Below are 72089 nucleotides of genomic sequence, written 5' to 3' on the forward strand. Positions count from 1 at the left end.
CATCGTCATGGAAAATTTTGTTTGTTCTGGTAGGAACATCTTGAAATAGGTACTCATATTCAAATAATAAATGTTCATTCTTTTATTTTTGTTGCACATGTGAATGTTTCTGGTGCAGATCGTTCATGATTTCTGAATTCCGAAGATTTGTCGCTCCAGAATCAGTAGAGTCCGGTGATATTCCTTTACTTAAATCTACACTCAGTGGGACAGGTACAAATAAATTAATTGCATGTTTAACCAGGCTATCTCTCTCAATATACTCCTCTAACATGTTATGTGGCAAAGTTGTTTTTGTTTTCGCCTCCCAGGAGTATTTATGATGTAATTTATATCATTTACTTTCTTTTCAACTGTGTAGGGACCATAGTACATGGCATGAAGAGGACATTTTGGTATGAGTAAGAGAGCAAGAACTCTATCACCAGGCTGAAAATTCATTTCGTTTGAGTTTTATCATACCATAATTTCATTTTTGACTGAGTAGAGTGCAGATTCGCTCTTGCAACCTCACAGGCCTTTGACGACTTATGCTTAAAATTGGAAACATAATCGAGAAGATTTATTTCAGTATCTTCATTAGAAAGAAGTGTTTCTTTCAAGAACTTCATTGGTCCATACACAGTGTGTCCAAAACCAGTGCAAATGGACTGAATCCTAAAGACTCTTGAACTGATTCCCTAACTGCAAACAATATTAAATGAATGCCTTCATCCTAATCTTTACCCGTATCAAAACAATATGGTCGAATCACATTTTTCAAAGTCTGATGAAATTTTTCTAATACCACTTGGCTCTCGGGGTTATAGGCAGAAGATTTGAACTGTTGGATGCCTAATTCGTACATAACTTGCTGAAACATTCCAGACATGAAATTTGACCCTTGATCAGATTGGACAAATTTGGAAAAGCCAAACTGCGCAAAAGAAACATCATTGATAAAGCTTTTACTATTGTTTTAGATTTAATATTGCTCAAAGGAATTACATCTGGAAACCTAGTTGACCCACACATTATGGTCAACAAGTACTGGCTACATGACTTGGGTACGAGACCTACACAATCTACCATTATTCTGCCAAATGATTTGCGAAATGCAGGAATATGTTGCAGATGAGCCTTATGTATCTTCTGATTGGTTTTGTGATAAGTCTTATCAATCCCTAAATGAGCAGTCAAAATAGTTTTTTGGGTAAGACTAAGTATTTCCTGTCTGTAAGATTTTGGAACTACAATTTGATAGTAAATCCCTTACATAAAATACAAATATCCATTACACCATCTAAACCATCCATTATCACACAGACTATCCAAACAACGTCCTGTGTTCACTTTGAGTGTATGAAGAGGAGCTCAAAGCAAACAAAACATACTCTCACGCACTTTATATACACCCCATGAAATATTAACCATTACATTATCTATACCTTCTTTTTACCGACACACTATCCACAAACGTCTTGTGTTCAGAGTGTAAGAGAATAAGATGAAAGCAAACAAAACATACTCTCCTTCATCGTGCCTACCATCCAAAACTCCATAACATACTATCCATTACATCAGCTATATAATCCATCATCTTCACACACTTGAAAAGAATGTGTTGTGTTTGCTTAGAGTGTAAGAGAAGGAGTTGAAATCAAACAAAACATATTCTCACACATCCTACCTACCATAAAAAACCCAATAAAATACTATCCATTACATCATCTATACCATCCATTATCCCACACACTAGAAACAAAAGACTATGTTCGCTTAGATTCAAAGAGAAGGAGATGAACGGAAACATAACATGCTCTCACAAACATTATATACCATCCAACACCCCATAAATATACTAACCATTACACCATCTATACCATCCATCACTCCTCACACTATCGCAAATTTTCTTGTGATAGCTTCCATCATCCATATCGCAATATCCCACCTATATCATCCAACATCCCAAACAAGTGGCTGTCTTGAATACAAGCTACTGTAGGTAGGTGAAATGAACTTGATAGGGACAAAGGGAATTTTATTGGGACAAACAAAGTTACACACACAACATACACGTACGCACACTCCAAACGGTATGTGTTAGCTTTGAATGTAAACGAAGAAGATGAAATTTCACAAAATAGACCAACCCTTAGACCACGAAAATGCTATCCATCACATTAGCAATACCACTGAACACCCCTAAACACACTATCCCGAAATGCCTTGCGTTCGCTCAGAATGTAAACAAAAAAGATGAAATTTCACCAAAACAACTTTCCCTTACACGACAAAAATGTTATCCATCACACCACTATGCTATCCAGCATATTCTACTCACTATCCAAAAATGTCACGTGTTCGCTCAGAATATAAACTAAGAAGGAGCAATCTCACAAAATAGACTATCACTTACACTACAAAAACGCTATCCACCACACCACTAAATCATCCAATATCCCAATTCTATTCAACATCCCATACACACACTATCAGAAGAGGCCATAATCAGCTTAGAGTTTAAGAGAAGATGATGAAATCCCACAAAAATGCTCTCATATACCATATCTACCATCCAATATCCGAGTATGCACTTTATACAAAACGCCTTCTTTTAGCCTAGAATGTAAGAAAAGGAGAAGACATATCACAAAGATAATATTCAAAACATCACCTATACTAACCCTCACGCCCTACACACACACAACACCTTGAGTTAGCTTAGAATAAAAGAGAAGGAGATGAAAGGAAACAAACTATGTACACTTTATATACCATCCAAAATCCCATAAACATCTATCCATTGCACTATCTACACCGTCTCTCACCAAACGTATCATTCAAGACAGCCCTGTGTTACCGTTGAATGTCAGAGAAGGCGATGAAATCTCACAAAATATACTGGCGATGCGATAGTAAAAGAGTTCGTGAAAGACACTCGTCTAAAACTCTTCGACCTACTCAAAAAATAAACCACAAAATATAAGATAAAAGGACGCGTGCCAAGTCATTGATGTCAGTGTATTTTTGTGTGTGCTCCGAAACAAACAAAGATGTCACCCACCAGAATATATCCCTCTTCTGTCCCCAAATGAAATACAAAGAAAGGAAAGGACTGTCTCTCCTTAAAACAAACATTGGGACGTTTCTAGGTCCTGTCCAAAGCCTCTCCACCCATGAGAAAACAACTTATTCAAGCAGCCTCAAAAGACGTCGTCGATACCGTGCGCGAATGTTGCCTGAATGTCTTGAATGGAACTGTACCTTTGTCCAAGTGTCAGAAAGAACGCTTAGCCAAACATCGACACGTTTTTCTCCAAATGATCCAAAAGAAAATATATATCCGTCAAAGGAAAAAGATGTTGGTGCAACGCGGAGGATTTGTGCACCCTTGGGAACGGGAGTTTTGGGAACAATGATTACAGGACTCAAGACGGGATCTGCTTCACAAATGGGTCCAAGATGAAAAAAGGGAATCGATAAGCTAAAAGAGACTTCTTGGGTGAAAATATCTCAGACGTGTACTTTGAAATATAATGGAAGGACGAAAACTTACTTTAGTCCCTTACAAACGATGGATGAAATTCCATCGTTGGCAGGAACAACGCACCCGGCATTTACCTCCCAATCCTCATTTGACCGAGATGTCCAAGATACAACACGAATTGTAAGCGTTGATGGGTCTCAAAGATTTGTTAGAAACGAAAAATTCGCAACATTACTGTCAAGTATTACAACGTCTTCAATTCTTTCACCAGAAAGCTTTAGACAAAACAGCTCCACCGACTCTGAAAGATTTTAAGACCCTAATGAAAAGTTCATCACCGCCACCACCCTCAGTACCCAAGACAGACGCAACCCCACGGAGACCAGAGCAAGAAGAGGCACGATAAGTCTTTCAAAAACCGTCAGCGCCTCTCATCTCTAGTAAAATGTCAGCGTTCTTCTTAACCCCTTCCCCAATCCACTACGAGAAGAACTCAAAATTTGGTTTAAAAGATGATGTCCACTCCTCCTTCGACAGAAGTGAAACCGAAAGAAGGGAAACCAGAGGTGAAAAAAGAAAGCAAAACAAAACCATCCCATTATCACCACCACCACCACCACCACAACTAACCTCGACTTCTGTTCCTGTGGTACGTCGGACACGTATAGCCGTTTCCAACCCACCACTTCACCCAAGCCAGAGTATCAGCAGCGAAGAGTGGGTGACTTATTAGAGAGAGAGAGAGAGAGAGAGAGAGAGAGAGAGTCATGATGAAGAATTTGTTAGCCAGCATTTACTACGATTCTGCCCATCCTGTGGGATACGGAGGAGTTTAGATATAGTATCGTGCTGCCAAAATGCGACTCAAAAGTGTACGTTTACCTCAAGTGCAACGATGTCTACAAGAACAAGCCGCATACACCATACACAAACCCATTTGACGAAAAGTTTCCAGATATCGCACCCGAGTGTATGGTATCAATCACCAAGGGCAAGCCGATTTAGCCGATGTTTCTCATTTGGCCACCTACAATCGTGGCAGCAAATATTTGTTTTGTAAAGTGGGAAAACGACGTGTCAAAGACGTCAATGTGCATTGAGAAGGATATTCACCGAGTTTTAATTCTTGGGTGGTCGCTTCGCTAGGCAGCGACTATAAAATGAAGTAATCATCATGTCGTTCAACAAAGCCTCAACAATAACAGTGATGACTACTTCTCCGAAATCATCTCTTCAAGATCTACAAAAGCATCCATTGATGGTGTGGTGTGGGGAACGTGTCCCTAAAACGGAAAATGTCTTTTCTACCAAATGTTTAGGATGTATTTTGTCATCGTTTCTGCCATTGCCAATTTGGTTTTGCAACAAGGAGACAAACAATTGTGGACCATTTTACTGAGTAGTTGCATCAGTTACCTTTTCCCCAATCTTTCCCTGAATGCTCTAACGGTAACAACGGGAACATTGCGGCCAACGTCAGTTTCCCTTCCAGCAGTCACCACCACCAAAAAACAACAACCCTCTTTTGGACACCCCTCAAACCTTGAGTGACCCCTCGGACAGCAGATCTGAAATTACGAATAACCAATTTTACTTAACTTTACCCAGTGACAGTTCTATGGATGTGTTTTCCCACAATAGTTTGTGCTGTTTCTAGGCCAAATTACCTCAGGCCATACAATTGGATCACGAAGTCTATTGGGAAGTGGCTTTGATCGAAATGATTCATCCCACACAAATCCTAAACCTCACCGAAAATCAACGAAGTTTTGGGTCAAAATCCGAAATATACTTGTAGAAGAAAGCTTGTATACCAACGATCCTGGATGTTACCAATCAAACAAAACCATCACAAACCAGTTCTCCCGATCGCATCAAAAAGATGAAAATTCCCGCAGCCTATTATTTCAACGGTCAGCATTTAGTGGAAAAAATTGCCACTATTTTAAACACTCAGTTTGACAAAGCCATGACTAAACAGAACAAAACTGTCACGATCGACTACCATAAAGTAACTTATCGCTTACTGATGAAATTTACGGATTCCTAAACGTTATCTATCACTTTTAATTCCAGTTTGCTTGGCATGTTGGGTGCAGAGAAGATCGCATTGTCCAATGGTCATGTTTCCCATGGCATCTGCATCTTCAGCAACAGTCGATTTTTAAAGTGACTTGTTATCCAGTAGAATTGAACCAAGAATTGAATTTAATCTTTGTGTACTCCGATGTGGTGGTGGTGAACAACGTGGTAGGACACACAGCTGCACCGTTAGTACGAGTCATTCCTTTCAAAGTAGTTTCTGCCGTGACTGCAAACGAGGAAAGTGAAAACAACTATCACGGTCAACGCGAATTCGTATATCCTCATAATTCGCTCGTCAGTGAGTCGTATTTCGACACTGTCAACATTGTTGGAAAAGGAGTCCTGGGACAAAATATTCCATTCTCTAAATTGGAAGTCATAGTGAAACTCCATTTTCGATAACGATTTTTTAACGTCTTGTAAGTCATGTATTATGTGTACCGAGGAGTCGCTCGACGGTAAGGACATGGTTTAGGAGATATGCTGAAATCTGCGTTTCGTTCGGTGGCCCCTGTTTTGAAACTGGCGGTGACACGATGATTTAACTCCTTGAAAGACTATACTTTGACGCAAGGAAAAGAATTTCTCCTTACTGTCATCATCGACAAACAAAACCCCAAAGAAGCCTTCTTGAGACCAGGCAAAAATGTCTTCAAACTGGAAAAAACATTTTGGGCCGACGAGAAACTCTTATAAATGCACTGGACGCCGTCAAGTCAGGCATTCCTGCTTCCCAGACACCCCTTCAGAGGACTTCACAGACGCAGTGCTAGAAAGACAAAGAAAAGAAGAACCTTCAGAGAATCAGTCATTTTTTACTATAAAACAGAAGAAAGATAAACCGAGAATCTTGCGATTGTTCCAAGTCGGAACTGGATATGTTTGCCATGTCACCCACCATGATGACGATGCAAGAATCCCAATAGGTAGAGTTTACATCGATCTGAATAGCAGTTAAATGTACCTGAAAGTCAAAGTAATAAAAACGGACGACACCTCTCCGGAAGCCTATGCCAGAATAGCTCCTATCAACAATTTCATGTATTCCTTGTTCAGCGAAGTGGATTTGTACTTGGATAACAAACTAGTCAGCAGCATCGAAAATCACTTGACGTAAAGGAAAGACGCCAAGAACACTCATCTGGATGATTGCGTAATATGGAAACCTGACGCAGCGGGAGAGGACAAGTTCAAAGACACAGTCATGACAGCAGCTGACGATCCTCACAATGTGGGCTTTAACGACCATCAAAAGAAAATCATGCAAAGACATAGTTCAGAATTGATGGATCGTTTGCATTCGGACATGTGGTTGCTAGTAAACGTATTTGCTAAACGGAGTGGATGCTCGCCTGAGACTGAATCAAGCAGTGCCGTTTTCCATTCGATGGCCAATGCCAAGGAGTACAAAACCACCATCCAAGAAGCCAGACTCTACGTGCGATGCGTGGAAGTGTTACCTAAAGTGCGAAACGACATCAGCCAGACTTTGAGCAGAACGACCGCCATGTATGCAATGCGACGAGTCGAAGTGAAAACCTTCACAGTTACCGCTGAAATCCGATCCAAGACCGAATATTATCTGTTCTAAGGACAGCTACCCAAACGTTTAATCGTTGGTATCGTCAGCAACTAAGCTCCAAACGGAGTCATCACTGCCACTCCTTTCGGGTTTAAGCATAGTGTCTAAGATCGAAGTAAGTCGCGATGGCAATTGTGTACCAGACCCTTCGAACCTAAGTTTGCCGAGAAGAATTGCTAGTGATCTTACTTGTCCTTGTACGAAGTCACCGGACAGTTAGGGACCAACACCAGTCACGGAGTTTAGTACGACGATTATGCAGGAGGTTACACTTTGTGGTTTTTTATTTCACTCCTGACCAAGGCAGCGACGAGCGACTTTGAAAAATCGTTTGTAGGGAATTAATGGTAAAAGCTAATAAAAAGGTATTGTTTTTGTTCATGCAAATTAATAATGAATTGTCACGAAAAGGATACGTTTTTTTATATATTAGTATACCACCACATACAATCTGGCCAGTTTCATGATTGACGAATATTCATGTGTTGGATATTTAACAAATGAATATTTAATCTGTTGTACTATGAGTGAAGAAGAAAGATTTGCAAAGTATCAGGAGTATGATTGGGTTCTTCTAAGAGAAGAGATATGGTTGATGGAGTGGCATAAATACTGGCGTGACCATTCCTTCTCTCCGTTCACTTCGTTGGAGATTCAGTGCATAGAAGCTCTCTTAGAAAGGAGTAAGAAGTATGTGCCTAGGGTAAATGACTTTTCAGACATTTTCAAAGAAACAAATCAGGTGTGAATTGTAAGCTAAAAATTACCTAAGCGAATATCTTGAATTATGGAAATGAATCGTTATTGTTACTTGGCTAAATTGATGTAAAGACCAGTGTAACCATTTCTTCCTTCGCTGACTTATTATAAGATTAAAAACATCGATGGGAATGTAGACGTCAAAGTCCCCGGTGAATTATTTTGACTCGTGTGGATTACTGCCTTTGGAAGACGACACAATCCATTGTATGAGAAGAAACGCCAAGACCACTCTCTTTACTACTGTGAAATTACAAGCCACAGCTTCCATGGTGCGTAAAGACAATATTCTGTGCATTGTCTTCAGCAACACACTCTTAGATATCCCTTAGAACACTTAGTGACTTGTTTTGATCATAACTCTTCTAGAAATGACGACAGAGTAGAAAGATGGTTTTGTGAACATTATTTGTGAACACTATGATTATCTTTTGTATTTAGCTACGAAACGTAGTGTGCATATCTCACCCACAGAATTTAATGAATGAAATTGGAGAAACATTTCACAATGTTGTCACCCTTATACATAACTTATTGTTTGGTAACGAAACAAAATGGTTGTTTATTGAATTTTAGTTATGAATAAACTTCTATTTTTAAAATAAATGGGTGTATGCTGTTTTCTAAAAACGAACTCTGTATGAATATATGCTCTTTCACCTCTCTCTAGCCCTCCGCATTATGTTAGCTAAAGCGTCCCTACAAAAAAATCGCAGGCATGTTTTCCATCGCGTCCGCGCTTTAGGTTTGCAAGTTAGAACAATTTGTCAGCTTGTTCATCCATCATTGTTTTATCATGATATTTAAACTTTAGACAAATACTCATACAAGCAGACACTCACACTATAGTGGATAGTGAATATGATATGCTGGATGATATAGCTGGAGTGATGGAAAGTATTTTTGTGGTTAAAGAGATTTTTTGTGAGATTTCATCGCATTCTCTGACACTCAAAGAGAAGACGAGACATTTTTAATGATGTGTAAAATGATTGATGATGTAGATGGTGTAATGGATAATTTTATAGGATGTTGGATGGTATATATGGTGTGTATATTTTGTTTGCTTTCATCTCCTTCTCTTTAATTCTAAGCTAGCATAATGTGTTGTGTGTGTGTGTGTGTGTGTAAGGGGTGAGGGATGGTATAGGTAATGTTATGGATATTATGTTTGTTACATTTCTTTTCCTTCACTTACATTCTAAGCTAACAAATGACGTTTTGGATAGAGTGCATAATGGAATATTGGATGGTATATAAGGTATGTGAGAGTATGTTTGTGTGAGTACATCATCTTCTCTTAAACTCTGAGCTAAAAATGGCCTCTTCTGATAGTGTGTGTACGTAATGTTGAATAGAATTGGGATATTGGATGATTTAGTGGCGTGATGGATAGCGTTTTTGTGGTGTAAGGGATCGACTATTTTGTGAGGTATAATCTTCTTCGTTTATATTCTGAGAGAACACAAGACATTTTTGGATAGTGAGTAGAATATGCGGGATAGCATAGTGGTGTGAATGATAAGATTTTTGTGGTGTAATTTTACATTCTGAGCGAACACATGGACTTTTGGGATAGTGTCTTTAGGGTGTTCAATGGTATAGTTAATGTGATGGATAGTATTTTTGTGGTGTAAGGTTTAGTCTATTTTGTGAAATTTCATCTTTTTCGTTTACATTCTAAGCTAACACATGCTGTTTTGGAGTGTGTTTGTAACTTTGTCCCAATCAGACTCCCTTTGTCCCTATCAAATCCGTTTCACCTACCTACATACAGTAGGGCGTATTCAGGACAGCCACTTGGTTGGGATGTCGGATGATATAGGTGGGAATGTTGGATGATATAAGCTAACACATCACGTTTTGGGATAGTGTGATGGGTGATATAAGGTGTAGATGGTGTAATGGATTGTAGTTTTATGGGGTGTTGCATGGTATATAAAGTGTGTGAGAGCATGATATGTTTCCTTTCATCTCTTTTCTTCTTACTCTTTAAACGAACACATGACGTTTTTAGACAGTGTGTCGAAGTGATAGATGGTATAGATGATGTAATGGATAGTATTTTATGGGGTGTTGGTTGATATGTAAGATGTGTGAGAGGAATGTTTTGGTTACTTTCATCTCCTTCTCTTACACTATAAGCGAACATATGACGTTTATTTGTGGATAGTGTGTGGAATAATCGATTTATAAATTGTGTAATGGAAATTATTTTATGGGGTGTTGGATCGTAGGTAAGATGTGTGAGAATATGCTTTGTTTGCTTTGAGCTCGTTCTCTTACACTCTAAGCGAACACATGGCATTTGTTTTGAAAGTGTGTGAAGGTGATAGATGGTAGAGATACTGTAATGGATAGTATGGATAGTATGTTATGTGGTTTTGGATGGTAGGTAAGATGAAAGAGAGTATGTTTTGTTTGCTTGCAGCTCCTCCTCGTACACTCTAAGCAAACACAGAACGTTTTTTGGATAGTGTGTATGATAAGGTTAGTATAGATGAAATGGATTTTATTTTATGGGATGTAAGGGATAGTATACTTTTCATTGCGGGGGATAGTAGGTTTTGTTTGCTTTCAGCTCCATCTCTTAGACTCTAAGCGAACACAGGACGTTTGTGATAGTGTTTGGAATGTTGGATGGTATAGATGTGTTCGATTGTTGTTAATAGCAGGTGCCGGATTATATTAAAGCAGCTGGTTTTAGATTGTATATCTGGTGTGCTTAGTATTAAACAAAACGGATGCGGGATTGTATGTGTTGAACCGGACTAGAAATGTGGTTTTACTTTTTTGTGCACCTTATTATAATTTTTGGTGAACATTGATTCAGTTTCCGGTCGGCATGTGTCTAAGTAATTTCAGTACTACTTTAAGTCTTGGAAAGTTTTTAAAAATTTATTTCTGGATTATTTTCATTCTCCGCTAAAGACCGATGCAATTTCAGAATTTAGTGCTACGCTTTGTTATTGCCATTTCTGACAACCAAAACATCTGGCTAGTTATCAATTTGCATTCAATTTGCATTCAAGTCCGCATTGTTTTCGGACATTTACTGCAATATTTTAAGTCACGGCAATCTGAATATAATCTTCTTGAGTTTTTCTCAGTCTCCACTAGAGTTTGGGACATTTTGGTAATTTTAGTACTACCTTTAGACTAAACCAATATAATCTAATGTTCTGGGATATGTTTAGCTTTCGCTAAATTCTGGGAAAATTTCATAATTTTAGCGTTACATTTAGTCACAACGATTTAAATATTAATGTTCCAGATTTCCTCAGTCTCCGCTAAAGTCCGGGACAATGTCGTAATTTTAGTACTGTTTTACGTCTGAACCGTATGGAATCTAATTTTCCGGAACATGTTTAATCTCCGTTAAATTTTGGGACAATTTCGTAATTTTAACGTTACTCACGCCATTTTGGCGTTGATATTTTCCTTGATTACAGCTATTTATAGCATCATTACAATTATGCAAATATATGAATACCGTCAACATAATTTCACGTCTAGGTCATGTTTTATATATAAATATCGGGCTTGTATTTTCGTATGTCTGTCTCTGTTGTGTTTGTCTCTGTAGAATAGCGCGTATTCAGGTCAGGAGGAACAATGGTTTACACAGATTCTTATACTCCTTCTTGAGAAGTACAGTGTGTGTTGTTTTATCGTCTGAAAATGGCAAGGACAAAGCAGACTGAAAATATTTGAGGAGAGGTAGAAAGGGATATTTGTTTTTTTTCATACTAACATCTATTTATAATTTAGATTTTTGCATTTACCATAACATTTCAATTATTCTGCACCGCTGCATATCATTAATCCCGGCTGGGATTATATGCGACAGCGCAGAGTGAGTTTGAATTCACTTAGTCTTTGCTGCAAACAGTTTTGTTTGCACTTTATGTTTCATGTATTTTGCATTACTGTAGTATCACTGTAAGATTTAGAGAAAAAGTAAAAGGGGTTGACCGGCTCTAAATTACACAATCACATAGAGAAGTTTTTCAATTCGCATTTATAATATCGTGTAACCCACGCACATAATTCAGAACAAAAAAGGAAAACAAAATGGATCCAGATGACGGTCAAACCGAACCAGTCAGATCCAAGATCCGACAATATTTTCATACTGTGTATGAAGATAATAGGATGATAGTTAACCACCCGGCTGGGTGTCAGACCATCGACTTCGAAGGCGCCACCAACTCGCCAAGACAAAGTGAAGTTTTGATGGCACTTCACCATATGGGGATAGATATAGGGAAGATTGAAGCCCTACAAAACGGAGGTCTAAATAAATTTGTGATCTACCCAAAAGGAGGAATACCCTTATTAAAAGAGGAAGAAATAAGCGTAAAGGGGATGACAGCCCAAGTTTACAAAGCAGCCCCCTTTATAAGAACCATGGAACCACGATTGACGGAAATCAACGTGATGGGACTCCCCATGGAAGTAGACAGCCAAGAATTGGTGGATAAAATCAAAAAGAAGACAGGAGTGAGCGTTGTCACACACAAAATGGCGACTGTATGGGGTTTCGCCCCCATCAAGTCAGGAAATAGACTCCTATACGTAAGCAGAGAAGATGCCAAGAAGATCCCGATCTTCTTCTATGTTTTGGGCTTCCGTCTGAAAACATGGTACAGGGGGAGCGAACAAGATCGAGTTTGCCCCCTGTGCCACCAAAAAGGACACGGACCTAGAGACTGCCAAGGGGGAATGGAGAGACCCAAACAACAAGAGGAAACATATGCCAGTAAAGCGTCAGGACAAGGGCAGAAAACCACACCCCTGCAGCCAAAAGAACAACAACAACAACTACAAAAGCAACAGGAAGAGATCCTCAATCTGATAAGACAAGTTAGAGAGGAAAAAGAAAAGGAAAGAGAAGAAGAAATACAAGCCCTACCCGAGGTAGAAATCACAAAAATAGACGGGCACAAGACATTAGAGTGAGAGAATTACCTGAGCCCAAACAAAACGTCAAAAGCAGGTGTGCTAAACGAAGAAGAGATAACTACACAAAATAGATTTGCCATCCTAGGAGAGGAGAACATACACATAGAAGATAGCCCACAGACAGATACCCCCCTGACATCGACGCCCATGCCCAAGAGAAAGAGGGCGAAAAGAAACTCGGAAGCCATATACCACAGGAAAAGTCAATACAACGTAAAAAAAATAAACAGGGAAAGAAGACTGTAGAAGCCGAAATAGAGAAAATTCAAGAAGAAGACTCAGCAATTGAAAGTGAGGGAGAAGAAATGGGGCGAAACGAATCGGAACTGGAAACGGAAAATGACACGGAAATGGAGGAAGATAACGGACAGATAATATCAACAACAGAATCGATACAAACTTTGAACACAGAGTCAGAGAGTACAATACAAACAACAGTGACAAGTGCAGGGGAAACACAAAGTAGTACAATTACATCAGAGGGGGGTGGGGAAACCAGTGCCCCTCCTACAGACTGTTCACAAACAAGTTTATAACACAAAAATCAATAATAATTTGTAAAAGAATAGAATAATTTAGAACAATAAAAAAAAGGAAAAAGAAAAAGCGACACCCTGGGAAGAGACAAGAATGGAAGGAAAAAACTTACAGTTCTTGTCTATAAATATAAATGGTATAAATAGGGAAAAAATCTTTAAATTCCCTAAAGATCTAAACTATGATGTATTGTTAATACAAGAGACGCATAACGGTTTTAAAGACAATGTAAAAATAATAATGGAAAGTTACCTAAATGGAATCTTATTAATTAGTGATTACGAACACACAGATGTTAAAGGAGGGGTGGCAGTTTTAATCAAAAATAAAAAAGGTTTGACATGGGAAAGAATAGTAGTAGATAAGGTTTTTAACGGTAGGATGATACATATTACAATAGAGGATGTGCACATAATTAATATATACATGCCAGCTAATAGGGAACATAAAAAATTATTCTTAGAGAATTTAAATAAATATATAGAGAAATATGCAACAGGAAATATAATTATGGGGGCGATTTTAACTGGGTGGGAGAAAATATAGATAGGGAGGGAGATCTAGCACCAAACGACATTAGGATCAAACCGGATATGGACTTTTTTATCAAAAAATATAAATTAACGGATGTTTACAGAGTACAGAACTTATTAAGGAAAGAATATACTTATAACTATAAAATAAATAAAGGAAGCCGCTTAGACAAATTTTACTGTAACAACTATGATGAAAATGTACACAAAGAAACGAATATCACAGATTTTAAAATATCCGATCATAAACTTATTAATATGACTGTAACTTTTAAAAATAGAATAAAATGGGGGCATGGAAGATGGATGATAAATAATTCAATTTTAAAAGATACAGATTTTATACAAAGGGTAAAGAAAGAGATAGAAGATTTTAAGAATAGGGAATATGTTGATATAATATTAGAATGGGAAAAACTTAAAGTCAAACTAAAAAAACTAGCGATTGAACACTGTAATTTAAAAAATAGGAAACTGAAAAACAGAAAGAGAAGCGATCAGATACCAACTACAAAAAACAAATGCTAAGGATATAGAGACCAATTTAAAAAACAGATTGGAAGAAATAAATAAAATAGAAAGTAGGGGTAGAGAAATTAGGGCAGGGAAATTTACGGGGATATATAAAAAAGTAGAGGGATTATATAAAAGAGAAGAGAAAAGAATGGGGGGAGATAAATTTATGGAGAAGGTCAAAATCAACACAACAACAACAACAACAATAATGGAAAAACAGGAAGTTATGGATCATATTAAAAACTATTATGCAACACTGTATACGTCTCAAAAAATATCTGAGAATGAAATTGATGATTACTTACAAGAAATACCATGTGAAAAAATTAATGATAATTTTAAACAAATATGTGATGATTTTATATCACAAGAAGAAATTTTAGACAGTATAAATACAATGAATAAGGGAAAATCTCCAGGGGGAGATGGACTCTCTGCAGAATTCTATATGACATTTTGCGGAGAGCTGTTGCCCATTCTTGAATGGTTATATAACAATATATTTTTAAGAAATAATGAAATGTCGGAAACGATGAAAGAAGGGGTCATCATTTTAATATATAAAGGCAAAGGGGATAGGGAATAACTAAATAATTGGAGGCCCATCTCCCTCCTTAATACGGATTACAAAATATTAAGTAGAATCCTAAGCAATAGGCTAAAAAAGGGGATAGGTGGAATAATAAATGTAAACCAAACGTGTGGGCCCAAAAATAGGGACATACAAAATAACATATTAAGTATAACTGCAATGTTAGAACATGTACAAAATAAGGGACAGAAAGTTGCTATGGTACTTTTTGATCAAGAAAAAGCCTTTGATAAAATAGAGCATATCTATATACAGAAAGTCCTGGAAAAATTTGGCTTCGGAGAACCTTTCCGGAAATGGACAAAAATTTTATATAATAACATAACTTCAAGAGTTCAAAATAACGGAGCCATGACAGAACAATTTGACATTAAAAGATCAGTGCGGCAAGGATGCCCACTATCAATGCTATTATACGTGATAGCAATTGAAATGCTCAGTATCAGTGTAAAACTAAATAAAGGAATTAAAGGTATAAATGTCCCAAATATCAAAGAGGAAGTGAAAATGTTACAACATGCAGATGATTGCACTAACTTTTTAGAGGACCCGAAATCCTTTGAGAACCTTATAAAGGAATATGAAAAATTTGGAAGAGCATCGGGGTCAAAAATAAATCATGATAAAACAGAAATTTTAGAGATAGGCAACTGGCGCGGTAGACTTTCCAGCATACCAGCCCATATGTTTAAAGATACTGTTAAAGCACTTGGTGTGTACTTTGGCAAAAATGAAGAAAAGGAAAACTGTAAAAAAATGGAATGTGAGATAAAAAGAAATATCGATATCTGGGCACTTATGCCGTTATGTTTAATGGAACGGGCACAGGTGGCCAAAACATATATGTATACAAACTTGAATTATATTATGAAGTCTACTAACATAAGTAACATAATTTTAAATAATATAGATAAACTTATAATTAAATATATATGGGATTTTAAATTACATTATGTTATAAAAGAAACATTATACAAGGCGAAAGAATCAGGGGGAATAGGGTTACCAAGCCCCATAATATTAAAAGTTACCAATATTTTAAATAGATTTAAACGACTGAGTGACGAACCTAAATTACCATGGGAGGGGATATATATATATTGGTTTGGTTTCGTTTTGCGGAACAGGGAGGGAATATATAAAAATAACAAATTAATGAAACTTTTAGAAACACCTAGAAAATATAAGAGTATAAGAGATCTATTAATGAAATATAGGGACACAAAAGAATTTTGGGACCAGGACGAAAAACTCTCATATAAATCGATTCGGAATGACATAACCAAAAATATATAAAGTAAAGTTGAACGTGAAAATTTATATGTGAACTGGAAAAAGGCATGGGGGCACTGGTCACAATTAGGATCTTTAAAAATACAAAGCCTCGCCTTCAAATACATGCATGATGCGTGGTTGACGGGAGAGGTTGCAGCGAGACGGCACATGGTCGGAGTACCGCCTAAATGTCCGCTGTGTAAAATAGGAATGTACAATAAAAAACACGTAATGTTATATTGTAAGGAAACAGAAGTTGATAGGGAAAAAATAATTGATGAAATAAACTTAAAGAGTAAATTTAAACCACAATGTATATTATATCTTGATGGTGATTTTAGCAAAGCAACTTTATATAAAATTTCAAATTTTATTGTTAATAATATTAAGAAATGTGGCCCAATTAAATTTTAACCTAGGGAATACCTCAAGAGGGAAAGTACAGATAATGATGCCATGGGGCTATGTCACATGGCGCTACGCGAAGTGAACAGGCCCATGGCAGAATCTGGAAAGGAAGCCCTCTTGAAAAAAAAAAAAAAATTTTAACAGAATTTCTATCTTTTCTATCACTAACATCAACAAAAATCTATGTGAAGTGAAATCGGATTTTAAACTTAAATTTAAATTTAAAACTTATCTAAAATTTAAAAAAGAAAATGTATAAAATCAGAATTTTGGTTTGCAACTTAAATCAATATTAGGGGGAAAAAAAATTATTATTTTTTTTTTTTTCTCTCTCTCTCTCTACGATTGAACCAATTTTGAGATATTTCTAATTAAAAGATAGACCTGCTCCATGGGGGAGAAGCATAATAATTAAAAAAAAATGTGAACCCTTCATGGAGCTCAGCCTAATCTTATTAAGAAAGGTGATTTAACACATACATAAGAATCAATAAGATTCAAAAAATAAGGGGATATCACCGTTCTTCAAAATTCAAAAGGTATAAAAAGAATTTCCGTTGTATATGAATACGGAATATAATAGGAAAACTTATGCACTACAAGAATTTGATCCAACAAGCTATCCCAACAAAAACACATTATAGCATACATAACCCATAGCACAAACATATAACAAACATGGGATGTAGGAGACCCTAGCAAGGTCACAGAGGAAACGAAAAAGAGGAAGTTTAACCGAGAAGGATAATCTAAATCACTCTCGGAGATACTCCTCTATAGAAACACTAGGGATTGAATAAATACCCGAACTCCTAAATTCACGTTACAAAAACGATGAAATAATACACAACAACATATCTGGGGGAATACAAAAACACATAAATAATTTATGTAATTAGGAAAGCGGGGGCATCTGTCTGGTGCCCCCCCCCCCCAAAAAAAAAAGGAACAAACAGAATCAATATGAGACAGGGAAAAAAAGTAACACGCTCAAAAAGAAGAGAGAAAATCAAGAAACAGAAACGGACACAAGTGAGATAGAAAGTGAACAAGAAAATAACGGAATTGACGAAGGGAAATCAGAAACAAGCTCAGAATATGAGAAAACATATGAGACAATGAGCACGATAAGGACTGAAAGTAATGAAAACACTGAAGATGGAACGGAAAACGTGGAACAAACAACGAACCAGACAGAAAGTGACACTATGGGGGAGTTAACCTCGCCTAACAATACTAACAGCACTATGGGGGAGGGGGGTCCAACACCCCCACCTGAAACCTAAAATCTAATCAAATAATTACAAATCTTAAAACAAATCAAATAGGATAAGAATATGACCATTAATGCGACAACCTGGAAGAGTGGAAATGGAAGGATTGAGCTTTCAACTTTTATCCATTAGCCATTTTAATTAATAAACTGGGCTATAACTGGGAAAGGCTAGAAGAAGGAAAAGAATTTAGAGGTAGGATGATACATATAAAATTTGGGAAAATACACTTCATAAATATATATATACCTGCAACCAATTACCGTAAACATGAATTTATGAGGGGATTATCGAAATATTTAGAGAAGTATAATATGGAAGATGTAATATTAGGAGGGGATTACAATTGGGTAGGAGATAATATAGACAGGGAAGGGGATTTAACCACAAATGATCTAAAGTGCAAACTGATAATGAAAGATTTTATAAATAAACATAAACTTACTGATATTTACCGCCTTCTAAATATGCCAAGGGAAGAATATACATTTGAATATAAGCATAACAAAGGGAGTAGGATTTATAATTTTTTATGTACTAATTACGATGAGAAAATGTACAAAGAAGCAGGGATTTTAGATTTCAAGATTTCAGACCATAAACTTATACACATTAATCTAACTGTACAAAATAAAAACAAGTGGGGAAAAGGGACTTGGAAATTTAACAATAAACTTTTAGAAGATCTAATTTTATCTTTGAAATTAAAAACGAAATAAAAAAAATGGTGGAATATGGGAATCAGGACATAATCAAGGAGTTGGATATTTTGAAAAATAAAATAAAAAGTATAGCTACATTTTGTTACTATACATTTCCTATGTAACATTTCCCTTGTCCGTATAGTAGCCCACCGACGTATATTGCCCTATTGTGTCGGACCACTTTTATCCTTAAAAAAAAAAAAATCATTTTGCCCTATAGTGCCCCACATTACTACTATCGTAGATACCGCTTCTGAAAAGGAAATGAAATTTTGCACTTTTCCACTACAAAACAGTACCAAAAAATATTATGTCTATGTCAGTGAATTTATCAATTTGTACCAAGACGCTAGTGATTATCCATATTCCTGACAGTCTCCATAAGACATAGAAAACATTCGAAGAAAGATACCGATTTTTAAAAGGCATCACTTTGGAAACGTGGTAAAGAACGAAGGAACACGATCTTTTGCCAAAGTAATGGTAAATTGTTTTTGGGAAACGTTAGCGAAACGTTTGACATTACTAAAGACGAACCTCTCCGGTAGCCTAGTGGTTAGAGCGTCCGCCTTGGATGCGGGAGGTCGTTGGTTCGATCCCCGACCAAGTCATACCAAAGACTTATATAAATGTTACTAACAGCTGCCTTGCTTGGTGCTCAGCATTAAGAGGTTAATGTTAGGACTGATCGGCCTGGTGTCAGGATAATGTGACTGGGTGGGACATCATGCTACATGTCTGCGGCATGATGCCCCAGTGCTAGACATCACTATAAAAACTGCCACACTGCAGGCATCGTAGCGATATGACTGAAAAATTGTTAAAGCTACGTTAAAAATCCAAATCACACACACACACACACACTCTAAAGACGGAATACTTTGCAGATCCAAGCCACTACTGTCAGCTGGTGAACGACAAGGACATTTCATTAAACATATGGAGATAGTCCATTAGAATTTTATCTTGCTATTTCGAAGAAGCTACAGAGTTTGCTGCACCTGACGCGTTTCGAAACGTTATCATTGTAACGTACGTAATAGCCAATGCCCATTTAAAATTAATTTGTATAATGTCTTAAAACTTTTAGGAGATCAGATCAAACAACAGGTAACACAATAATGTACGAGACAGTAGTAGGAACAAGAGCAACAAGTAACACAGTAATGTACGAGACAGTAGTATCAACAAATGCAACAAGTAATGTACAAACAATATTCTCAACAAGAGCAACAAATAACACAGTAGTATACGAGACAGTAGTAGCATCAAGAGCAACAACAAGCAATACCATAGTGTACGAGACAGTAGTAGCATCAAGAGCAACATGTAACAGTAGTGTACGAGACAGTAGTAGCATCAAGAGCAACAAGTAACAGTAGTGTACGAGACAGTAGTAGCAACAAGAGCAACAAGTAACAGTAGTGTACGAGACAGTAGTAGCAACAAGAGCAACAAGTAAAATAGTAGTGTACGAGACAGTAGTAGCAACAAGAGCAACAAGTAAAATAGTAGTGTACAAGACAGTAGTAGCATCAAGACCAACAAGTAACAGTAGTGTATGAGACAGTAGTAGCAACAAGAACAACAAGTAAAAAAGTAGTGTACAAGACAGTTGTAGCAACAAGAGCAACACGTAACAGTAGTGTATGAGACAGTAGTAGCAACAAGAGCAACAAGTAAAAAAGTAGTGTACAAGACAGTCGTAGCAACAAGAGCAACAAGTACCAGTAGTGTATGAGACAGTCGTAGCAACAAGAGCAACAAGTAACAGTAGTGTACAAGACAGTAGTAGCAACAAGAGCAACAAGTAACAGTAGTGTACGAGACAGTAGTAGCAACAAGAGCAACAAGTAAAAAAGTAGTATACAAGACAGTCGTAGCAACAAGAGCAACAAGTAACAGTAGTGTGCGAGACAGTCGTAGCAACAAGAGCAACAAGTAACAAAGTAGTGTACAATACAGTTGTATGAAGAAGAACAACAAATAACACAACAGTGTACGAGGTAATAGCAGCATCAGGAGCAACAAATGACACAGTAGTGTACGAAACAGTAGTATCAAGAAGAACAACGAGTAACACCGTTATGTGCGAGACAGTAGTACAACAAGGAAAGAAAACAGTAATGTACTAAGTTGTAGTATCAACAAGAACAAAAAGTAACGCAGTAGTGTTGGAGGCAAAATAGAACTCTGATCTACAGTTTTTTAAAATAAATTTCATTAGTAGCTATTCAGAGCTTCAAACTGTTGGCAATGTCATTATCTCAATTCTTTAAGGAAATTTCGTTTTAACACATCAAAAATGTACGTTTTAGAAAACATCTCCAATAGACCATAACTGAAAAGAATAATTAATTATCCAGTAACTGTATCACCATTTACAAATGGAACAAGACGAAAGGTAAATTAAGCAAGGTTGAGTTAGGCACAAAGAAAAATCTTCGAACCTTCTAAATTACCTGAAATTCAAACTCAGACTCCCAATGTAATCATGATGCCAACAACTACGTATCCGTACTGTTTTCGGACTCGGTTTCCGTCTGGTGAAGTTGTAGTAAATCCTTCATGTCATGAACCGCCTTACGCCTGACCATCTTACCTCTAAAAATCCACCATATTTGCACATTTAGTCTTTCATTCAAGTTTAAAGTCATTATACAACTATGCACTTATCAATATGCCTTCAGTCAATCTCACCCTATTTGCTTCTCTGGTTTCCTAAAAGCCATCAATGCAGATGTCAGTTTCTAGCCACTAAGTTGTTGATAGCTCAGTTGGAATATCCTTGTTACATACTCATTTAAGTTATATGGTTCGTGGAGATGGCTGGTACGGTAAAGTTTGCTGCTCTGTGATTTTTTGGTTTGGGGTGGGGTGTTTTTCTGAACTAATGATTCCATTCATCAGCAAGGCTCTTCATTACATGGTTACGTTTGTAATCAAAATTCTCGTGGACTGAAAAATGTTGTACGATAGCAAGTATTACACCATTAATCATTAGCTTACAAAAATAAACTCTTCTCATACATTACAAACCAGACTTTAGCTCGCACTATAAGGTCTTTTCCTATACAGTGACAAATATAGTACCGTATATACTCGCGTATAGATGGATTATTACCGTATATACTCGCGTATAAGTCTGATCCAACGAAAACAATGCAGACCCCAATATTCCAATATGGATCTAATCAGTTTAGATCCTGATCTGCAATATAATTATGCGTCGGTAGTTAAGGGAATAATTTATTTGCAGTTGGTTTCGACTTATATGCGAATATATACAATACTTTATAGCTCACCGAGGGCATGATCCACACTGCGAAATAAATTGAAACACATTAGGCTATTAAACTAGTGCAAGTAAAAGCGTTATTGACCCAGCTTAAAAGCAAGCAAAAGCGTTATTGACCCAGCTTAAAAGCAAGTAAAAGCGTTATTGACCCAGCTTAAAAGCAAGCAAAAGCGTTATTGACCCAGCTTAAAAGCAAGCAAAAGCGTTATTGACCCAGCTTAAAAGCAAGCAAAAGCGTTATTGACCCAGCTTAAAAGCAAGCAAAAGCGTTATTGACCCAGCTTAAAAGCAAGCAAAAGCGGTATTGACCCAGCTTAAAAGCAAGCAAAAGCGGTATTGACCAAGCTTAAAAGCAAGCAAAAGCGTTATTGACCCAGCTTAAAAGCAAGCAAAAGCGGTTCGTGTAGTTGCTTTTAACATTTTATTAGTTTTATCCGTCTCAAGCTTTCACCTTATTGGACTTTTATATATTCATGCATGCAAATAAACGATTCATGCAACATTTTTACTGAACTGTCACAGAGTGCAGCAATTCTCTCAAGAGCCCAATAACCTGCAGACCGCTCCGGTGGCCTAGTGGTTAGAGCGTCTGCCTCAGATGCAGGAGGTCGTTGGATCGATCCCCGGCCGAATCGTACCAAAGACTTATAAAATTGTACTAACAGCTGCCTCGCTTGGCGCTCAGCATTAAGAGGTTAGTGTTAGGACTGGTCGGCCCGGTGTCAGGATAATGTGACTGGGTGGGACATCATGCTACATGTCTGCTGCATGATGCCCCAGTGCTAGATATCACACTGCAGACATCGTAGCGATATGACTGCAAAATTGTTAAAGCTACCTTAAAAATCCAAATCACACACACACACACACACACTAATAACCTGCACGTGATGTTCATTGTTCTACCCGTTGACATTTAGATATCTAAATATGACAGTATATGTATATTGTTTCCATACCTTATTTCCTCGCATTAAAACTGAACCAACTGCGAACAACTAGGACAATGATCAATCCTGGAATACTTCGTAGTCCCCGAATTTGTCCACCTGTTCTCAGCTGAGTGTCTGGTACTTAAGAGTTTAACGTTGTTTTTTCTGAGTTTATCGTGGTATAAACTGTCAGTTGCCGACTCACACAGCAAATAACGCCCGATTGTCCTGCTGGATCGTAATATATTTTTTCACAAAATTTCGACAAAGAAAGAATGAGTTTATTCATAAAAGATGAGAAATATCGGTTGCTGTAGTCTTTCAGAATAAATTTATTCAATTTTTTTTAATATTTATTAATTGTTAGAATGCTCTTTTCCTTTAATGCCTTCACTGGCAGCGTTTATCTTATGCTGAACACGTGACTCTATTTATAGAAGCGGGTATGATTAGAAAAGTTGTTCTCCTTACAGTTCATACGGAAAGAAACGCAATTCATTTTGATCACGTGGTAACATTTTGACCAATGGAAATGTTACTTTCCTTTACCAGATACTGGCAATGCAATTATTCACCTGTTAATACGGTAGTTTGATATCTTATTCATATTGCGAAGATGTTTTCTATTCACGTCTCGCATACAGATTCCACATTAAGAAAATTGGATATATTTTGATCCATGTTCGAAATGAAAACGAATGAAAAGCAAATGCCATCATTCCACGCATGATCTCTTTTGGCAATTATTATTGAAACTTAAATTTATAATGACGTATTGTACATGCACAACGTTCTACGTATTGCCATGACGCAATAAAAGATGTTAGGTCCAAGATATCCGAATGTTACTCAAACGACATTAGTGAAGTAAGCAAATTCTCGGTCTATTGGTAATTGCAGATAATCTTACATTTGTATTAATTTTGTATTGGTGTTTTAGACTCTGGAGAATGTTTTATCATTTATGATTTGCTCCCCAGTTCTAACAAGCGGTAAAAATTACAATTGTTTTCAAACATTTTGCGCAAAACGAACCTTCACATCATTATTTCCTACCGAGCATGACAACTTCCATAATAATAATAATAATAATAATAATAATGTGTGTGAGTGTGTGATTTGGATTCCGTACCTATCATAATTTTCCAGTCATATCGCTACGATGTCGGACGTGTGGCAATTTATAGTAATGTCTAGCACTGGGTCATCATGCCGCAGACATGTAGCATCAGGTCCCACCAAGTCACATTATCCTGAACCCAGCCCGACCAGTCCTAACACTAACCTCTTAATGCTGAGCGCCATGCGAGGCGGCTGCGAGTACCATTTTTTATAAGTCTTTGGTATGACTTGACCGAGGTTCGAACCAGCGACCCCACCCCCACCCCCACCCACCCCCCCCTCCCGCATCCAAGGAGGACGCTGGACGCTCTATCCACTTAGGCCACCGAAGCAGGTCCAATAATAATAATAAGAAGGATAATAAGAATAAAGCACATATGGGAATAGGACAAAAAACACACAGACGAAGGTAAAACGACAAATACAGTACAATAATATAGGTATGACAAAACAGATATTATTAGGCAGGTGTAAGTACACACTCCCTGCATGTCAAATCTCCCGAACAGAAACTTATGATAGGCACATGTAAATTTCTGCCTAGGAAAGAAATCGATTTATTTTTATTTTTGTCTGATCTTAATTTACTTTATTTCTGAACTTTTTTATTTTCCTTTCTTTACATAATCTATTCAATGTGCTTAAGTGTGCCATTAGGGGGAAAAATATGAAATGTCTTTGCTACTCTGAGGGATGGATAAACATAGTAACTATGATTATGTAACGATCGATTACACTTTTAAGAAAAATTGATATAATGAGGCAGTAATCGGAACCGAAACTAGTAGGTACGTGAATGAGACCTAATAAAAGGAAGTTCGGGATTGCCATTACACTGGTTGGGTTTACCCGTACTTTGTACTGAATTACTCGCATGTTTGCCTGATTTATCCGGTCGTGGTCTGAATTAGCGGTTTTTCGGACTGAATATTCATTCTGTGGTCCGAATTACCAATTGATATGCTTGGATAAAATCATTATATCTTTTGTTCAGCTGTTTCTTTTATGTGACCGATAAATATGGCCTAATCTAAACGCTGGTGTTAAACAAAATTTACCTTCGACCCGTCGACGTGAGACTTACACTCGGATATACACAAAGGTGGTGTGTGTGTGTGTGTGTCCAAAAGCGGTAGGAATACCCTTTACCCTACTCAAGCTGAAATACATTATAAATATCTCCCAAAAGGACAAAGTACGCATAACGAGTACATAAGAATTAATCAGGTAAATAATATCTTTGTCTTTATAATATGTCAATCCTTAAACATGTTAAACAATTTTGTAGCCTAGAATGCCAGCCTTTCGCAGAAATGTTGCTTCTACTCTCACTTTTGTTTTTGCAGCTTAAACGGAGAGGAGAATAGTATAATGAGATACGACAAGCGCGCCTATAACCCATGCACTTTGTAAAGAATCTAGGCTGGTGGTAGTGGGATGCGGGTGCCCAGATTTTCATCCACGTGGTAGTGCAAGACCACATGTAGCTCCTACTGCTCTATTTATGAAACCGATTTAATAACCATGGAATTCGAATAAACGGGTTTTTGATAACGAGGTCGATGTAAAATTTAAAGTTAAAAGTGTTATGTTCTGTTAAATAAGATAACGAACCATACAACATCTGGAGGAGTTTTATATGGGTGGTTTCAATTGAACTAGTTGCCTAATTTGAAGGAAAAGTCCCGTGATTGATTTATATTAGTGAACTAAGTTCAAACAAATTATTACCTTGGCAACGGCTGTATGCAGCGTCAGCATTGTTCTTGAGAATAATCCTAAATTGAATGTTTCCATTTCTGCTGTTAATACAACTTATATTTGCCCCATCTGAAGTTGTTATACTTGAATTCCCTCTCAAATTTCGTCTATCGGATTTTCTTCAGTTCTAGAGAAAGCTTTTTATATCATAGCCCTGTTGAAATTGATGTAACCAATCTCACAAAGGATTGAGTTGGATCTGTCAAAGCACCAACAAAGCACCGACATGTAACATTGTTTAAGCTGTTCAAAATTACTCATATTATTCACTTGTTTATTGTCTAAGTTCTATAGATTTGATATGAATGATGGGGTGGGGATGAGGTTGGGAGTAAAAAGTTATAATCAACTTAACTTAGTCATCAGCATTCATGGGGGAAAAAAATATTTTCTCTCCATTGGCTTGCATTTACTGAAGAAGTAAATGCTTTCTGAGACGTTGTCACGTACGGGAAGAATTAACATTTGAACAGCTTCCTGCTGTTACTTGATCTATCCTCCTCACTCTAATGGTCGGAGTAATTACTTCGGAAAAGTATTTTTCCATTGATATAAAGCATAAATAACATAACGCTAAGTGATATTTTTTAACTGTTTTAGAGATTTATTTCAGTTTAACTTTTCCCAATTTTAATAATGATAGACCGGGTTTCTAAGATGGAAGAGTAATTTTTAAAGGACTGGAATCCATCTTATTAAATAGGGTAAAATGCAAAATACGATCTAATAATCATCATGGTATTTCGTCATGATATAAATTTTAATCATAGTGTGATGTAAAATATTCCACATTCTTAAGGACTTAAAATTGAAGCCTTTAAGCAAAAGAAACATTAACAATGAAACAGCAAAGAATTGGATGTAAAATTAAACAGAACAAATTTGAATTTCATTTTCAGTCATCATGAATCAGATGCCATGATATGTGATATAGTGGGAAGATTCAAGCTGGACGTTTTGCTGCTTCCCTCAACCTTGTCGAAACTAAGAATTTGCCTCAGAAGATGGTTTATTATCATACGATAGAGATATTTAATTACAACCATTCTTTAAGGGAACCGTTATGGGATAAAAAAGTATGTCAACAAACCCCTCAGTAAAAAATAACTTTTCCTTTTCAGAAATCCTCATCCACCCAAGGAGTTTCCCACAATGGTCATAGAAACGCATGGCACCATCAGAAACCTTCCTAGCTGCTGCAATATTAGTCCCCAGTTTTACATACATTCCACCAGAAGGTCTTCGGCAAATAATAAAATGTATTACAATTAATATTACCAGAATCACACTTGGAGTCTTCCCTTCCACGAAATCATTTCATGATAGCTTTTATAATTTGCATGGTAACTTTTTGCTGAATATCAGAAGAGTCTTAACAAGATTATTATTATTCACAATATTCACAATATTGACAATATCGCAACATCTTTATCTACAAACAAATGTTTTATGTGTGATATGTTTGCAAACAGCAACGTCTGGAAGCCGCAGAACAAGATCCTCGTAACAGTGAATGGAACTTTCCTTTAGACGTTCGCAAGAATTCTTTCAGATTTCATAGAAGCTTCTCAAGGAAAGTATGGAGAGTCTTAATGGGATTGGAAATCTTTACACTGTTTGCAAATTTTTTACCATATTTCATTTTATGGAACCCTGTTTGAGAAGTTAACAAGTACTATTAAAGATTGATAACATCATCCAATTTTGAGGTCAATCGACAACTATGCAAATTTTGAAAGCAAGCTGTGCAAAGATCGCTCAGGAAACAATAGGCTAATACACTTTCATAGAATTATTTGTTAGTTGTTTTCAGGTTTACCACAAATTAGAACAGTCTTTATAGAAGATGCTTTCCGGATCTTCCCAAAATAATTTTAGGGGAAACTGGATTTTCTACAGAGTGGATAATTATTCACCTTTAGGTTATTTTGTTTAATTTTCTCCAATTCATGAAGCTGCAGGGCCCACCATAAAGTATGCGGCCACTATGGCGGGAAGTCTCGCTTTTCCTGACAGTAAGGTCTTTCTTAAAAGGAATGTCGTCTCATATGATTACTATAACGTTGAAAACTTCTCTTTTAAAAAGGACACTTAGAGCAGAGATGACTGATCGGCTCAGTAGGCAAGAGAAATTTCAGCTAGAATAATGGATAGGAGTCAGGGTCAAAACCTTATAGTTAATGTACAGTATCAACAAAGATAGATGCAATCCTGCAATATTTAATCAACTCTGCAATAAAAAAGGACCAACTGTTGCTGTATAGTACAAGAGAGGCATCCCATGGGATAGTTCAGATACTTATCAAATCGATTACAACGCATTCTTATTCTGACTACAGTACAACGGACGACCAACGTATACAAAATTACCCAATGAAGGTGGCACCAGTGCCATATGCGACCAGAAGGGATATGGCCCCTGCTTTTACGAGGCTTTGATTTGCTTACTTTCAATGTTGATGTGAATAAATCTGGTAATTATTTTCCTTTAAATGGAAGAATGAATTTCAACAATACCTATGACTCACTAGGTGTCCAAGTACAAGAAATAAACAACGATGCTATGTAGATCACGGAGCCTGAAGTTTACAAGGTTTCAGGTACATTCATTTGTTTTATACACCGTCCTTGCCATTATTTACCCTTACAATGGGGGACTAAATTGGTGATTAAGCTCATATCGTTTAAGTAGGACATTTTTGTAGGTTAAAAAGGACATTTTTGACCATGCGCGAGTTATGTAGATGGTTACAAGAGAGGCGATTGTTGTTATTGGTGATCTTTATAGACAGGAAAGATGGATATTTGTGACTATGCGGGGTTTTTATAGAGGGCAAAGAGGCAAAATGATTCACAGAGGGGAAATGTTATAGATGTGAAAAGAGAGAAACATGTGTTATGAAGCACAAAGCTACTTTAATCACGACATAATAATTAAATATAATCAGTGAATTGTTGCTATAAATAAAAGAGCCATAAAGAAACTTTTTCGAAAACGGAGACCAACATTTTGTTGCTAAGATCATTCTAGTCTGAATTTATTTTACATGCCCATTAACGTTTACAACGGTTCTGCTTGTCATTACTTAATTAGTATTAGAAGCGAGCCGAGTAATCGTTGACAACATTCTGTTTCACATATAGCCTAAATGTAGTATTGAAGGATCCATGGAGATAAACACCAAAGTGGAATAACGAGGTAAATATGTTGCCTTGTCATAGTGTCATTATTGCGTTCACGCAACCTGTAGAAAATATTCTGTCTACATCTATAAAAGGAATGTATAATCATGTGATTATTTTCTTTAACTTTGTAGTGACGCCATTCATCAGTCTGTATTATAATATGATTTGATGTCCTGGAATAGTAGTCATACTGAAGCAATATATCTGGTCTAGGATGAGCGTAAATCACATATTAATTGAATTAAAATTAATGTATCACTCTGTAGGACATATATCATCTACTGATGGATCAATTTTATAATAGTAATAATAATAAGAAGAAGAAGAAGCAGAAGAAGAGGAAGAAATAACACATTGGCTACTTAATACACTAACTTTGGACCAAAATAGATGTGATACTTATTTGTTTATTATTTATTTATTATAATAGTAGTAGTAGTGGCCGGATATATATATATATATATATATATATATATATATATATATATATATATATATATATATATATGTCTTTACTTTTCTTTTGTCCAACGTTAATGGTACATATTATTTCTATACTGATGTCTGTTCATCAAAGCTGTGATATTTCTAAGTAAGTGATACACTGCTGTATATGAATTTAGGATGCTTGGTGTGATACGTATGAATCCAGTAAATCCCTTGATATCCATTCACTTTCTAGAGACAGTGAAGGATGAGATTCAGAATTTCGTCCCATTGGAGGAGCTTGAAATATCACAGGCAAAAGTTCTACTGGTAGGACCAGTAGGGGTGGGGAAATCCAGTTTCTTCAATTTCATCCACTCTATTTTTCGTGGACATTTGACTAGCCATGCCTATAGTGGAAGCACAGCTTTACTATCAAGGTATGCTGTTTATAACATTTTAAGTCGATCGCCTATATTTAGCAGGGAGTTGTCTTCGGATATTTTTAAAACTAAGCTAGCGAAAATACTTTTTAATGGGAATGGGAAACGAGCACCTCATAGTGCTCATGTTTAAAGACTGACATCATATAAAGACAAAGATATCACGTACCTGTGGTATTTAATGATATTACCAAGATTAGTGCCGATCATGAGCGTAATTGAAAATGCTAATAATTCAAAAATGGTATCACATCGTAAATAATGGCATACAGTTACAGTGCTATGAATTAAACAGTGCCCAGAGAATTTGTAAAAACAAATTTAACGTGAGAGCAGCGACATCGACATATAAAGATAATGGCTATGGTTTGGACGCTAAAAGTGTGGTCAAGGGTTGTCATGTTAATGAGTAACATAATGTACACAATACAAGCGTTAAGTTTTTGATTGGAAACATTTAAAAGATTTACTCCAGTGTTCCAACACATATGCTTCTTTACAAGGTTCATTCCATTATGATAAAGGTTTAAATAAGCAACAATAACCCCGATAAAAAGACGACTTAAATATAACAGTACAAAGAAGGAATAAATTGCATATTTGATGTGGACAAATACACAAGTTCTATAAAATTAATTATACAACTTGAAGATCTTGTAAACTTTATGTGGTTACTTTACAATGGTTTAAGAAACATATCGAATTTATAGTACCAACATTAGATTTAAACATTGTGATTCATTCTTTGATGAAGCAATAGCAGTGTTGGTCTTAGAAATGCCGAAATTGGACCTAAATCTCAAATCAGTCTAAGGTTTGACAAGAACGAAGAAATACTACAAGTTGCTGAAAATAAACGTACATGTTTTAGATGTTTGTCCTGTTGACTTGCTGATAATGCATCAGCCTTAAAGTATTCTCTGGATATTTTTACGTGGTTTTAAATAACCAACCAAGAAAGAACAGTATTTAACAGATTATTTCCATGATTCGGAACGTCATTCAATTACTTATACAAATATCAACCAAATATGACAGCAGATCAAGGAATAAATTAATAACATAAAATAGTCATTTTGAAGAATGGCTAACTCAGGAATTACACATTAGACAAGAAAGCGAGATCGAGCTCTCCAGATATGCAGTTGGATCAAAAAAAGGATTAACAACATTAGGCAACAACTTTAATAACCCTAAAGACTACAGATATTTAACTTTCTCAGACAAAACAAAGGCAGCTGTATTGGAAAGGGTTATCAGAACTCTAAAGACTAGAATTTTGGAGTATTCACGTAGAAATTAAACCAGAAAATGGTTTGCCATATCGCTACAGCTAATAGATAGTTACAAATCATTTGACGTGATTCCGATTGGAGGAAGAAACATATTATTAAAAGTATGGATCAACTTATTCAGCTACTTAACAGAGGATACATTTTTAGCACCTAAATTCAAAACTGGAGACAGAGTTAAAGTTTTAAAATGCAAGCCAACTTTAAACAGGGATACGTTTCTAATTTGTTGACGAAATAATCAAAATCAGGCACGTAGTTCTAATGGATCAGTTGTTTACAACCTGGAAGGAAGTAATGTAGGAAGAGAGAGAATGTTTAAAACTTAATTAATAGCTATACAGAAAACATCAAAAGACCAAACATTTAAAAAAATGAACTCGTTTACAACTACCTTTCAAAAAAGCTACGAATAAAAAGATTAAAAAAAAACTACCTGCTCTCATATGAGACCTTCGACACAAAGTTATTGAAAATGGCAGACATGTTGATGTAATCACTGACACATTCACTCTTTTGCTGAATTTCGTACAAATAAGGTATCACATATATCCTACATAATATAAATGCATCCATGCCACTTCTGTTACGAAGAATTACTACAAAATTAATCAAAGACAGTTAATATGGCAAGAGCATTCAATATGGATTAAGCAAAATCTAGTACACCATCTACATTATGTGGATATAATAATAATAATGAGGACTTTGTATAGCGCCTAATCTTTAGAAGCTCTAAGCGCTTTATTACATTAGACAACACCTATAAGATAAAAAAACATATAATAATATTATTACAAAAACAAACACCATGACATTAGAAAAACATTAAAAAATAAAAAACATGCTGAGAATATTTCAGGTACTTAATTCAGATATACAGATTTCGAAGATACAAGTTTCACTAAACTTTCATCTGATATCGCAATTTGCAATTATACCAAGCAAATTAACAGCGCAACCAGCTGCAACATATGACAGGTGCAACAGTAAACATGCTGATTAAAAAAAAATATAATAATATTATTACAAAAACAAACACCATCAAATTAGAAAAAGCATTAAAAAGAATATATAAAATAACATGCTGAGAATATTTCAGGTAGGAAACATTATTAGGTCTTTAAGTTTGTTCTTGCAGTAGAAATAAGTGAATTTTGAGAGCCATCTTGAATGTGATCACTGTGTCTTTGTGTCTAAGTTCAGTGGGCAATTCATTCCACGTTGCTGGGCCTTGGTATGCAAAAGAACGCTGTCCATATGACTTTGTTTTCATAGTGGGAATAATGAGTATACGATTGTCAGAAGAGGAGCATGAGTATCTTGCTGGTGTGTACACATGGGTGAGATCGGATAGGTATGTTGGACTAGAGTCCGACAGTGAAACGTAGCACAGAGAACAAATTTTGTGTTTGATTCTGGATCGAATGGATAGCCAGTGTAGGGCACAGAGCAGCGGGGAGGTGTGCTCTGATTGTGGTACTCTAAGAATGATCCGAGCAGCTGTGTTTTGAACTTTTTGAAGTTTCTGGAGTAGATATTGAGATGAACCAGACAGAATTGAGTTACAATAGTCCAGTCTTGAAAGTACTAATGAACACACAAGTGTTTTAGTGGCATCAACTGAAAGATATTTGCGAATAGAGCTGATGCGTCTCAGCTCAAGATATGCAGCCTTGTATATGTTCATGACATGTTGGTGCAGTGTGAGAGTACTGTCCAGAGTAACACATAGGTTTCGTACTGATTGTGTGAATTTAATGTTGGTGTTGTTGATCTAATAGGACTTGAACCACAGTAAGGCTGTATTATGAATGCCATATACATGCTGGAGACGGTGAAGTAATATATCATGGTCCATTGTGTCAAATGCTGCAGACAAATCAAGGAGGGTGAGGACTGTAATATTTCCGCTATCCAACGCAGAGAGAATGTCATTAACTACTTTTAGAAGAGTAGTTTCAGTACTGTGGCAACGGCGATATGCAGATTGTACATTGCTATAAAGACTGTTTGAATTTAGATGAGATACAAGCTGGGATAGAACAACCTTTTCTAAGATTTTTTATATGAATGGGAGATTAGAAACTGGGCGGTAGTTCTTTAAATCGTTATGGTCTAGTGTTGGTTTCTTCAGCAGAGGCTTTACAGTGGCAAGTTTGGAAAATGATGGGAATTCCCCGGATGAGAGAGAGGTATTAATAACATCAGTTAGTGATGTAAGATGTGAGAATGTTTTATATACTGAAATATATTGAACCTTATTCATATGTGGTTGATATCGCAAGATTTGCGCTAGACTGAGGTTTACCAGTTTGCCACATCTGATTCATTGGCGGATTCGGTCTGCCTATTCCAGCTGGTTCAGTACTGTCACGTGGTTAAAAACAGAAGGTTATTTATTGGAGTGGAAGACAGTACTTGTCAGATAACTGCAGAGAGCGGTCAAATTCAAAACCAGAAGTAACACCTGTAAAGTCCAACAACCCTGTTAGGTAATGACATATATAGGTTGCTAAATAATAATAAGAAAAAATAATAAGAGTATAGGACTGACAAAGAAACACTAGTGCTCTGAAATATTTGGACATTATTTAGGTGAAAAACTAGTAAAATAAGCAATATTTTGAACATTTTCACGTCCGTGTTTTAACAGTATGCAGAGGCAAGCATTTTAAAATATTACGTAGGAAAAGTTTGCGCAAGTAAATTAATCTTCCAAAATGTCGTGCAATTATGTCCCAACACATTAGTAACCTGGGTTAAACGAATATAAAGAAAATCTTCAACTCTCGTCTGTTAGGGTCACTCTTTGATTTCCAATTATTATTTATTTTATTGAACATTTTAACAGAATATTATATGCTGAGACATTTTATTGAAATGATCAAGGAACAAGGCTTTTAAATTAGCGTCAGTATCTAATTGTTAAAATACAAGAGTTCAAGCAATGACTGTTTCCTTGCAGGTGTATATTATTCTTATTCCAATGAAAATTATATACTGGTGACAGATTAACTTCTTCAATTAACCATCGCTAGCAGACAGGAGGTACAGGTCGCTTACAACTGCTGTCAAGAAGTGGGATGCTCTTTTTAACAGCAGCCATTGATTCGAACCCAACCTAGCTTCGATTTGTAATGTAAACATTTAAGTGAATATATTTGAACCAGTTTCTATTGGTTGTGTTGTGGCACTTTGAATTTGTTTTATCTGAAATTTTCTAGCAGAGTTGTATTATGATCTGTAGTTGATAAAGGACAATGTCTTCTTCCCCTGACCCTGAGATCAACTTTAATGGTGGACAAGAGCAAGAGCTGAATGATGCTCTCCATGACAGCCAAATAGATGATGAATTCATTAATGTGCTTGAGAAAAATGAATTGACTCCAGATGAGATAGATGGTTTTCATGACGCTGAAGAATATGATGATATATTGAGAGGGCGCAAAGGACGGGGTGGGCCATATTCAGAAAGGCCAAGGGTTATGATTGGTGGATATACTGGTCCGGTGCAAGTACGATTTTATATGACACCTGATCATTTCAGTGGAGATGAAGATTGGGATGAATATATATATATATATATATATATATATATATATATATATATATATATATATATATATATATATATATATATATATATATATATATCACATTTTAAAAGTTGTGCAAAACTCGGTCGATGGAGTCGTGAAGAAAAAGTCCTTACATTGGCTGCCTGTCTCTGTGGTTTTGCAAGAACATTTTACGTCAATCTTTCAACAACGGAGAAGAGTTCTTATTCAATGCTCATAAAGAAGCTTCAGCAACGCTTTGGAAATTCCCAACCTCAGAGTAAATGTTTGACATTTCTGGAATCAAGAGCACGCAAGAACAACGAGACTACTGAAGCACTGAGTGGTGATCTACGACAGTTAGCCCAGATGGCATATTCAAACTTAGATGCTAAGTCTCAAGCAATGCTTGCACTGAATCAGATTTTCAGAATACTTCTATACGAGATGATATCCGTTGCATCAACAAGGAGTGCAAAACTGTGGCTGAAGCAGTCGAAGTTGTGCAGAGGTATGAATCTCTGCTAGGTGATGAAATTACTAAGAAGAAATCCTGTGTTCGGTTGATCAATGGAAGTTCTTGCTCTGATGCTAAAAATATAGACAGTATCCAGGAAACTCTTCAACACGTTGTTGAACGCCTTGACCATCTAGAAAAGAAAGGGTTGAATCCATCTGTCCCTGAAAGATCTTCCTCAAACAATCAGCAAGGAAACAAAGCTTGCCTTTTGTGCAAATCTCCTGACAATTTCTTCCGGAAGTGTCTTCTCTACAACAAAAACAAGGCTGAAAATGGTGGTTAGAGGCGTGATCAAAGAAACAGAAATGTCTTACCAAGTGATAAAAAATTCAACCAACAAAAGCAGGGAAACAATTCCCCGTTAGATGTACTGGCCTAAATTTGACGGGTCTTGATGGGCCTAGCCAAAACGAAGCCAAGTATTTGAGTTTAGTTGATATCCGAATTGGTTATGAAGGTGATACATTAAATAAATGGGACAATGGTCTCTATACAATTGGACATATCTATGGAATTCAAACGCAGGTACTGACTGAAAGTGGTTCTACATCTACACTGTTGTCATACATAGTCTTTAAGAAAATAGAAGTAGATAACAGACTTCAGTTGAAGGAACAAGCAATAACTGTACAAGACATCACTGGTAATCGCTTACACGTGTATGGTCTAATAGACGTAGGCATTAAAATGGATAAAAAGACATTCAACCATCAGTTTCTTATCTGCGATATTACTGAAGAAGGTATCATAGACCAAGACTTTCTCCTAAAATTGACTATAAAGGTCTTAGTTTCATAACTGGGAATGGTGACATAAGTTGTTGGATTGGTGGAGAAGCTGAAATGATAAGTCGAGTCACAGTAAGAAGGACGACACATTTGCAAGCAAAGAGAGTTACATGGGTTCCAATTCATGTCCTAAAGCCAGAATTCCTAGCAGAAGATGGTATTATAGAAGTGTCACACGAGGTTAGTGACACAGAGAGAGTATGTCTGCTCAGTGGAAGCATTAATACAAGAGCTGGTGACAAATACATTCAAGTAATAAACTTTGGTGACTCTGAAATGTGAACACTGATATAGGCAGCTGGGATTCCTATTATGAACAGAATCAACCTATGTATAGACGTGTCAGCGTAACAATTAAACCTGAGATTCCTGCATTAGATCAGCTGCCAGACCACCTAAAAGATATGCTTGAGAGACGTTCTACTGAACCTGAACCGGATGAAAAAGAGGCCTTTGCAAAACTGCTGCTGAAATATCAAAATATATTTTCAAAGACTCCTGAAGATCTTTGCAAGACGGACAGAGTACAGCATCGGATACATACAGGATAGGCTCTGCCGGTACGACAACCTCCTAGAAGACAAACAATTGGGAAACGTGAAACAGAGAAATCTGAATTGTAAAATATGTTGCAGCTAGGTATCATTTAACCGTCGAACAGTTCTTGGGCCTCGCCCATTGTCCTCGTCACCAAGAAGGATGGAAGTACTTTATTCTGTGTCTAATATAGGTAACTTAATCACCTAACTGTGATGGACGCATACCCTCTTCCTAGGGTCGATGATAGACTCTTTGTCTGGTTCAAAATGGCTCTCTGGTATGGATTTAAATTCTGGGCATTGGAAGATAGCCACAACTCCTGGGGATAAAGAAAAGACAGCGTTTGCTACATGTTTTGGCCTCTATCATTTCCTGGTTATGCCCTTCAGATTATCCAATGCGCCATCTACTTTAGAACGTTTGATGGAACGTGTTTTGAGAGGATTACAGTGGAATGTATTTCTTCTTTACAAGGACGATATCATAACCCCTGCATCAACCATCCGACAATGCCTAAAAGGCTAGAACACGTTTTTCAACGACTGGAAGAAGCAAATCTCAAATTAAAATCTTCCAAATGTGCTTTCTTTAATAGGAAAGTAAAGTTTCTTGGACACATCTTGTCTGAGGAAGGAGTCCAAACGGACCCTGAAAAAATTTCTGCAGTTTGTAACTGACCCATTCCGAAGAATGTTAAACACGTTCGAAGCTTTTTGGGAGTGTGTTCATACTAAATGCGCTTTGTCCAAGACTTTGGAAAAATTGCAACCCCTTGCACAGGCTGTGTGAGAAACGAGTACCCTTTTTCTGAAACGAAGAGTGTCAAGAAGCCTGTGAGAAGTTGTAGCAAGTTCAGACTATTGCGCGTATCTTAGCATATCCCTGTGCAAACAAACGTTTCATTCTGGACACTGATATAAGCAACACTGTTGTTGGTGCAGTCCTGTCACGGGAATATGATCAAACAGAAAGAGTCATAGCTTATATGAGTAAGGCTATGACCTTTCATGAGAGGTAATACTGTGTGACAAGGAAAGAATTACTTGCTGTTATTACGGCTTTAAAAAACATTCATTCATATTTGTATGGACAAGAAATGATTGTTGAGAACGGATAATGCAGCTATTAGCTGGATTAAGAACTTGCGTAAACCTTCTGGACAAGTCGCAAGGTGACTTGAGGAACTTGGCACATATAATATCACTGTATTACATCGCCTTGACCAGAATCATTCCAATGATGATGCAAAGTCGGAAAATCCATGTCAAGGTGACATGGATTTAGATGAAGACAGTGAACACAAATTGATTGAACTTAAACCAGTGCCAATACAGTGTGCGGAAGAAACTGATACGAAATCGGGTTGTTCTGAGCAAGTTATATCGAGAGTTATTACAATAAATCAAACTACTGCTAAAGAGTCTGCTTTCTCCGCAAATCAAGAGTTGCTCTGTGGATAGAAACCATCAGAAGTTAGAAATCGTCAGCTTGAGGACCCAAATATTGCACCGGTAATGGTAGTCGTGGATGAAGGGTGCGCTCGTCCGGAATGGCAACGTCTACTTGAACAATCTTCCAAATTGAAAACAATATGGCGACTATGGGATCGTCTTGAGTTGCATGGTAGTATGCTATACAGAAGATGGTTTGATGACTCCAACGGTTGTTCCAAGCTTCAGCTGATAGTGCCAGAAGCATTCAAATGTGATGCTCTCAGATACTTCCATGACATTCCAAATGATCTGCGATCTTTGTATTTTTGCCACAATATACTCCATTAACAAAACCAGTTTGATCGTCAGATATGAGTTCATTCAATACTACCTTTACTCTTTTGGCAATACATTCTGGTGCTAATTTGTATAATACATTCAGAAGCGACATTAGACGCCAGGTTTTTAATTACTCCTTTGGGATATCCTCCTTGAGTATGCAAGTTATAATGCCATTTCTCAAAACAGTTCTCAATGGTCCAGTTTCCGTACTTCATTATTTGTTCAGGCTATACATTTCCAAATGTTAATCCAAAAGGTTTTGTTAAAAGATTCAGCTTTGAAACTATTTGATTCTGGCTTTCCATCAACAATGTATCTAGAAAAAATGGATCTGAAATAGTAAATGTTATATCCGAATTCAGTACAATGGCAATATTTACCCCATAACCAAATGAAGCAGGTTGTGATTTTCTTCTGTTAACGCAAACAGTTATTACATTTCTACAAACCTTTACCTTTAACAGACTACTGTATTCAAACATAAATACAATTATATGTAACTACGTAGAAAAGTTAACAATGTACATGATACTATCACAGTGACGAAAACAAAAATGGAAGAAAATAAACAAATAATTCAAAAACGATTAAAGTTAGAGGTACACTGTTGACTAAGTGCCGTCTTGCAAGACATGTTTTCGGGCATTAGTACCAGACAGTAGAAAGCCAAGAAAATGTTACATTCTAAATGTATATATCATTATCCGTTCATTTGTAATTGTATGAAAATATAGTGTTTATACATATAGTATATCGTTTGGTATCATGCTTTATAGCGCGCAGACATACAGGAAATGAAAACTGTTCAGCTCCAAACAGAAAGGTATTGCAAAGCCACTATCATGAATAAAATGGTATACAAGAAAAAACAATTGAAAGATAAAAGTAAACCAATGACGATGACGCTAAATTCGCGTCGCGCTTTCTGTTTTGTTCTACCTCCATCGGTATAAACACCATCCAAACAACTGGTAGCGATCAGACAGTAATAAAACGTTTTAAATCCTTTATAGTCTGTTCATTGGTCAAATCGCTAGAAATCGTACACCGTACTGGCTAGATGTTCGACAACCACTACCCGCAGTATCTGGTGATCTTCAAATCAAAGAACCCCCTCCCGTTCGTTCTTCTATAGAAAAAGAATTATTTTCTTCTTTTTTCATTATCCCCCCCCCCCTTCCCGGGCATGGTAAGATCCACCTTAAGACATGAAAAGATCCGTGATTCCAAAATATATTTAATAATCAGCATTAAACCGATAAGACACCCATATAGTTCACCGTGACATTATTAATATTTTAAATACGTTTCCATGATAAGAAGCTTTACAGCCTTTAAGGTGTTGGACGTGTTTCAAGGATAGATTATTGTAGTTTACGTTACTGTTAACGAAAACGGCTACTATCACAATGTGGACGTACATATTGCCATAGAGTGAATCTTCTTGTAAAGCGCTATTTATCGCCGTTGACTTGTATAGTGTTCTTGGTTATAATTTCCATAGAAACCTCTCAAAACAGTAAATACCCCGAACGAGATACCCAAGAATTAATCAGGGAAGTGATATGTGTGGCTTTACAATTGATTTCACCTTGAGACATCTTATAAATTGGTTGCTAATATTTCCGGGTTTTCGTAAAAATATTTTACTATAAGTTTCATGTTGTTCCCGCAAAGCAGAACATAAAATGCTAAGGAGGAATGTCCATGCCTTTTTTCAGACTAGTGGATAAAACAAACATCTGGTACCTAGAAAAAGTTGTAGCTTTTACGGAGATGAAAAATATAACAGGATTAGCATATGCACGAGATACCTAAAAACAATGCCTTTCTGCAGTGGGTTTGAAAGTGAAGGGCACAACACAGCACTGGGTCAGTGAAAGTCAGGCTCTGGGTTGCCTTGATGATTCAGAAATGTATTGAATTATTATGATTTTTTTTTTAAAACATCCAATCAATAGTAGGAATGGACATGTCGGTACATTTTGTTGGGTACCGAGTACAGGCAATAAAATCTCAGATCCTGGCCAGGCTGGGTATTATTTCCAGGTAACTCAAAACCTAGCCGGGTCAGGTACCAGTCCATACCTAGTCAAAAGATATAAGTGTTGGGTCACAGGCATAAACTATATTCCTCAACTGGGTCGGGAAAAAATGTTTGAAAACCACTGCTATAGTATATTGGTCCATGTACTTTCTAAGGAATGCTGGTCAATGGGTGGATGGATATGATGGGAAGGCACCCAATGTGCCAAAATGAAGTAGTATACACACACGCTTAAGCCATTTTCCTCTATTTAGAAAACGTAATTCATAAGCATTGAGTTGGATTAAACATCTTATAGTGTGTGTGTGTGTGTGTGAGAGAGAGAGAGAGACAGAGAGACAGACAGACAGACAGACAGAGACAGAGACAGAAAGAGGGGGAAGAAGGTCATTGTGACGTTAATATGCTCTGCTTGATAATTTAACAAAACTACGATTCGGACAATGCTTTGCATTACATTTCTAGTTATAAAATGGTCACTGGCACCATAAAAGACGTGCATCTGAACTGGTATGAAAGATATTTTTAGAACCCAGTGTCGCTCGCATTCTTGCTTTATCTCAAGCATTACCTGAAAGTTTTTTCTCCCTCTATTACCGACACTACCACGTGCGGTACATGAAAGTAATTTATAGGCTTGCAATTTAAGATCTTAATATTATTATGTTTTATGTGGTTACAGTAGCCTTGTTTTCTTCAAAACTCCCACCCCCTTGTCTCTTTATTTTAGTTCAATAAAAAGCTACAATCGGGACCGCCGATTTACTCAGGTTTTGTTTCTGTTTCGTTTTTTAAAACGATAATATTTTCAAAGTCAAGTTTTAAAGCTAATGAACAACACGAATCGTAGGTATTGTTGGTATTGTTGGTATCCATGCTCCCATTTAAAGAAAAATATTGCCAGATCCATTCCCAATACTACTAAGTTCAGAGCCATGCCAACCACCATAGCAGGGAGTATTTCCGCCAAAAGCAGGGACCATATCCTTTACTGATGTGCCATCTTTAGAGGGGAATTTCGTATACTTTGTACAGCATTCTGAAAGAGAATGCGTTGTAATTAAGTAGTTGACCATCATAACTATTCTATGGGACAATTGTGTATCCGCCTTTTATCGTACAGTACGGTTACAGTTGATCCGTTATTAATGCATTTGATGAAATGTTGTTGGATTGCATCCATCTCTGTTGTTACTGTACATTAACTCTCAAACGTACTGGCCCTGATTCCAATCCATTGTTCTTACTGGACTTTCTCTTTGTTGTTCAGCTCTAAGTGGCGTGTTTAAAAAGCGAAATGTTCAAAGTTGTACATACCGTGTCAGAGGACAAGCTTCTTATAGAAAGACGTTGCCTTCAACAAAGCTTCTCTCCACTATGTGCACGTATTCTACAGTGAACCATGCATATTCATGAAGTCCATCTCTAGCTCATTTTCGTCCGTGTTCTCTGTTGCTCTACTGTGTGAAACTCAGCGTTCCAAGTTTCCATCGTTGCTTTTATTTAGCCGTAGCCAGACGTAGTTCATCAAATGTGTGCACTTCTTTATCATGCAAGGCAGTGGTGAATATTTTTACTTATCTACGGTTAATGAAGCTAAATATTGACCGGTTATAACAACATGAAACTAATGGGAGAATTTATGAAGTATTTAACAAACTTTTATATTGGTAGTTTGTCAAGTTGTTCTAGTATGACGTCACACATAACAGCAAAAGTCAGGCTTTGTGAAGGGAGGTAATGCATTAGATATTTTTGACCCTCCACCTCTTCAGTAAATTTAACGGTAAATTTTGCGAATGCAGCAGAAGTATATCTTATTCTACACATAATGTTCTAGAAAAACATTATTTATTAATATTTTAGAAATTTCTCAATTATTAGCCGTTATTGATAAGTCAACGTTAATGACTAAAGTAGTAAAATATATGATTCATTGTAACTACATGTATATACTAAGTGCACTACAAACAAGTGAAATATGTTAAACAAAATATATTTCTCTAAAAAAAACAAGTTTAAGGACAAACGGATTCCTTGTTCTGTGTTATTTGAGTTTTGTTTGCTATTGAAGTTTACCAGAGTGATAACAAGGAAACGAAATTGGGTTCAATTTGCGCATTTGTGTACTCTTTTTAAGTGAGAACAAAAAGTAAAGGAGGCAAAATGTCTTATAAATCTAACATTGGTGCCCGTGTTATGCAAGCGTTATAGAAGGGAAATTAAATTCAATCAGTTTAGATTGATATTTCTTCATCGCAGCAAGGTGATGACGGATTACCAGACCGACAAAACATTACAAATATTTAATTGGCTACTTGATGCGCCAAATTGGCAAAACCGGCGACATCTCTCAAGTGGAATTTTAACTTCTTGTAGTTTATTACAAGTCACGCAGACCCCAGAGCCTCGAAGCTAAAGAACTAGGCGTATAGGCCTTTTACATGAGCTCGTCGTTCCAAACCATATGTAAGCAAATAGATGAAAACATCTCTTTACATATCCTTTTTCCTTTTATTTTTAATGATAAATTCTGAATTTGCTTTGGAAATTTGTCGAAGTTTTCTTTTAATTTGTGTGATTTCGTTCAAATTATTATATTTTGGCGGGCTAAACCAGTATATTTGCTTTTGTTCACGATGCTTAACAAACGCATTGTAATTATGTGTATATGTGTAATATGAAATAAAGTGTTCATTCAAAGCACTTTCATAGTATTTACTCCTAAACAGGAAAAATAAAAATTACAAGTTTAGAATTTGTAAAAGATATGAAGAGATGAAAAGAGTATTAATTATGTAGTTCTATAACTTGCTTATGCAGGAAATTACTGTTTCGAAATATAATAATAGTAGTAGATGTCTTTCAAAAAACAAATATTTTGATTGCATCAAGCATAAGCCCAAAGCTTCCCTTTTAGTGTCATTGGTTGGTGGTATCGCGATTCTTGCGTGATTTGCTGACTATACTTGCGTTCTTATTTCATTCAGAGAAAATGTCATGCTCTGTAAATGCCATAAGAAGAATGACAATAAGCAAAGGTTTAAATGTTTCTAAGTTTCACAAATATTCTTTCACAGTATTTTAGCAATAGTCTTTAGTCCTTGCATACTTTCTTTGAAATAACTTTGATGCAAACACCAGCATTATGTTATTAAGGCGATAATGTACACATCGTGATAATTAGTTCATAGTACGAATTGGCATAACCGTTTTAGATGCCAGTGGTATCATTATGTTCGCTTCAAAGCAGAAACATTATCATTCAAAGAAAGAAAGAAAGAAAAGAAAATGGAAAGAAACACATATTTATAGTTTTGACTAAAATGCATGTAATAAGCATGTGCGACTCTTTCCATTCTTTTTTTAAACACGGGATATCCCTAAGGTGTTTATTATTTGCACTAATCGGCACGATCGATATCCCTAAGGTGTTTATTATTTGCACTAATCGGCACGATCGATATCCCTAAGGTGTTTACTATTTGCACTAATCGGCACGACGGATATCCCGAGGGTGTTTACTATTTGCACTAATCGGCACGACGGATATTCCTAAGGTGTTTACTATTTGCACTAATCGGCACGACGATTATCCCGAAGGTGTTTACTATTTGCACTATTCTGCATCTAATCGGCACGATGGATCTCCCTAAGGTGTTTACTATTTGCGCTAATCGGCACGATGGATATCCCTAATTTGTTTATTATTTGCACTAATCGGCACGATGACTATCCCTAATGTGTTTACTATTTTCACTAATCGTCACGATGGCTATCCCTAAGGTGTTTACTATTTGCACTAATCGGCACGATCGATATCCCTAAGGTGTTTACTATTTGCACTAATCGGCACGATGGCTATCTCTAAGGTGTTTACCATTTTTATTCTAATCGGCACGATGGCTGTCCCTAAGGTGTTTGCTATTTGCACTAATCGGCACGATGGCTGTCCTTAAGGTGTTTACTATTTGCACTAATCGGCACGATGGCTATCCCAAAGGTGTTTACTATTTTCACTAATCGACACGATCGATAGCCCTAAGGTGTTTACTATTTGCACTAATCGGCACGATCGATATATAATGCAGTACCATGCCGTTAATGTTATCACTATTACTATATATAAACACTGCATCACAAACAGAAATACAGATTCAGAAAAACAAATCTTCACATAAACTGGAAACTGAGTTAATAATAACTGAATGAATTAGCTCAGTGGTATAAAGGATTAATGCTTAATCCTAAAACTGGATGGATCGAGTCTTACGTCCGTTAAAGTATATTATTCATAGATAACTGAACTCAACTTTGTATATAGACCTTTCCACGGGAAAGGCATCTCAAAAGCATTACGCGATAAATTTTCAACATTTGCCGCCTAAGTACCTTTGAAGCAGCTACTTAACAGAAAGGCGCTAAGAAGAAGCTGGTTTAGTGAAAAGTAGATATTTTAGGAGATTTGTGAATGAAACAATAGTAAATAAACAAAGGGCAAAATGACTTGGTTAAATGGCAAATCAATAATTGGTTTTATTACTTAGGGACAAAATATTATTCATACAGGACTGAAAAATATGGAAAAAGTTTGTAAAGTCATAATAAATGTGTTTGATAAAATATTTACAATCTGAACCGAAAGAAGATTGCTTCAACAATCACAACGAAAGTTACCAGGAAGTGAATTAGCTCAATTCCTGCAATTAACACTCGTAGAGCATCATAATGAAAAACGCAGTGTGTTAATGCATATTGAATGTAATTTCTTAGTTGGCGATGTAACCACATTACCTTATTGTCACATCAGTGCCTTCAATCGACAGTGATAATTTAACCTCATCAGTAATTTGTTTCTTTTATTCGATCTGTTTCACGTGATTCTCTTCAAACACATTTGTCATCGCCTTCCTATCTTTGATATTCGGAGACGAACAAGAACCATGTATTCTCCATGAAATAGCTTATCACCGAAATATATTTCTGTACGATCACCCATACATGTATCTGAACATATCTTCCACTGAAAACTACCTCTGCATAAATGGTTTGCTTTTTGTTTCACATTATCAAGATTCCCACCGTCATCAATTAGAAACAATGTATTCGCTCCTTGATACATATCAACCAAATCATCTAGCCACTTACACAGTTTTGCCTCATAAATTATCCTTATCACATTTTCCTCGTTGAACAACCATCTACTTTCATATAATTTGTTCACATAAAATTTGGACAAATGATCACGATTTAATGCGAACAATGGTTTTACCATAAATAGTCACACTAAAAATGATCATGTTATATGGCTCCTTTAAATAAACGTATCATCCCTAAAATAGAACAAATATGAGTTTACTATTTTGAATGTTAACTTGACATTTTGTGGGCCTTATCATTTTCATTTTATTTGATTTAAAACTCAGTGAATTTGTTGCCTATAAAGCTAGTGAAACTGACATCATGGAATTTATGTACCATTTTGATTAATTTCTCTGGGCAATCCACGTCAGCCATGATATTCCAAAGGCTTCCACAGCTGGCTATGTCAATGGCTGTTTTCAAGTCAATGCATGTAGTTTACAGGATGGATTTTTTTGGCATGGCATTTATCCTGGAGTTGAAGAGCTGCAACTGTGATCACTCTTCCTTTCCTGCGATCACATCAATACCTTCAATCGAAAGTGATAATTTAACCTCATCAATTATTTGTTTCTTTTATCCGATCTGTTTCACGTGATTCTCTTCAAACACATTTGTCATCGCCTTCCTATCTTTGCTATTCGAAGACGAACAAGACCCATGTCTGACTCTCAGGCAGCAGTCATTGATTCATGTATGTGAAAATATGAAAGGGCATTCAGTAGAATTCTGGCGAGCAAGATAGCAAGATGATGCCCCAATGGTTGTCGCAAAGTTGTATGTTGCCTTTCCACTTATACATGTGGACGATGGATGTATCCTCTTGATCCTAATGTGTGGTTCCGTGAGTCCACATTGGATGAGTTCAGTCAGTTTACATGATGTGTGCGAACCTCCACCATCCTATCTTTCCTTGTGGTAGTCTGCTAGTTTGACTGTAGATAACGAGCGTGGAGACTATGAACCTGCAGTCAATGCAACGTTTTGCACTTCTCATGACCTTCGCAACTCGAATATGCTGCATGTCTCTTCTTTTGATGATAAAGTAGTCTATACGATACCAGTGCTTGGAGCTTGAATACATTCAATACATCATGTTGCGATTTGTAAGGTGGGAGATTGTTTTTTTGTAATAAGGAGGTCGTGTCCAGAGTATTTCTGTAGTTGGAAGAGTCCGTTATTGTTGCATTGCCAAAGTCATTTTTACAAATGACTCCTGGTCATATCTGGAGATATGTTCCAACTCCAGCATTGATGTGTCCAAGGATGATGATCTTGTCTGCTTTTGTCTGCAAAGAAGAGACTCGATGTGTTCACAAAATTTGTCCCTGATCACATCTGTCTTGGTCATGGTGGCTGCATAAGCGCTGATAATAGTTGCATGTCTTTTTTCAGACGGTGGGAGTCTCATTTGCATTAGTCTGTCATTCAAGCCCATTAGATAACTAGAAGTGATTTGACAGCAAAACCGACACCACTTTCACTGTACTCTTCTTTACGATGGCTACTCTAGAGGAATGTGTAGCCGGCTCCTACTACGGTGAGTTGACCTTATTCAGCTAGGCGATGTTCGATCAGGATTGTCATCTAGATATCGAATCTGGCCGGTTCTCTATGAACTAGAACCGCTCTTCTCTTTTGTCTATCCGCTGATTAATGTATGTTACAAGAACTGATGGTAAGTTGCACCACCCTTGTCTTCTTGTTAAGGTTTTCGACCGCTAAGGATGGATCCACATCAGCCGACATGGGTTAAGGTGAAGTAGGCAATGTTTAACACACTTGTTTTAGCCTCTTCCTTGCGCTAAAGATAAAACGCTGCTCAGTCATCCATGGGGTGCCGAGTTCCACTGCTGCTTCGGTCCAGTGAAAAGCAATACATATGCCTTGAGCCGCCTATAAATAGCTATAGCACCCAGTATATCCACACCTACTGCATTACCGCCCGCATAACATCACGTGACCTGAAGGTATCTGGTGGCAGTAGAAGAATATAGTCGTAACTTGACCGTGAGTTGGATGTATGTGAGGAAACGTTGCAGAGAGTCGCCCTCACTTTCTCCTCTAAACCTGTCTGAATCTGGTGGCAGTACAATGTCGTGACGTCTACAGACAAGTCCACGTGCAATGTATGACCATCAGTTCCTAGTGCATTTGAGCTGCGGCCCTCAGCTGTCACACATCAATTGCGATCTGCCTTCAAGGGATGAATAAACCGCCGGATCCACCAGAGGGGACTTTACAGAGGGAGTCAGATATATCTGTCCACTCTGGATTAATAGTCTCAGGTACGTTCTGTATATGGTTTCTTATTCTAGGAGACGTGGCCTGAGCTGATCTAGATCTGTTAGAATCTGGAACTCAAGTGGTATACTAAACTTCTTTCCGAGTACTATGGTGTGTACGACTTTGCTACCAATGTTTTGTGCATTACCAGATCTGATTTTAGTTTCCTTAATGTTTGTATGTATGTTAACTTGTTTTGTTGCGTTTGTTCTTAACGATATAGGTAAGCCACAAATCTGTATTTGTCGTGAATTTGTTGAAGTCATTTAAAGTGAACTCTTCCTTAGGATATAGTCGTCTTTGATGAATATTCTTATCAAATGCTTACCTCTGCATGATTGGCATGTCTTTTAACAATCATATCGAGTGCAAAAAGTAAGATATATTTACAAGAATTAGTGTGTTACAAGAATTAGCGTGAGCTTTCGTACACAACCTTGCAACGTTTGGCCTGATTTTCAATATTCTTTGGTGATTTAGTAGTGAAATAGTTTGTTTAATTGATGTATTTAACTATCAAAGTTTTGTCTCCGTCTTCTTGTTAAGAATCCGGTATTATACTGCACTTTGACATTTATTATGCTAAAAAGCACAGTAACGGTTGTGCCTCTGGCACTCGATATCTACATTATTTAATGTGCAAGGAAGACAACAAGCATTTGTAAGCAAGATTCTTGCTAACATCCATTTCAGTTGCAATGAAAATGTATTCATGTCGAAATTGTTTATCTGAAGACGTAAAAATCGTTCAGTTAAGGTTGTCTTTGTTTTTCAAGTTTTAGTTTATCCCTTTAAAGCTATCCTACGATTATCGCTAGGATTTGAAGAGAATGGTTTAAGATCATCCTACGATTATCACTAGGATTTGAAGAGAATGGTTTAAGATCATCCTACGATTATCACTAGGATTTGAAAAGAATGGTTTAAGATCATCCTATGATTATCACTAGGATTTGAAGAGAACAGTTTAAGATCAACCTACGATTATCACTAGGATTTGAAGACAATGGTTTAAAATCATCCTACTATTATCACTAGGATTTGAAGAAAATGGTTTAAGATCAACCTACGAGTATCACTAGGATTTCAAGAGAATGGTTTAAGATCATCCTACGATTATCACTAGGATTTGAAAAGAATGGTTTAAGATCATCCTACGATTATCACTAGGATTTGAAGAGAATGGTTTAAGATCATCCTACGATTATCACTAGGATTTGAAAAGAATGTTTTAAGATCATCCTACGATTATCACTAGGATTTGAAGAGAATGGTTTAAGATCATCCTACGATTGTCACTAGGATTTGAAGAGATTGGTTTAAAATCATCCTACTATTATCACTAGGATTTGAAGAGAATGGTTTAAGATCAACCTACGATTGTCACTAGGATTTGAAGACAATGGTTTAAGATCATCCTACGATTATCACTAGGATTTGAAAAGAATGGTTTAAGATCATCCTACGATTATCACTAGGATTTGAAGAGAATGGTTTAAGATCATCCTACTATTATCACTAGGATTTGAAGAGAATAGTTTAAGATCATCCTACGATTATCACTAGGATTTGAAAAGAATGGTTTAAGATCATCCTATGATTATCACTAGGATTTGAAGAGAATGGTTTAAGATCAACCTACAATTATCACTAGGATTTGAAGAGAATGGTTTAAGATCAACCTACAATTATCACTAGGATTTGAAGAGAATGGTTTAAGATCAATCTACAATTATCACTAGGATTTGAAGAGAATGGTTTAAGATCAACCTACAATTATCACTAGGATTTGAAGAGAATGGTTTAAGATCATCATCAGCATTGTATAAGTAGTGAGTGCATGAACCCCGTCTTTTCAATCATTCATCCAAATAGTGAAAAAATTTTAACCTGTTTTCATTGAACTCAACTTTTTTTCCGGTACTCCTCTGTCGTTTGTAATTTATATTCCTTTCCCCATCGCTCAGTTTTGGATCCAATACTTTGTACTGACAGATACTCCGTCTGTCATAACTGATGCAGTATATATGTGCCATTCTGTATTTAAGATTGTCACCATTTAATTCTGCTGACGGGTTTGATTATATATCCTGAGAGAAAAAGTCATTGTTTGTTTTGCAACAGAGTGATTGAAAAACATTATTCTCTTCAAAGTAGTCTGTGCGTGATTCTTTTAAGCTGAAAAATTCAGGCATTATGACATCACATGTTTCATCGGATTATTTTTTAATCTCTACTAAGTAATAACTTCGTCGTGTAGAAGTAGTACAACGAACTGTGTTTTCAAAATTAAAATCAGTTCAAAGGCGGCATATATAAGATGAACCTATGTAACAAACCTTTAATAAAATTATGTAAAAACCTGGCTTTTAGTTTGCATAAACTAAATTAATATTAAAACCATACATTACAGCTAATTTCTGAACTGTAGAAGATATCCAATGACACTAACTCTTATATTTGATTCATAAAATCTTGAGATTCTGTGAAAGTACTTCAAATCTCTATAACTACCTTCTTAAACATTTCAAGCTACATTAATATATTAATACTTATTGAGATACCATCAGGATACGCATCGCTCTGTGTGCAATTTGATAAATGGAGAGCAACGTACCTATTGACATCAGTTGCATTTACTCTATTAAACCCCTTTTGTTGGATCGATTTCTTTTCTCCATGTATCAACTCTAACCAGTGGCCGTGGGGTGGGAGAGAAATCGTCCCCAGGCTCCAAGTGAAGTTTGTCGCAGTCAAGAGTTTTTCTCTTCTTTTCTCTTTTCTTCTGTTCTTTACCTTCATATTAGAGCAACGATTCTTCTCAAAACATTAGGGAGGGGAGAAGAGTAACTTATACTCCGTAGGATAGTAGGGGCAACACTAAAGAACAATTTTTGAACCCTCGTGTCTCCATTATTTATAGCGTCCGCTGCAATATTCTTGATGCCCATTTTCGTTTTTAATATAGTTTTGTTGTTCGACTCTATCAACGGTATCACTTCGTGTTTACGTCAAAAGCCAGTTCAATTTTTTATTTATTGCAATTGATTTCAGTCTTAACTCAGTCAGTGGTAGCAATTTTGTTCGGTTCGGTTTTAAATGTGTCTGTGTTTATGTTAACTCTATGATGGTACCAAATTAATGCTAACATATTATTTTTCATTTCGCCTCTGTGACTGTGATGATGCGCTGGGAGTGTTGCCCATATCAGTCTTAAGTTTGTGTTATTGCAATGTTAACTCAATGCTGATACTTTATTCAGCGTGTCGCTGCTTTTTCAGCTTTAAAAGCCTCAGGACCGTATTATTCCAAATAAATTTAATATTTCCTGATCTTGTTCATCTGTCTGCCCGTTGCATCAAAGCTACACTGCAATACGTCGATATTACTGGTAATAACACAATCTACATACGCTTTAATATCCATTTTAGCTTGTTCGATTTTATTGTCCATTTTGTTGTAAAAATCGCTGATTCCAGCATCATTAATTAGATGATTCTATCATTCAGCTTAAAAATGCCAGAAATGAACGTTTTTCTAGTTGTTCTAATCGGGATTTCAGTAACATCCATTATGTTTTTACGTTATCCGAATGTCTGGCCAACTCTGTTTCTATCAGTATTTTTCTATGATACTAACAATGTGTTTGTATTAGTCGAAATCATGTTGTGAAGGCCACTAAGTTGTGGACCACAGCCATTCATGACCTGATTAATCTCTTGTTCATTTTTGGCTGTATGATGTTGCTCATTCATTTAGGTATTGTGGTTAATTTCAGTTTATTGCGTATGACATTTTCAGTACCGCAATTATAGCATTTTATCAATTCCATTTAAGGATTGAAGAAAATTTTAATAGCATGATAGTATTTTGTGATTCAGTATGTAAGTTTCGGAAACTTGTGGAGCCTATATATGGAAATGAATAGTGGTGACTTGAAGTATTTCAGGAAGTGGCGGATTAGTATGGGATCTAGGAATATAATAACCTTATATGCAGTAGTGTGTAACGTGGTCTAGCAAAGATATGTATTGTTGTATTATTCAGTAATAAGGAAAGTGGTCTGGCATTGTGCTAATAGTATCCAAGAGAGCTTCTATTTGAAATAAGCTTATCTGTTATTTGTGTTTTATTTTAAATTTTACTGTGGTCATTTTCATTTGTTTTTGTTCAACATAATTCAAGCGGAGTAAAATAAGCTCCAACCAAGATTATCCGACTTGAAAGAAGGCTGTGCGTAAGTCACATAAGTAAAACAAAATCGCGCCCATCCCACGTTTCAAAAATTAAAACGTAAATGTCTTATTTATTATCCAAAAATATTAAAGGATACTATTATATGTATAAAAAAATGTATAAATTTATCATTAATGAAAATTATTCCCCCTAGGAAAGTTATATTCTAATTTTGCAACTCCGATTACTAAATTCTCACAGGATTTTATTTTCGGCCCAGCGAACACAGCTGCTATGTTTCGTTATATAATGTTGAATAGGAATTCAGGATGTGCACTGATATTGTTATTGGAATTTTCTGTAAATGACATGTTGAATAAATGTCATTCGTTTCATCCAATAGTCTTATGTAAGATATATTAAAGGCTTTTGTGAATCATCTGTCTCAGATAAAACCCTTGTGAAAAATTCACACATTTGTGCACATAATTCCTATCGGAAACTAGACTGATTTCCATTTCGTTAATATTATTAGTCTGTACTAAGTAATATAGAAGAAAAATGTTTTCTAATTTAGAACATACAAATGTAATTTTGTCATTAGGCTTAACTCGAGTTATTTATGAGTTCTGTATTCAGTTCTACGATTTTCATTTTAAAAAAGATATCCCCATTCGCAAATGTAATGATGGTAGCAGGTGCTTGTCACAGAAAAGTTGTACAGCACTTCAAAGAAGAACATAATGCTGCAGTTTGAGTGATGTTAATTGAGAAGATTCAATAACCAAGGGAATTTTGTGCTTTAACTTTCAAACACTCATTCAGAGAAAATACTTGGCTCTGTAGTCGAGAAACCGGCTGAGCACAGAAATTGAATTTCATGCTCAGATTTTATGAAGCTTTGGTGTTCTACAACGTTATTCGAAGCAATTCTTGAATCATACACATTTCAGATTATATAATGCATTGTATCTAAACAAACCAGCCAAACTTCAATGATATTGAAAGATTGAATGTCAAGTTTTTAAGTTTTTCGTTTACGTTAAAGTTTTGCTTTTTACGTCGAAGTTGAGTTAAAAACTACAGAGTAAGTATTTTCTTGATATGGGTTATGGGTCTTATGATTTATTTAGCTAATTGAAAACAGTGAAACAGGAAGTACTCTTTTATTCATCTGTGGTGAACTAAACCAATAATGTTCACTGGACATTTCATACAAATGCATGTAAATCATCATGATCATTCACACAGGAGAAATGTTGTTACAACGAATATAACTGAGTGAAGCTTATATCATGTGTCATGCCCTTTTTAGAATCGGCGCAATCTGATATCAACCACCCACTCTATATTGATTTTTGATGCTATGGAAATAAGTTATATTTAGAACCTAAGGGGTGAGGCTGTATTTGTAAAGGAATATTATTCGATTAATAAGTCAATTGTTTTAAAGGTATTTTCGAAGCAAAAAGAAAGGGATCTACTTTGTAGATTATCCTATTTGGTTAATAGCAGAAGATCGTTTTCGCAGATAGATTACGGCTCAATTCCACTGATTTAGGAATCGATATTTTTTAAACTACTTCTTGTTTCAAACACATTAGATCATACATCTATAATGGGTTCTTCATAAGTTCATTTTTACAGAAATCTCATGTGATGTATTCGAACTTATGTCTTAACATCAATTTTTAATAACTGTAACTAGATCAATCAATTTGATGCAATGATTGGTTTTCTTAAATCAATTACAGATATTGACATTATTAATTACTTTTGTTGGTTATTGGTGTCCATCATAATAATTTTATTATTTATTCGTTTTCTCGCTGACAATTTCTCTTCTGTTTGGCTTGAGTTATCTCTGGAATGACCTCCCTCAATTGTATAGCCCGGTGGGAGTGATAGATAGAACATCAACAGAAAACTAAGCAAGACTATTGGGAAGAAATAATGCAATACGAGCCCCCTCAGACAAGAAAATAACAAAATTTAATCAATGAAACATAGCGGCAACTCCAATTCAATCTAAGGTATGTCAACATAATTGAATGGCAGTGTATAATTTGGATTTATTTCATCATAATAACGAGTGGTGAAAAGAGCGAAATGTCCACGACTGATTGCATCACCTTGCTCTCTTGACTCGTGTATAACGTCTTCATCTCTTTTCCGGACTTCCTAGTCTTTTATTCTGAACACGTTACCTCTTTTCCAGACTTTCGACTTCCGTCTTTGGGCTGTCCCGTCTCTCCCAGAAAAGCTATTTCCTTAATGCTATTCTCTTTCAGAAATAGCGCGTCGTGGACCAAACCCTGTCTTTCTTAAAAGATAGCCACCTGATCCTCTTTTCTTGTTTAACGAGGAAATCACTATTCTTTTTAGGCTTTCTCGAAGTCAAACTTCTCCTCTGTCAGGAAATTTCGGACTAAATAATTTCGACGAAGGTTGTCACTTTAAATTCACATTACTTCCAAAGTGTACAACTTAATTTACTCTGACCAATCGCACGCAGCGGTTCCTAAATATTTCCCAAGATAATCATTTCTTTCGACAGATTTTTGGATACCGTAGACTCTCTGAACTACTTTGCAATCAACTTCCCTTTGAAAATGACTTTTTGTCATGGGTTCCTATCAAACGGTTATGGTTGGTTGTTCAAATGTTTACTTTCTCAGGACAGCTAGCAATGCCCTCGCCAAATCTCAGTGAGTTGTAGATGTTGGCCTTTCAAGTTCAACAATGACATGGGAGGAGGAGAGAAAAGAAGACTTTTCTGGCTTAAATGTCATAAAAATTTTAATGCATTCAGCTTTAAGGTTCAATACTATTCAAAATTCGACACTTTAAACATGCAGCAAATTGAAGAAACCGGCAACTAATTTTAATTTGTTACCACTTGTAGCAAATACATCTTCACTTTTCCAGCACCAGACTTCCACAATAGAATTAATTACAAAACATCCGCGTTCAAATAAATAAATTTCAGCTTATGGGAAATCGGCGCCAATAATTTACAATTGCTTGACATCCCGAATATGAATGGATTCACACTGAGGACGCCTGTTATTGTATGACATTTTCGATTGGGTTGAGTGGGCGTTATATCACTCAGTGTTCTATTCTGCTTTCAGACGCTATTTAACGGAACTAACAATCCGTTCGTGTTTTTAACATGGTTTATGATATCAAAGAGTCTATCGTGTATTTGGAGATATTTTCAAAGCACTATGGTAGTATTAAAAACATTTTCTCAAAATTATCCACCCACCCCCAAGAAAACAAGAGTATGACTTGTTAAGCTTAAGAAGATCAATATCCAGTACTAGCTACTGAAGCTAGAACACGCTTTAACAACTCTAACTCGATACCGCATTTGACATTTTCTCTTTTTTATGAATTAAGAGGATTGTAAGATCTCATTCACATAAAAATGCAAATGGCAAAGCCTAAAGATAATCTTCCGATTACGGTCTGAATGACACTGTTATTACAACAAGAATCAGATGAAATATTTAGCTGTATAAGCAACACGCCGCAGTTTTGTACACGATTCCCCTTCGACTGATTCAAAGAAATTCAAACATCTGTTGCCATCTTTAAAATATCACATGCAAGTTCAATTTTATCTGACTACGCGGAGGGAAAGACTAATTAATTCATTTCTCATTTAGTAGGTTCATTAACAGCATTTGCGTAGTCATGAAATTTATTCTAGCGAATAGCATATATGGCGGTAGTAGCATTCATGAAATGTGCAGTATTTTGAACTCAGTCCAAGGATAGATAACGTCGCAAGAAAACTGTTGTCATTTACAATTTCTACCACACAAAAACATCTGTTGAGGAAAGACCCCAAACACAATGATCTAACTCGCACAAAGGGTGACATAAGTTATTTCTCCCATTCTATTAAGCAAAGTAATTCCTTTTCAGATAACATTATTTAATTGCTATTAAGTACCTTGATATTGAAAAATATCGTTTGTACCAGATGAAAAACAAATTATCCATGCTTTAGATCTGAACAGGAAAATTCAAGCCTGGATTATTTCCCACAACTTTTTTCTTCTTATCAGGTTCCAAAATTAAAGATTAAATTAATCTCACATAAGAACAGAACTGAATCAATTAATCACGTATGCTTAATTTCATCTAGAGCAGCGTGTTATTGACACAAAAACCTCATGGTTGTATATGTAATAAAAATTACCATAAGAATTTTGATAACTTTGAATATCTAATGATTAACGCATCTAAAAATAACCTGCACAATTCAAACGACAAAAGTGTTATATCTGGATGGTAATGTTGTGCAAACAGGAGCTTTTTTTATTCTGTCAAATACACATCAAAATGTATCTCGCAGGGAACAATATCTTATACACACTGACTCAACCAAAGGTTCTTAGCTAATTAGATTACACAAAAGCGGGATCAATAAAACATCAAATATAGACGAACCGTTCAAAAAGTTTCTTTCATATTACAAAACTTACAAGCTGTAGGTCTGTCATAAAATTGCCAATCTGAAAATAAGTCTAAAACAATGTTGCAATGGTGCACCAACTCAATGAAAATGTGTTAATTTTAGATCGAAGATAAACTTGTGTTGAAATTTTTGAAAGCAGAACTTGTATTGCTTGGGCTGAAATTTGCACAAAGCACATGAGGATTTAACATTCGAGGAATGCTGTCAGGTTTGTACTTCGTTTGCCGGTTTATGGTTTGCAGGATGTTTCGGGTTTTTTTTCTCGGTCGATCCCATTTGCATGTTGCACTTAAAAACATGCATATGGTTTTGTCTGGTGCTGACATTGTAGTCTCTGATTTCCTTTAATTAGGAGTTTGATGTTGTTGAGCATGGTATAAACTGGCAGCTGCCGAATCACACCGGAAATAACACACCAAGGGATTTACGCAAGCTCTTTTATTCGGTAGATGAAAGTGTATACAGCGATCAATATAGAAACAAGAAGAATTTTTTGTTTAAATCCGAAATAATTTACTCATGCTTCAGATGTTTTTATCTTGATTTCTGTTTTCCTTTTCTGATCTTGATAACCTTGTCCCGTAAATACTAACATCCCTAATCAGCTAATATTAAATCCAAAACTGCTCAGAAGTCCATTTATCTGAATAAAACATGCACATCCCTAGGTGTGATCAGCGTGGTGGAGATGGGGTGAAGATGAGCCCCCACCCTCAAAAGGATTAAAGTACCTAAAATAGATTTATCTCCGTGCGGAAAAACTACCACAGAGCCGATTTATTTTGGGGTAGGGGTTAGAGCTGACATAGGAACTGGTTTTTAACATTCGCTTTTCGTCTTGTATATTATCTTCGCGTGCAAAGTTAATTTCATCATCTAGATCGAATGAAATATTATACTATTTAATAATAACAATATAATGAATCAACATAATAGCCATCTTTCTGGTCATTTGTAAGATGTATGAATCCTTTAGAATGATTTAAAAATCCTCCAAAATAATTTACCAATTCTTGATAACGATTTACTTATCCCTTTGAACGATTTAGTGATCAGTTGGATCGAATCATTACTGCGTTAGAAAGATAAAAATCTGTTAGCACGGTTCAGCAACCTGTTCAACGAATTACTGATTTATACTAATGCATTATAACGATTAAATAATCCCTTTGAACGATCTAGTAGTTCATTAGAACGATTGCCTAATCCGCTGAAACTATTTATTAATCATCTGGAACGAATTAATATTTTTTTAATGCAATATATCGGCGGCGTACATATATGTACAAAATATGGCGTTGCCTATTTGGGTTACAAATGATTATGGCTGTCATTTCCCTTTTGTTAGTGACTCTATTTTCAATACTTAAAAATAGTTATTCCAAAAGTTAATTCAAAGATATGAAAAGTGATCTTGTTGTGCAGTGTCATTAGATATTAATAGTAATTGCAATCACTTGAATGTTTCATCTGTGTGAGTTCAGCGCCTTCATAAGTTGACGTACCATTCAAACAATGTAATGACGTGAGCAGTTTTCTAAAGATTTCAGCTCTACGTTAAAAAGTGTTCCTATTTATTTTGGTATTTTGATTTTCTTTTCTCTGTGATATAAAGGCCACACAGAATGATGATACACTAGTTGTTTTATAGATAACTGATGCCAATGCGAATAAATGACGAGGATCTAACATCATAAAGCAGTTATAAATGTTGTCGGTCTGAAACAGATAATATTCAAGTGCATGATCATTCCAAGTATTGTTGTTAATAACTGATTGTTTGATCATCGGCTGTAATATCTACACTTGCTGGTGCAGGGACTTTCATTGAATTAGTGCAATTCCTGCAATGTTTTGTCTCTCCCTGTGATTATTTGGGATATCCTGGCCAGGTACATATGCGTATTTGAAGTATGTGTTTTCCTTTTTCCTAATATAAATCGAATCTGCTGAATTTGTTGGTTTTGATGAGAATTTGGTATTTTGTCAATATTTGCACATACGCTGCGTTTCATCACCTTCGGATTGGCATGGGCATTAATGCTTAGCTCCCTGACTTTTAAGAAGTAGGACATTCTGAATCACATAGAGAATCCGTAAGCATATATGGTTTTCTCTCATTGCCGATGCCATTGTCTGGTCCAATTGTTGCGTTCAGATCGAGATTCAAATCTGCAAAACGGATTGTATCACCTCTGAGAACTTAATCTGAGTCATCAGGCCATAGAACAGAGACAACTTTATCATCGCTCTTAGCTGTAAGATCCTGGTGGTGATACAGATTTTGAACGCATCATTTACATCCCTTCATGCTAACGTCGTAAGTCCCAGTAGGGGTTTGTTTTGATTTTATTTTGATTTGTTTTGGTTTTGCTTATTTGTTTGTTTGCTTATATGTTTTTCTTGGGGATATTTTTCTTCAAAATAGATCAACTCCATTTAGAAACGACAGGATTGTAGACTTCATGCAAGATTAGCTTACCTATGAAATTCAAGTGCATGACAGCGAGCAAAACCTACGCCTATGCAAAACTAAGGATTTCACAAAAGAAGTATGGTCGTTATTCGTACGTTTTGCAAAAACACATCCCCTCATTTTTACGAAGAAACTTGGTTTAAATTGCAAATCGGGAATATATTAGATTGGACTTAACTAGTCATCACAACAAAGTAAATGAGTTAATTGTTTGGAATTATTTTGTTATACTTTTAACATACGTACGCTTTTACTGAGCTGATCCTCAGACGGCAGAGATGTTTACTTAGTGGTGATGGTGCAGGATGCCGTATTGGAAAAGGATTAAAAAAAAGTCAAATTACTGGACCGGCAGCGTCACTAAGGAAACTTTAAATGTAAACTTCATTTTTTATCTTTATCTAAGAATAACGAGCATACATGTATTGTCCGGTATCAACTGTCAAATAAAAAAGACAGTTATATCGCTTAAGTTTCAGTATTCAACAAGTATAGCTGCGTTTTCACAACATTTACAAAATTGTTAGGTGTAACAATATATGTTCTTCTAAATATTCAAATCTTTTGAACAGATTTGTTGTCGTTTTTAGATATTGTGTGCACAGCGTACGCGTTTTGCCATGAATATCAGAAACTTTGATCTTGTATTATGTGTAGAATGCTGGATGGGAAAAATCCCAAACCGGGATCAAATAATTACGTTAGACAAACAGGTGAGTACTGATCAGAAATGCCCATTCTGTAAAACCTCAATGTGACTCAAACGTTTTATCCTCAGGTGGTATGTTTCTATTCTTTACAGATGCTGGTGCTTGTGTCCGAAGGATTATATGAGTTTTCAACGGGGATTTTGTAATGCACATTAATGGATTTGAAGAAAAGTTATAAGCAAGTTGCAGTCCTTGTCTCTGTATTATCATCCATGGTATATTGCTTGCAATTGAAATGAGAGATACGTTGTTCGCACTTCAAAGTGTATATAGATTAAACTATCTATTTCACGAAATATTTTATTTGAAACTTCACAGCTTTAAACAAAATTAAAATAGACACTAAGAAATATATCTCTTTAGAAACTGTGTTGCATACGAGCTTATGAGCCTTAAGCATACATGAACATACAGACTGAATTAATGCCAACGTGAAGAAATGGCAGGCACATGTTAAACAATATTCAATATAAATCAGTATCATCTAATCAGACATTGTAATAAAAAATGAAAGAATATGACTCATAAACAAATTTTAGAAGTATGCGTCAAATTTTGAATCACAATGATTCTTAAATCTATTAAAACGATGATCTGACAAACGATCTGGAGAAGCGAAAAAGAAAGAAGGAAGGAAAACACAATCACTTCAAAAGGAAAATGTAATGGTGAGTACATTATCATTTACTGGATCAGTTATAGCAATAGCTGTTTCACTATATTACTATATTTGTTAAGTTGACTGAGGTAGATAGAGTACATATTGTATTAAATTTTTAATAAATTCATCGAAAGATTATTGAGTCAGTTCGATAATTCTTCGTGACCTTCAATAGCTCTAAAAAATTAAATGTTTGTAATTTGCGCATAATCTGAGTATTATTGTTTGTTATTGCTTGAAAGTCTTTTAATAAATTTTGTCATATTTGTATGCTTCCAGTTTTATTTAGGTATAATATACTTGTGTCGATATTCCACGTAACACTGACATTCCAGTACAAAATGGAACATGGGATAAGTAATTGGTTTTTACGGCGAGACAAAATGATTGGTTTGTATCCAACAAGCGCAAAACATGTCTCGTTGCGCCAAGACCGTTTGAACTTATTTTATCTAGCTGTTTATTTTCCAAGTCTTTGTTTGGCAATTATAACAAAGTGTCTTTCCTGGTTTGGGATTCGATCTCGTTACTCCTATTTAGGAGTAAGGCATGATAACCATATAGCTACCTCTATTTCATTTATCATGGCCAGATGAAGTTATTGGTGTGCAATCAGAAACTCACAAATGATTGACTGGGTTGTATCGCTTGAAAGGCACAGCAAAGCAAATTCATTTACGTGACTGCAGAGGGACAAATGATATCATGCGCAAATAATGACGTGCAATGTAAAATGAAACAAAGAACACAAAATATAGTTGTTTTATTTTAAAACCGTGCAGTTGTATGGACAGCGTGACTAATAATAATAATAATAAAATTGCAAACATATCAGTTTTTAATCTTGAAAAAAAGCAAAAATATATTAATGCATCAAAACGTTTGTCCTTTTTGAGAAGTTTGGTCAAAGTTCTTAAATTGATCCACTCGATCACTATGGATAGTAAATGGTATCATTATCGCCAACGGTTTTGATGCATCTGAAAACCTGCACGCATCGTAATACTGAATGATATGTGACTGGTGGTGAAAAATATATTGTTTACGATCTGATCAGCTTTGAAATTCATACGAAGATAGTACTGATTATAATAAAAATAAATATTGTCATGAAAATAGCATTTATAGTTGAGAAGGTTACCTTGGTTTCTGACAGTCTTAAGGATATAAAGTTAGATGTGTGAATGGAAATAACTCTTCTGATGACCAGAGTAACAAGAAACCTAAAGGTCATAAACACCAGTTAAAACGTGTTTTTAAAACTTTAGCACGATTTTGAACATATTAATTTTCACAATTAACAAAGGTGTTCCTCTGAGACCAAAGAATTTGAAAATATTCTTATTTTTGGTTTCAAACATGATAAAAGCTTCACGCTGAAACTATAGCAAACTGTTGATGATGATGATGATGATGGCATCATTCGTGATACGAGTGTATACAAATAAAATTGAAAGGGTATCTTGCAATAACACTTTATAAAATCAACGATTATTATCTAAATACTTATTTTCTTCATTAAAAAAATATTTGTGAATATTTTAAACGATTTTCATTCCTAACGAATCTATTCGATTAAAAATAACAAAAATTGTAAAAGTAGTAAAAACGACAGTTGTACAGAAATGCAACATGTCTTTTCACAACATCTTTTCAAGAATTAAATTTCTACTGTGATAACGAATCATAGTCAATTCTAATTCATGGAAAAGAATAATCAGTCAGTCCTGACAGGCTCTGTTATTTTTATCACTCCTGGGTGCCGCAGACACCGAGGAAGTAGGATACAATCCCCAGCTTTTTGGAGAGAACTTCCTGCTTCTACACCATCCAAAAGCCAGTTTCCCGTCAAATGAGACAAGCTTTTGCTTGATCATTTGTCCTGTAACAAAGAAAATGAGTGCATATAATAATAATAATAATAAACAAACTGTGTTTTCATTACGATAGAATATATTTTATCCATAACATTGATTATGCATATATTGTGTGTTGTGCATAATAGTGAACCATAGCGAAATAAATGAAGATCGACCGTTTGAAATCGATATTATTATTGTTCGAATCATGGGGTACTAAGTCATCGTCACGATTAGAGTATTAATGCTAAAATGTCCAGGTTTTCTTTTCGAGTAAATGAGCCATTCTCCATAACAGAAACGTCAATACACAACTTAAATTAGATTGCCTTGTTTGTACCTTCTCTGATATTCAAATGTCTTATTTACTCAGTCTTTTCCGCTGTAACGCAGATGACATAAATGTTTTCTGATGATCTCGGGTTTCCACGTTGTGCCGACTCATGGCCGGGTCCATAGTCCAGAGCAAATTCACTTTCACGTTCACAAGGGATTAACATTTTTGTTGGAGGAGTTGGCTTCTTAAAACAACCCTATGAGAAAGGTGTGAAATGTCAATAATGTGTAAGCATATGAAGTTACTGAAAGTTGTTTCACTTGCAAACTCAAATATTTCTTTCATTTTATATGATTTCTAATGACAAAATTGTACGTCTAATTATGTTTCGGAGTAATATTCTTCTTATCATCGTCATTGTAATCTTAGTCATCGAAATCAACGTTATCTTCATTATCATTATGATTGTATCATCCTCATCATCATCATCGAAAACTACGTTATCTTCATTATTATTATCATCGATTTTATCATCATTATCATCTTGAAAAATAGCAACAACAATGTTATTTCATTGGCATTGTCATTTTTATTATGATCATCATCATTGAAAACAACGTTACCGTCATTATCATCATCATTATCGTCGTCATCGTCATCATTATCATCACCACCATCATCGTCATCATCATCATCATCATCACCATCATCATCGTCATCATCATCATCATCAGCAGCAGCAGCAGCATCTCAACGTCTCAGTGCCCAATTATTTTATTCACCACAAAACCAAGTCCCAATCACAACATTTGAAATTCAAATCTGATGCCACTGAGAAGTATATCCAGGTAAGTGAAAGTTAACAAAGAAAACAGCTGTTACAGTATTGACTCGATTCGGGTAAACTTCTAAGGTATTCGCTGACTACTGCTTTACACATCGGGTGGCTATGACACCGAAGGTAACTATTTACCGTTTTTCTTGAACACAATATTAAGCATTACGTACACAGGCAATTGGGGTTTCTGGGACTTGATTTAGAACAGGCTTTCAGAGAATTCAGTCAAAAGTGAAATTGACGTCACTAAATAACAAATTGTGAGAACGAGATTTTATTAGTTACCGGCCTATGCCCTTGGTTTTGCGATATAGGCCCGATAGCAGTCAACTATGTGGTCTTATATTTAAAAGGTGCATCCAAATTCGCAAAGACACTACTGCGTATAGGGAGAGCTCCTTAGATTCTAAATTGAATTTGTTGTAATTGTATCTGTGGGTTAAACGCCGATTTTCAGCACAAGATATGATATATACATAGCTGCCATTATAACTGGTGGAGGAAGAACCCAAGACATCCCGATCAGAGACACCAACCCACGGGAAACTACTGCTAAGCTTCCTCGCATATTCACAATGACCAAGTCATTGACTAGAACTAACGTAGACAGGAGTGAGGTGGCTGTGATCGGTAACGGTGAGCACTTGAGACCCCTCAGCCACCTGGGGCCCAAATGGAATTAGCACAAAAGATAAATTACTACATATGACGAACTTTTCTCAATTGTATTGTGATTGTAACTAAACTCTAATTAATGCAACGGACTAACAAGATTTCTTCACTTTCAGCTTGAAGAGTGAGTTTAATGTTGAATAAGTTCGGAAACACTGGATCAACACCGTCTGAGTCAGACGTTCGATTCTATGATTTTCTAATAGAAATTAACAAAAAAGTTCAAAAAGTTGTATTCAGACTAAAATACTTACAGAATATGGCGGAATTTTGATTGCATACATATTGGAGGTGAAATTGAAGATGTCACGTGCAATCTTACTGCAATCAATCTCGGAAATTCTGTAGAAATACAGAAATTTAGTCAAATGAAAGTATTTAAACAAAGTAAATAAAACGTAAACTATTCTGCTTTATATTGTTTTGCACTTCCTGATCATATTCGATTAACGGAATAAACCAAAGAAAAGTTGAAATGATGATTGAAGCAGAAAATATGGAGAAATATTGAAACAGATCATCGGAATCTCATCAACGGAAAAAAAAATTGATAATTTAGTTGACATACAGACATACAGTTTATAAATATTGTATACAGCGGCATTATTACCCCCCAGCCCCCGTGTGAAATACAAAAGACTGAAACGAAATTTCAAACTTTTCGTCCTGTCTACCCTTCCCCCAGTATCTTACTAAGTGAAAAACAAAAACAATCAATAAAGAGAACATACTCGGGTCATTCATAAAATCATGCAAACAGATTTTTTTTATTCATTCAGTCCAAAAAGAGGCTTACATTTATTTTGTATTAAAGGAATAATTTGCTTGGATCGACAACGCAGCTAACGGAACGTTTGAATCTGAATGTTGCTTGGTGTATTGGAAGATGTGCTGAATAACAAGAAAACTAAAACGTACGAAATCAAATTCAAATTCAGTTGAGCAATAAGAATTAAAGAAAGAAAGGCAAAAACAAAACTTACTTATTGATGCACTATCTCGAAAAATCTTTTACCTTATATCGATCGTTCTGGCAGTGCTACTTACTGTATTGCCGGACACTGCAAATTACTGTTTTGCCTGACACTACGACTTACTGTTTTGCCTGACAGATCATCATCTGGTGTGTAAGCCCTCTCTGAATCTCCAGTTCTAAGCGTTTCTCGATGTCTTTTCTCAGTTCCGCCTCGGTCTAGTTGAAGTTTCAAAAACACATTATCAAATATTTCCATTGAAAACAATCATAAAATATGCAATCTTTCATTTAAAATTGATATTAATATTACAACATGTTCCCTTAAATATTGTTATTTTCAAGTTAAGATAACAGCGGCGACTCGCTCTCTGTACACCTATGCAACACACAACTTTAGAGAGATTCCATCTTCAAGAACTAGTTAAATTAATGAGTTTTTAGTGGCTGTATTAATCCGTGGTTGCCCACTACAGGATCTGTACAGCGAGACTGAGTCCTTTCACTTATGACAAGTACTCAATGAACGATTTTTAAGTTATTGAAATTGAACTGTATCCCATTTTATTTCCATTATCGTGTGAATAGAAGCATAATCAAATATTTCAGAATAATATTTTTATTTTACTGACAAAGATCTTAGTGATTCCTGTCCTAACAGATCCAGTCTTTTTGAGACGAGGAATATTCGGGTAAAGGAAAACGTTACTCAACAAACTTCAGTTACATTTATGCATGGCATTTTTTTAAAAAAAATATTTTACACAGATGAAATATAAAGAATTTGACATCTCTCTCTCTCTCTCTCTCTCTCTCTCTCTCTCTCTCACACACACACACACACACACACACATAGACCTGTTTTAGATTTTGCCGAAGTTTATTTTCCTCAGCAATAAGCTGCTAATATTTCATTGACCAGTATTGACTTTGGTTGTCCTTGAAGTTGTCATTTGTCTTCTGTAACTAGCTTTGACCTTTCGTCTTCTTGGATAGCATAGTCTCCACTTTGTTATGGACTATTTTCAAATTTTTTCCAACACCCAAGTAGTGTTTAGTTAGCCAATATTTATGTTAAAAATATTACCGTAAAGATATTTATGAGACATGCTTAGAATTTATCCAATATTTGTGTGGAATTATAGACTATCTCACACAATTTAAAGAATGCTTTTCAAAATTGCACAAGCGGAGATTTATCTCCAATATAAATGATATAGAGTTTCAATTTAAAGTTGAACGAACGGAACGATTTATCAGTTGCTTTTCTTAAAAAATCTACATGAGAGAATCATTACACTTAGGTTCATCAATAATACAGCTTTACTTTACTAGTAATTGCAGCCTGAAAATATGGAGTAATTAAATAGGCATAAATTAACAGAACAGGGTAATCAAGTAAGTGTTTGTTTAAGTAAATTAGTTCTTACTAAATGATAAAGTAAGTTGATCGATAAAAAAGTAATAAGGAGTTATAAGCAAGTAAATATACAGTTAAGAAATGATTAAGTAGGTAAGCAATTTAGTAGATTAATAAGTACATGTCAGTAATCTTTTTTTACCTCCTGCACAACCTGTAGCTCTGTCACAACTTGTTGGTGAGACTTGATGGTCTTGTACATACTCTTTATTGTCTGATTCCATTTCTTAACTAGCTTTGGTAAAAACCTGTAACAAGGTAAAGGCGTTGATATAAAAATGATCACACAGCTACAAATGGCGTATATCTAGTTTTACTGTTACAATATGGGTTGGCAGATCACGTTTTGCGCAGGAGTCATTCAAACATTAAGCGAGTACTTCATTATTCCGGCGTCTGATGTGCTGTTTGTTTGGTTTAGGGTATACACCGGCAAATAGAGTAAACGTATTATCATTCGGACCACCTCACCTTTTTGTTCGAGAGAAACATATGCCTCAGCTGTATGACGGCGCAGTAATTTACAGAAAAATCATACGCGTTGTACCCCAGGAATGCTACTGCTAAAACGAAACCACAGATCACCGTATCTATTTCTACGGTTGGATTTGACCATCAGAATGACCGAAAATTTGCGAATAGAAATTGGGTCGACGCATTTGTGACCTCTCGGGCAATCCTTGATTTGTAAATAACCGTTGTAGTCCAAATGCCATATGTCGGCATACATTCAAGTTAGGACTGACCTCGATGGTGCGAATGAGGATATATGTCTGAGTCAGACCTATATGGCAATCGCTTCACCAAACAAGAGTAACTGTGCGTTGCCTTTATTTCATTATGTTATGAAATGTGATAAAACCATAGTTTATTTTAATCAGGTTATTGAATCCGTTTTTTTTTTCAAACCACAAAAACCAGCATTTCGACTATAAGGGAAAAAATGAATTATATAGATTTTTCACAAGCTCAGCAAGGTGACATACCAGATAATGTTTGTATGTTGTTGCAGTGGTATACATATTAAAGTAGTCCTTCAATTTTAAAGAAAAGTTGAAAACAATATTAACGTTCTTTTCCCTGTCAATTACATCCATACCTGCAATGATAAAATCGATATGCACGATCAGTCTGTAGGGAGTTTATACTATCCAACATCAACAGAATGGGAAGGTCATGTTGTTCTGTACATCTAAATCGTGTGTTTATCTTTTGTTCATCCTTGTAGATTGTAATAATCATTTGTGAATAATATACTGGATATTTATTGTGCATGATTGTAGATTATATTGTATGATGATCATTTGTAGGCAACATGCTTTCTTGGATTTGAGTTCAGGCATAGGATTTCCTACTTGGAAAAAAATTGGTCTAAATTTTGCTTGTCTAGTTATTTGCTAGAATTTAAGTAATCAGACCTGGTCTTGTTTTCGAATTTAATGGAAAAAACTTTCATTTTGTCATAGGTCAGGTGGCAGTGTGTATATAAGGTTGTTTACGTAAATATCATTCATTCCTGTCTTAACATTAGTCTTTGTGGAATCAATTTTAGTTGTGTTCAATTATAATTTGAGAGGATTTATTTAGCTTATTCATTGGAATTATACAGTGCTTATTGACTTTTGGACTAAATCTCTATTTTGGAATTATTGTGAACTCGTTTAACAAAATTTTGGAATATATCATTGTGATACGTCAGGTTTGTTAACACATCAGCTAATTTAAGGCTGCTTGTACGTCAGCACAATTAATACTTACATTCATTCGGAACATTATACTTTTTGACTAGTGATATAACTTTTAAGATTATTTGGGATCTCATTAATAACACTAAATATTCCTTTTAAATTTTCACCTTGTATATGGAAATACGTTATGTTTTTAATCTACTAAACTTCCTTGTTTTGCTTTGATCTGTTACTCAGATTAAGACCATAGATATGTAACAATATATGCATGTGTGAGAAATAATTTTCAATTTTGTATAACGCAAGGCTTAGCTACTTCATGGAAATCACAAGTCGAATGAACAACACAGACGGGGCCCCGAGTGGCCAAGTGGTCTAAAGCGCTCTCCGTTACCTATCACTGCCGTCTCACTTCTGTCTGCGTGGGTTCGAGTCTCGGATTCGGTCAATGTGGGTATGTGAGAAAGCTTGCCAGTAGCTTATCGTGGGTCAGTGGTTCTTTCCGTGGTTTTCCCGGGTTCTTCCTCCACCATTAATACTGGCCGCCATGTATAGCCTATCGTGTGCTGAAAAATGGCGTTAAACCCTACAACAACAACAACAACAACAACACAGATCCTAATCTCCCCGCTGATTATATGGCGGCAGATCTGAGCCAAAATTTTGCAGTTAGATGAGCGTTCATCATTATGCAATTAATGTCCTTGTTTGGGTGAATATCAATCTTTTTAACCTGCAACCTTATCTCGGCCGACGGAATGATAATATGGTTTATATACGTTAGCAGCACTTAAGGAATATTGTAGACAGAAGCAAATCTATTTAGTTAATTATGTTTCTCCTAGAATACTTCACCAGTCACATCAATGTTGGAAATATAAGCCCTTCTACCTCCCAGATTAAGCCTTCCCAAAGACGAAAAATCGTCTTCTCTGTCTTTATTCTATAAACAGTGGGCAAAACTCTTGCCATTACCTGCCTACAGTTGGTGAAAGTTTAAATAGTTTTAAACTTAGCGGAAAGTCGTGTAAGATGATGTTCGCATTGTGCAGACCGCAAGGGGAAGTAATGGGCAAGAGTTTTTATCCTTTGTTTATATAATATAAACGAGAAAGGCTCAAGTTTGTCTTTGGGAGTGCTGGATTCGGGAGGCAGTAGGACTTGTATTTCTGACGTTCATGTGATCGGGGAATGTATTCGAAGGAGAATGTCATTTCTCTTCTTATTGTATTTTTAAGACATTTATTTATTTATTTATTTATTTATTTATTTATTACAACTTACATTCCTCCTTTTCGACACTTTCATTAATCTTAGTGTCCTTCTCTAATCTCTCGCCAATTTTGGAGCCTATAAACGCAACGGTTATAATGGTTTCCAACAATTTCTGGGTTACAGGTGGCATCACCGAAAAACAAAATAAAAGTGAAAGGACATTCTTATTATATTAGAATCTTAAACTTTTCACCAATTTTGTTCTTGATCAAATTTACAGTAATGATTTTAAAACTACTATCTTTCTTGTTGGAGACCTGGGGTTTCAAACTCAAACCACCGAGGGCTGCATGAGGGCATGTTCGATGGCCACAGGGCCACACCAACTTTGTTATTTTTCATGACACCTTGTAACGCCAATCATTTTGCAGGCCACAGAATACAGCGTGGCGATCCGCATGCGGCCAGCTGGCCGAGTGTATGATACCCCTGCTATACACTGTGAGGATAATGATGATTTTATTTGTGATAGTGGTACGAGTAATAGTACTAGTTTTGCAAAACACTGATGATGAAATTCTGATAAGGAGGGGCCGATTTTGAAGATAAAACAATCTATGTAGTGAATACAAATGCTTCATATTTAAATCCAAAGTAACTTTCTTTGTTTTCCTACACGTACTTCGTACTATCGAGAGTAGCAAAGTTTATTTGTTTATTGTGATCATGTGTCAGTTCTAGGATGTATCTATACACAAAATAAACTCAGCCGATTAGCATTGAAACTTGCTATAAATCTGTGATAGGCTATAGGTAAAGCAAAACTTCATTCCCCTAAAGCTCACAACATATGGATGACGTACTACAATATTCCAAATGAAGCACGCTGTTTCTATCCCCAAAATAGCTATTTTATAGGGAATTATTAAGCCTGGCAAGGAGTTAATTCATCTATTAACATCTAATAATTTCATCGTGCTCGGCCATGTTTCTTTAGTTTGACGTGGACAAACCCCAGATGTATGCAATATATAAATATATATTAACAACATTCTTTGGATCAAAACAAAAGATATATGAAAGAAAGAAAGCTGACCTTGTGTCTCCTGAATCTTGATGAGATATCTCAAGCCTTTGGAACATGTGGACTTTTTTTCATCACCTCCTTCTCGTGCCAGAGTTGCGGACAGTTTTGCGAAATATTTCACCTGATCAAACCTAAAAATAGAACATTTATTTCGGCATTATTATTCATAGATTCAAGAGTGGGCGAGATCAAATGCAACAGTCCAAGATAAGACAGAACAGAAGACAAGAAGGAGGAAAACAAGGATAAGGAGAAACAAACAGATAACAGTAATGATGATGGTGACGATGATCATCATAATCATTTTCCTCTTCATTGTTACCATAATCATTATCATAATTATGATGAGTAGAAGATGAGGAACGGGAGAGGAAACTAGAAGACTAGAAAAGGAGGATAGGAAGAAAGTAGTTAAGTTTGGTTCTCCAGCACAATTTCATACTGCCTTCCGATGATTGGTTGATTATAAAACATGTCAGCCATTTCAGCTATTCGAAGTTCATTCGATTTTCATCTTTATCAAAGCAGAGGCGTTCAAGAGAGAGGACGAATGCTTCCGATATTCCTATTTTTATAATAATTCACTTGAATGTTCTGAAAGACGCAATAGATACACATATATACGGGGGAGGGGCAGAATAGCAAATAATGGTTGTATCAATTGCACATCCCCTCAGCGTATCTTTAGTTATGTCAGGATTAGAATAAACCTTTGCTTTCTACCCATCTATTAAGGAACGGTTTTATATACTTACACCACCGCCTCCACACAGCTTTTCCTGATGCTTGCGATGCAAATAGTTTCCATTTTGTTCAATAACATCTAATCGTATTCAAAGTCTCAACAGCGACGGCACTTATTAAAATGCGTGACATACGCCATAGGACGTAAATGACAACGGTAAATATGGTAGACAAGTGACGTGAAGTGTAAATGACGTTGCGCGATGCACCGAACATCATTCGCGGATTCCTGCTTCGTCCATTAACCTCTAATTGTATACGGATGAATCTACGGAAGTTACAATATGTTATGCAAACAGTCGAAGCTTCATTCCTCATCATTCAAAATTTATTTATATTTAATGAGGTAAGTTCTGTTATAGTTTGTGGGTTTATCCTAAGTCAGAAGGCATGGGCACCCTCAGCAGAGGACAAGGGTGTGTCACGTGTCCCACTCTGGAAATCATGCTCCAAACTAAATTTCGGGGCCGTGATTTACCCCCACCCCCTTGCAAAAATTCCTGCGGGCGCCCATGTCAGAAGGATATATACTTACTTAACTTTTAATACAAGAGCTTAAAGTGGTCCAATTTCATAACACCACAAATGCAAAATAAGTATGAATGATGTCAGTTTTAAGGTAAGAAACATTGCAAATTTGAATACCCAAATATGTGTCTAAAAAAACTAGGAATGAAAGAAATGTTATAGCGAAATTATTATAACCCGTAACAACAGGTCTCACGCAATTTTACATTCTTTAAAAATCGGTCTGCGAGGAGTGCTAGAAGTTCTTTGAAAACAATAAAATTGTTTATGGTGGTGGTGGAGTAGGTTGTGGTGGGGAGGAAGAGAGATATAGCGACATTACTAGAAATGGGGGATTTAATAATGTTACTCAGATGTGAAATCTTATGTTGATATTAAGGATTGTAATAAGAATTATTAGAGGACTCTACAACGTCTTCTTTATCGCATTTGTTTTGGGCCTACTGTTGTTTT

Source organism: Sinohyriopsis cumingii, chromosome 2, assembly GCF_028554795.1.
Source record: "Sinohyriopsis cumingii isolate HCF-2022 chromosome 2, ASM2855479v2, whole genome shotgun sequence".
NCBI classification, from domain to species: Eukaryota; Metazoa; Mollusca; class Bivalvia; order Unionida; family Unionidae; genus Sinohyriopsis; species Sinohyriopsis cumingii.